General features: G+C 36.4%; 1 protein-coding gene across 1 annotated transcript; it reads right to left on the reverse strand.

Moving 5' to 3' along the window:
• Nucleotides 1-43,863: 43,863 nt before the first annotated feature.
• Nucleotides 43,864-52,727, reverse strand: Tmem74 (transmembrane protein 74). The gene is made up of 2 exons (XM_046464774.2): nucleotides 52,610-52,727; nucleotides 43,864-50,668 (listed from the first exon to the last, which is right to left on the reverse strand). Exon 2 carries the CDS (start codon nucleotides 50,269-50,271, stop codon nucleotides 49,354-49,356), a length of 918 nt encoding a protein of 305 aa, XP_046320730.1. The 5' UTR covers nucleotides 50,272-50,668; nucleotides 52,610-52,727; the 3' UTR covers nucleotides 43,864-49,353.
• Nucleotides 52,728-72,089: the final 19,362 nt, after the last annotated feature.

Raw genomic sequence — 72,089 nt, forward strand, 5'->3', positions numbered from 1 at the left:
GAAAGGAAGCCCGAGGATTCAGGGACCTAGCTTACTCTTAAAAATAAGCTGCTCTTGCAGGAACCAACCAGGCTTTTGGAAATAGTACATCATCCCTTCTAAGGCCATCATCCCTAATGACATAATCACTTTCTACTAGGCCCCATCTCTTAAAAGGTCCACCACTTTAAGATTGCCACTCTGGGAACCAAGCTTTCAGCATGTGAACATCTGAGGAATGCATTCAAACTACAACCAAATCATAGCAGTCATCAATTCATCAGACACTGATTCTGACATCTCTGCTTATTAAAATCCTTAAAAACTAGCACATGGTAATTGTTAAATACTAAGAACACCTTTCAGTCCCAATTGTTGTACAGCCACCTGCTGCATTTCACATTATCTGTAATACTTGAAATTTTCATAAGTTCATAAACTACTCTCACCATTTTTTACTGCTGCTTCACTGGTTTTTCATGATGGGTTAAGAGTTCTCTCTATATACTTTGTTTCTTTTCACTAGTTTTCCACAAGGTTTCATCTTCAGCCCATTATTCTTTGAATTATGGGTGTTCTCTCTTAAGAGGATTCCTATCTTAATTGTGGTCTCTTATACTACTTTATTGATATATTCAGTCTTATCTCTCTGCTAAGTTTAATAAATATTTGTCAATGGATCTTAATCATGCATCTCCACTTAGGACCTTAGATAGAGACCTGCAGTGGATACCATGTGAAGTTTCTGCCAAGTTCAGAACGCAGTATTTCCTACTCCTGACATAAGCACTACTCCTGACACACTGTTGTGGCAGACCCTGCTGGTTGTCTCCTTGATCTCCATTTCTTTTTATATCTTACTAATAGAACTTTCACTTTATTTGGGGTGCCAGTGTGCCCAGCTACTAAACTAAATATCAAAACTTGGCCAATATGACATAAGTGGAATCTTCTATGGATTCTAAAATGCTTTATTTTTCTAATAGGAATCGCTTCTTCCTTCTCATTTCTTCCTTCTGTTTCTTTCTACCTTTAATGAAAGCTGAAGGATTAACAGTCATCTTGCTATAATGAAGTTGCCATAAAGGATGGGAGCCACATGATAAGGGTGGTAGACCAGAAAGACAGAAGCAGCCTGGCCCATTGTTGCACCAGACTTAAACTATTATATTAGAATTAATTTCTGTTGTGAGAACAATAAAATCTCAAAATACAGGTGGTATGACAATACAGAAATTCACTTTTTCTTATGTAAATTTAATTTAGGGATGAATAGCAACTTCTGTCATTAGGCATCCGATTCCTTGGTATACCATATAATCCAGCCATTATATCCACATTTAATTCATGACCAAGAAAGAAGGACAAAAGAAAGACATAACGGTTTCCTTTAAAAACACTTTCCAGAAATCACATAGGATACTTCTATTTACATCCCTCAGACAAAATTAGTCATACATCATACTTAGCTTCAAGATAGCCATGTGTTCAGCTAAAAATAATGAATGTTAGCGTGAAGAAAGAAGGCAATGGAAATTGGGGGCAGTAACAGTTGCTTCTGTCCCACTGGTCATCTTTGACTTCTTGATACATTAAAAAAAGAATTCCCCATTTCACTAAACCTTTTAAATTAGGATTTGGTTACATATATCCAAATGAAATCCCTAATTAATTCATAATTTGAATACAACAGGAGGGTACTAAAAGTAACAAGGTTAAACTTGTACTTGAATGAGTGATTTGACCAAAGGATTGTGTTGCATTTGGGGCAACTGGTGGTGATTTTTCTGTAGAACTAGGTAAAATTGTTGTCTTAACTGTAGTGGGGCATTTACAGAGATAAGAATTTATGGTTCCCTGGGCTACAGTATTAGAAGAAATAGTAGGGTAATCCAGACATTGGGGTGTATTGCCATTCTCACCAGGCCATTCTACAAGCAAAGATGAAGAATTATTTTAGTATCCATTATTCTGTAATAAGCCACTCCAATGCTAAGTGATTCAAACCAGCAATTATTATCTATCATGGTTCTTATGGGTTGGGCGGTTTTGGCTGGCTGATTTTCTCATAGGATCTCATATGATTTCTTGTCAGATGATGTATGGAGCTGAAGTTCTGACTGATCCAAGAGGGCTTCTTACCTTTCATGCCTAGTGATTTAGCTAGGATAACTGGGAAATTTTCTCCTCCTGGCTAAAGTAGGGTTCCTTTCAGAATGATATCTCAGGTTACTCATGCTTTTTACACAGTTGTTGGCTTCCACAGACAAGTATGTAAAAGATTCAGCTGGGAGCTACTAGCCTTCTAAGGTTCAAGCCTCAGAAAAAAATGCAATATCACTTCTATCACATTCTATGGTCATAAGTAAGTTAAGTTAGGATTAAATGAGATTCAAAAAGCAGGAACTACACAAGTTCACAAACACTGGCATGTTTAATTTGTAAGGGTTTGGTATGTATTATGGTTTTGATGTGTTGTCCCCCAAAAGTTCATGTGTGAGACAATGCAAGAAGGTTTGGAAGAGAAACTATTAGGGGTATAGCCTTAACCTAATCAGTAAATTAATCCCTGATGGGATTAACTGGGTGGTAACTGGAGGCAGGTGGAGTGTGGCTGGAGGAAGTGGTTCATTGGGGGTGGGTCTTTGGGGTATATATTTGTATCTGGAAAGTAGAGACCTCTCTCTCTCTGCTGCCTGATCATTGTGTGAGCTGCTTCCCTCTGTCACACTCTTCTGCCATGATATTCTGCCTTGCCTCAAGCCAGGATGTTCTGCCTCACCTAAAGAATGGAGCCAGCCTTCTATGAACTAAGACCTCTGAAACTGTGAGCCTTTAAATAAATGTTTCCTCCTCTACAACTGTTCTGGTTGGGTCTTTTACTCTCAGCAGCAAAAAAAGCTGAATAAAACAGAATGCTATTTTTGGAAAGAGAATACAAACTTGCCAACAGAATTGCTTTAAACCCATAATCCTGAAATCTGAGTTGACTTAGGTATTCCATAATTTGGAGCATGAAGGGTTGCAATAGACAATTGCTTTTTTATTCTTAACGGAAGTCATGGATGTGGCAGCTTGGGCAAGAGCAGAGACTGAGGCAACTTTTCCTGAGTTCTCTATCAAACAAAGGTTTTATTTGAGTTTTAAGGAAAGATGGGATTGATTTTGTTATCATTTAAAGACTTGTTTCAAATTGATTCAAGACAGCATCAATAAAGTAGGACCTGTCTGGATGTAACAGCAGAGAGATCAGCTAGTGAAGGGGCTCTTTTTCACATAGATGGAGTCAATTGACTTCAGCCTGCACATTTTTTGAGGAAACCAATTTGCCAAAGAAACCCTAGGCCTAATAAATACAAGCCATGGTTGTTCAACACCTAAGGCCATCCTTGGCAGCTCTCAGCATAAGCATTTAACCCACAATTTATGGACCAGTGATTGCTATAGTTTTCTATTTTCTTACTTCCTAAATAGAAAACTGATTTTTGTTTTTTATTTGTTTTATCTTGTTTTAATCTTCATCATTCTACCCATTCTTTACTTGGGACAGAAAGCTCATTTTTATAGTATGAGTGGCTGGACCACAGCCAAATGGAGTGAACCTGATGGAGGAAAGACTTCACATTAGCTTGGGGGACTTGGATTCCTGCTGGATGTAATAACTGATGAAAACTTTTGATATTGCTACCCTGATGAAAGCGTGGAAGGTGATCTCTGAATGGGAAAAAGAGGTTTCTGGGGTGGATACTATGGTAGCCATCACTGATTGCCTACCCTACATTCATTGTTTCCTATATCTTTGTGAGCCTGCTATTTTTTCGTGGAGCTATGGATACTCTCATTGGCTGATAGATAATTTGGCATAGCTGAACATGTGTGTACCTTAAAACCTAGCAACTTTATTTCTGTCATTTGGAGAAACTGATATACACACACTCTTGGAAATATGTACAAGAAAGTTCACAGCATCATTGTTTATAATGGAATAAGAACCGGAAACAACCCAAACCTCATCATGAGTAAATATATAAATTTTGTGAATCATGGAACACTTACAAAATTACCCATCACTAAAAGTCAATGAACTACAGCTATGCAAAAGCAATACACATACACCTTATAAGAGAAAATGTTAAGAAGAAAATAACCCTGCATATCTTATACTCTTTGATGCTGGTATATGTACCTATGTGATAAACTATTTTTTAACAAAACAATGATACATAAATGTATTATGTGTTATATTAATAATACACAAAGTTCAGGTGGCTGTTAATGTATAAAAGAGATGAAAGGAATAGAAGTAGGCAGGAGCATACAGGTAACTTTAATATAGAAGTAACATTCAGGCTCTTAAGTAGAGTGATTTAGTTTTCAGCTTCAGAGAATTGGGAGTATATCTCAGTGGTCAGAGTGCTTGCCTCGCATGTGCTAAGGGCCCCGTTTCAATCCCCAGCACAACAAAAAGGAAAAAAAAAAGCTTAGGTTTCTATGCTTTAAACTCACATATACATTGCAGCTCTTTTGTATGTATCAAGTATTACCTAATAGTACAGTTTTTTTTTTTTTTTTTAAATGAAGGCACACTTTATGTGCTGGTATGGAATAATGTCTAAGATGATTAAGCAAGGTAGCTATCTTGGTTTGTATTGGACAGTCATGGGTTATACTTGTGGTCCTGGCATAACTGCTAATTTCAGCATTTTTCACCTTAAAGTTATCCCAGTTAAAATAATAAATTACACCTTTCCTATTGTTATGTTAAAAAAATCCCATGATGCTGAATAATGTTTATATTATGCTTCAGCTCTTATAATAAGACCTATTCAAAAACACAGATTTAAATTTAAAGCAAAAAAGAGTTATAGCCAACATTTTGCAAAAGAAGAGGATGTTTGGAAACAAAATACTTGACACAAAAAGATACTTCACAAATGGAGAAAAATAGTGGATGTCTATGGAGTGGAAATTGGGTGTTGGAAGGTAGGGTGGGAGCACTTTCTATAAACCCTGGGGTCTAGTAGAGTTTTCTTCCTTATATAAGCATTCCCTATTTGAAATAGCAATTGAAAACAACACAATTCATTTTCAATACAGTGCAATCCATGCCATGATAGGCATGACTGTAAAGGATTCATACTAGTTTCAAGGCACTATCGTAAACACTACACATTAAATTCTCCCAGCAAATCTAAGAGGTAAGTAGCACTACTACTACTTGTGTGACTGAAAAGTTATTTCTTCTGCCAAACTATTCTTAAACTATCCTATTGTGCCATTCTTCTTCCTGCTCATTCTGCCATGTCACAGATGATAACTGTTAAACATTGCTAAGTCAGAAGTTTTAGCTGAAAGGGTTCTGGGTTAGAAGAGCATATTTTCTTGTTCAGTTACTTTATCACCAATGCAAACCTGAGCAAGATGCTCTGCCTCTCCGACAAAGCCTGGATTTCTTAGTAAAACATGGAAACAATATGCTCTTTGATTTTATAGGATTCTGTGTGGATCAAATGAAGGATTACAGTGGAAGTAGATTGGGACCAGAATGCACCATACAAACATGAGCTACTATTATTAATGGCCTAGTGAAACAGGTCAATCAGGAAAGCCATAAATCAATTGAGATGAAATTGAAAACAATTTGAAGACCGATTTTGCTTGCAGCACAAGTAGCATTTCCTCACTGCTTGTTGCTTTATATAGTCGATCGTTTCATGCATAGCAACAGCCTTGGAACCGATCAGCAGGGACATAATGAACATACTTTGAACAGGAAATGTTAAATGATCTATATCTGCTGTGATGGGTTAAGCCTCGATTAATTCGGGGGTTGGTTTTCTCAGTTGAAAAGAAAGCAAATGACTTTGTGTTGTTTACTGTACATGAATAAATTTAACATTTGGTGATAAAATGGAACAGAATTTGTGCCTTTTTTTCTTAAGAGAGTATTCTGGCAATATTGGCACAGAATTTATTTACCTTCACTCTTCTTTTGGATAATTTGGAAGCTTGCTTCTGCTGCTTCTTTAATGAAAAACATCTACAGAAAATACTGCCCAATAACAATGAAAGGCTTGACCAAAAATTAAATAGAAACAGGAAAGAATTTTATTTTATTGATTAGAAAAAAATAGCATCTGTAAAATATACATACAGAGTTCTAGCAGGCTTACCAATCCAAGAATCCTTCAAAATGTCATTATCTATACTGCTGAAACATGGAGGAAATGAGGGGACAGGCAAAATAATGTAGCTTTCTTGTTTTTAAAGCCTTGTGAATTTACCTGGCAGACTTGCCTAGAGATTGGTTTATTTTAGTATTTCTTGGCTCTTATAGTAGCTGAAACCCAAGAAAATCTTCTAGAGAGCTTTATTTAATTGGTGATTTAAAAAAATCAATTCATGGGGTTGGGGTTGTGGCTGGTGGTAGAGCGCTTTCCTAGCATGTGTGAGGTACTGGGTTCGATCCTCAGCACCACATAAAAATAAATAAAATACAATATCTATCAACAACTAAAAAAAGATGAAAAGAAATCAATTCACAATGCCAATGGGCTCAATTCTGTTTATTTTTTGCATGGTGTTTTATTTTTCTCTCAGTAGTGTTCCCTCCTCCCCCTCCTGCAGCGTCCTTCACCTCCCTTCAGTGGCACTCTGCTGAGCTGCTTTCCAAGGGGAGAAAGAATGTTTGAAAATGTGGGGGAAGATGTGAACTGCAACCCACATGGAAATCTTTATTTAGATAGTTTTTAATCCAAAGATTAAAAAAAAATGCCAACCAAGGCGCTCAATCCTATTTTCTTACTAGAAGTGACAGAATAAAGAAGGAGGTGGCGACTGTTTAGTACACCTGCCCCCTGGAAGGAATTGGACATTTCCTCTTATTTCATGGTTGATGATTTTACTGTTATCCTCTATTCAGAGCTCACAGCATCAATAGCAAGAGAGCTTGCTGGGCAGCAAATTCTGAGTGTAGATTTTGGAGTCAACCTGACTTCACTTCAGATTCCTCAAGTATTTTTAGGCCAGGTATTTGACTGCCTTAGCAGAAGAGACCAGAATTTTACCCTTTGCATTAAACAATAATATAAGACAAAAATTCAAATAATAATTGTAAAAACACTTAGGGCAAAAATGGCTAAAATGCATGTTGACTGCAATGGAAAGAGGCTCCAAATGAAGTCAGGAAATTTGCATTTGTTTTCTAGTAAAGCACTGTCAAACAATGTGGTCTTACTCTCAGCCTCTTCCTTCATCTATTCAGTTGGAGAGACCACCCACCCAACTATCCTACTGGCTTCTGAGCAGTCTAAGTAATGATGATCTTGGGGGTCAACAACTTTTTTCCATAAAGGACCAGAATTAGGATTGAGGGTTGTCATGATTCCTGTTGCAACCAATCCAGATTTGTCACCCCCAAATTTGGCAGCCATAAAGAATACAGACAGGTGTGTCTATGTTCCAATAAAACTTTATTTGTGAGCACTAACATTTCTATTTTGTATAAATTTTACATTTCAGAAAATGCTATTCTTTTGATCCTCACCCCAAACATTTAATTATGTAAAAAGCATTTTTAGAAGTTTGAAAGGTGGTGCATGCCTGTATTCTTAACTACTAGAGAAACTGAGGCAGGAGAATGGCAAATTTGAGGACAGCTTGGGCTATTTAGCTAGACCCTGTCTCAAAAAATAAATAAATAAATAAAAGGACGGGGGATATAGCTCAGTGGTGGTGTGCCCTTGGGTTCAATTCCCAATTATCCAAACAAAACAAAACAAAACAAAAACAAACCACACTCAGTTTTAGCTCTTGGCCATACAAAAACAAGAGCTGAGCTGGATATAGCTCACAAATGTCATTTACTATCATGGTGTATATTAAAGCACTAATGTACTTACCTGTGTGCAAGCAGTTACTAAATTGTGTCAGATCATGGTGAAATATCTGAGGTACATTTTTATTCCAGAGTTTCCTTTGTCACCCCCAAATTTGGTTGGTTTCCTGCTTGCCATCTGTGTGACATTTCAATATGTCCCAAGGAAAATCATTTAAAGGGGAGGAACTTTTGACTGAAAGGAGTTCCAGATGCATTTCCCATCCAGACAAAAATGCTTGTAGTTACTAGGCATTTGAAATTAGATTAACTATTGAATTGTCTTGAAGTGAAGCAACCTGCATTCTGGATGGTATAGACATTCCCTATTCATCATGTGTGTGTTCCATTACAGACCCTCTCAGTCCACTTTCTGAGTGTCTCCTTAAATACTTGTCTCTTCTTATATTAGGGGCTCAAACAGGTAGAAATTATCCCTCAGCCAGAGGCCTCTGTGCTCCCAACAAACCAGGTGCAGCCACTCATCTCAAAAACCAAGCAGAAAAGGCAAAAGTGAAAAGCAGGAAAGGAAACTTTCATCAACATGGCCAGGTTGGGAAGGTAACATGAGATTCACTTTCTCAGCCCTGCCTTTGAGATGCTAACATCAGCTGCAGTTTTAAACACTGGGAAAATTGGGGCAGGGGAGCCAGTGGTATGCATAATTAAGCAGTCTGTTCAAACTATGGTCTGGTCAATCCTTATTTCAGCTCTGGTAGCCATGGATAAATCTCTGTCAGAGGGCTTCGCAGAATGCAGATATTTATTTATTTATCCTCCTGTGATCCTGGAAGGGGGCAGTTCCATTCCTGCAAGATTATTGCTCCTGCTTTTCCTAGAAGGTGTAGGACAACTGGAGACTTCTATGCACCTCTATAGGGGTCAGAAACAGAATGCTGCAAATTTACCTTAGTCTTGAAGGAAGATAGGTTATGTAAATTTAGGGCCAATAAACCTTGTAGTACCAGTTTTGAGACAAACACTTCTTAAATGATGACCACCCTACATGCAGAGCTTAGCAGGAACCTGAAGACAAATAGAGCAAAGGCAGAGACACCAGGCTGTATCCTGCTTTCAGTTACCCATTGGGCACCTGCTGGCCTAAGAAAAGAGTTAGTGCTTTGAGCAAAGCCAGCTCCTTCAAGTCCCTGTCACAGTACCTCTTAGAATATCTGCCAACATTATTTATGGTTTATGTCTATGACATTGTAATTTATAAAAGAAATATGTATTTCATCTTTGTCCAGTCACTAGTACACACAGAGCTCCTGAATTTCCCAAAGGAAAAGTGTCCTTTTGTATACTAGTGAGATGAGTGGTGGGTAGGGCTCCTAGGTGGCCTCAGGGTGGGGGCTGGTTGCTCTGTGATTAGAGGGTGGAAATTTTAGCTCTCCACCCAAACCCCTCTTCCTACCACCTCCAAGAAGGAGAGAGTGACTGGAGGTTGAGTTGATCATTAATTGTCAATGATTTGATCAGTTATGCCAATGAATGAAGCCTCCCAGATAACCCCAAAGGACAGGATTTAGTGAACTTCTGGGGTATTGAACCACAGAGGTGTCAGAGGGTGGTATGCCTTGAGAGGGCATGGAGGTACAGAGTCCCTTCCCCATACTTTGCCTTATGTTTCTCTTCCATCTGGTTGTTCTGAAATTATATCTTTTTATAATAAACTGATCATCTAATAGGTAAACTATTTACTTGAGTTCTATGAGCAATTCCAGCAAATTATTGAGTCCAGGATGGCATCAAGGGAACTTCTGATTTATAGTCTGATAAGTCAGAAGCATAGGTGACAATAGGGACTTGAGATTGGCAACCTGTGGGATCTGATGCTCTCTCCAAGTAGATTTATCAGAATGGTGTTAAATTGTAGGACACCTAGCTGATGTCAGAGAACTGGTCCATGTGGGTGGCAAAACCATAATCTGGTACCAAAAGTGTTCTGTGTGACAGAATAGAGATAAAAATAGAAAATTTCAATGCAATGTTACTTCCATCTAACAAAGAATTTATAGTGGTGGGGAAAAAAACAGAAATAAAAGATAAGCAAAATAGATGGGGGACCAGGGCAAAGTTTGAAATATGGGAGTTAAAATTAGAAAGCTGGGGTAAAAGTATCACAAAGAAGAGTTGTACTCTCGGTTCTATATGTGGCAGCCAGCTTGGCCCTAGGATTTCCAGAAGCAGGCCACAATTTTCAGTGCAGAGTTGCTCCACACAGACCCATGATCTGAAGATGGACTTGCTACATTGACTGGTCTCCAAACGTTATTAAAGATGAAGTAGTCAAAGCATTTGGGAAATGATGCCAAATTAGTAACCATATATCATTGTCTCTGGCTTTGCAAGATTACACCTTGGGGCCAGAGCTGAGAGGGAGGCAAGCTTTGTGTAGAATCTCCCTGCTTCTCCTTCCTTCAGCCCTCTCTGCTTAGCTTTTTACCCTCTGCCATACCCCACAGGCCTTTCCTCCTAGCTCTATGTTAGCTAATGACCATTGATATCTGTTAACTTATGACCCTTTTCAGCAGTCAGTTCAAAGTCCTAAAATGCTCTAAGGGAAATGAAAAGGCTCCAAGGCAAACCAAGTTTGAAAATTCTGAGTGGATCCTGTTAATGAGAATCACACGAGATACCTGTGATTTACAAATCCTCAGAGACTTCCACCCTAAATTGACTTATGAATCAGTGTCTCACCTAACAAATGTTTAAATGCATTTGGTTACAGAGACTTGTTTCAAATAATACCTATTAATATTGTATGGGGTCATTTTCTATGTATTTCGATTCAGTTCAGTCAAACAAATACATTTATACATTGGTGCATTGAGGGCTTCATACGTGAGAGCAGTGAATCTTAGGTTCTGGAAAGGAATGACCCACTTTGGGGACAGATGCCTTATAATATTCCTTGCAGTATGTGAACTTTAATACAATTGATTTTGAGGACTAAACTCTTTCCTCTACTCAGGGGAATGATTCCATAGTGTTCAAATATTTTAGATGCTATGACAAGCAGCAAGGAAGAACAGATGTTTTTAGGGAGATATCCAGGTCCAGTGTCTCTTAAACTAAATCATACATTATGGAGATGTGTGTGTGTGTGTGTGTGTGTGTGTGTGTGTGTGTGTGTGTGTGTATAATTTGCAGTCCAGCAGTATATAGAAGAGAAGAAGTTTGGGTGGGGAGCTAAAATTTCCACCCTCTAATCACAGAGCAACCAGCCCCCACCATGAGGCCACCTAGGAGCCCTACCCACAATCATCTCACTAGCATACAAAAGGAGACTTTTCATTTGGAAAATTCAGGAGCTCTGTGTGTATTAGTGACTGAACAAAGATGAAATAGTATCTTGGATCAGAAGATATGAATTTGAATCCTGCCTCCATCACACATTCTTTTCTGTCCTTGAGCAAAACACTGTCATGATTATATATTTAGAAAACACAAAAGTATATACTCACAACTGCCAGAAACCATAAAAGAATCCAGCATGATCAGTGGTTACAAAATTTATATGTAAAAACCAATAATTCTAGTATGGACTGACATTAAATGGGTAGAAAATTTGATTGGGGAAATTTATTCTTTATAACAGAAACAAACAAACAAAAACATAAAATAGCTCTAAAAGTAAAAAGCAAATGCAATGTTCAGAACCAAAATAAGAAAGTGGAAAAAAACAACCCAGCTTCCTATTGAGCACTAGTGAACAACAAACACAATAAACTCAGATTAAATGGAATGAAATACTTTGCTCTTCAGAAACAAGCACTATGAATTTTCTCCAAATTCATTTCTAGATATGATAGACTGCCAATTAAAACTGCAACAGGATTGTAGAGAACATACAGAAGTATTCTAAAATTCATCAGAATGGATAAACAAGCAAAAACAGCAAGGGCAATTTTGAAAAGAAAGAGGGCAGAGGGGAGACTTGCCCTGCCAGCTACTACAGGGAAGACCTCCTTAATTAGCAGACAAAAGAGAAGCTGCATGGGTGTAGCTCATTTGCAGTGTCTGCCATGAACCCCAAGTCTGCAGAACAGTGCCTGGCAGTCAGTTAATGTTGCTGAATGAATGACAAAGTGTAGCTCATATGAAAATGCGGATCATGCCTCATTTTAAAATAATATAAAGGATGGGACAAGATTGAAGAAGCAGGGTAGCCACACTGGATCGCTTTAGAGCTAGATTCTCTGTGTTTGAATCCTGGTCCCATTACTTGCCAGTGTAGTGGTCTTGGTTGAATTTCTCAACCTTCTGGTGCCTCAGTTTGCTCATCTCTAAAATAGGTTGAGTGCAGCTATTGAGAGTAAATGCATATCCATCTGTGTTGGTCAGTTTTCTGTTGCTGTGACCAAAATATCTGACAAGAACAACTTAGCAGAGGGAAGATTTATTTTGGCTCCCAGTTTCAGAGGATTCAGATCCATTGCTTTTGACTTGGGGTGAAGCAGAACATCATGGTGGAATAGCATGACAGAGGAAAACTGCTCAGCTTATGCCAGCCTGGGAGGACAGAGGGGAATGGGATAGGGGGATATAGACAGAATGGCCCTCAGTGACCTGCTTCTCACCTCTCAATAACCCATCCAACAATGAATAGATTAATCCACTGATGATATCAGAGCCTTCCTGATCTAATAATCATTGCCTTAAAGTCTCCCCTGACCCTTTGTGCATTAGGGACCATGCTTCCAACACATGGGCTTTTGGGGGGACATTCTAGATCTAAAATCATAACCTTATGTCTAAAGCCCGGGAAGAGTGTCTAGCACAGAATGAGCTCTCAGGAAACACTTATTTAATGAGAAAGTAAAGAGCAGAAACTTATAAATGTAGCACATGAACAAAGGTCAATGGCATGGCATCTTACATCCAAATGTCTGCTCTCAGGCAGCTTCTCGGCCACACAGATGAACTAACTTACAAGCCAGACTCAAAGGGCTTTTACCTCCTTTTATCCCAAAGAGGCACCCATAAGCTCTCCACCTACCTGCATGGTATCAGCCAAACATTATTGTCTCTTCAACTTAGTCCTTCTCTGAAATCTTATGTAACAATTTCTGTCTACTCATATCTATTGATCTATATTATATAATCTTATATTCTTTCACCATGTTCCCTCTTTTATCCCCACTCCAACTGTCCCTGCACATTTCTAAGCACCCAAATCTCTTCCTCTCTCCGTTCATCACTTCCTCATGAATTGCTTCCTGTGGGCTTAGATACTATGTCTTTTTCCGAGTCCACCAGATTGACTTGATCCTTTATTTCTCTTGTACTTGTCATGAAAATCCTATAAGTGGGCAGCTGTCAGGAGGAACTCTGAGTGTCACCACAAATTTATCAGCTTACACCCTTAGTTTGCCTTTTGGCAAGAGACAGTCATACTTTTAACACATCATTCCCTCTTCACTTCCCCCACTGATTGTAGTTTATGTTCAGTTTCCTAAGCTTCTTCATTTCTGAGAACTTCTGAAACATCTCGATTCATCTCAGTTTGCTGTAGTTTGTAGTCAAGCAGTTTTTCAAGAAGGATTTATAGGTATTGTATATTTTAAATTCTTTTATGTTTAAGAATGTTTCTATATAAAAATTATCTTGGCTGGATATGATATTGTTAGCTTATATGTTCTTGTCTTCAGACCTTAGGGCATATAAATTCACTAATTTCTGGCATTGAATGTTTGTGTACAGAAATTTGATGCCAGCCTAATTTTCCCCCTTGAAGATGTCTTTCTTAATAGGTCTGCATGATTGAAATCAAGTAACTTAATGATATGCTTTGGTGTTGAGCATTTGTCTTTAGATTTTCCTGCTATACTTAGTGTTGACTGTTTAGAATCAAATTTTCTTGGAGCCTATGTGTTCTTTGGATGGCAAAACTCTTTATTGGAGGCAGTTTTCTCAATTTGTCTTTTGATATTTTTTGTGCCATTTGTTCTTTACTTTGGGGTTACCAGTTATGTGTACTGGGAACCCAGTCTGCTTCCAGAGCTATCAACTTTACCCTGACTCCTTTAATTTTTTTGCCCTTCTCTTTTCCATTTACAGAGGTTTTTCCAAAACTTTATCTGTATTAGTCTTTCCATTTGCAGACAGGTCCATTCTGTTTTGTACTGCTTTAAATGTATGTGTGCATTGGGCTTCTTGGGATTTGTTATGTATTCCATCTGCTCTTGGTTCCTCTATTTCTCTTTCACTGCATTCATTTATGTGGATCAATTATATTTTAGTGTTCTACCTTATCTTCTCTACTAGCTATACCTCATCATATTCCTGTTAGAGTTCCTCCTCAAACATCAGGATGCATAAGTATTACCAGGAAGGCTTGTTAGAACATATATTGCTAAACCCAAATCCAGAATTTCTGATTGAAAAGGTAGGAGGTAGGAGATGAGAATTTGTATATCTAAAAAGTTCAAAAGCTCATACTTTGAAAACCACATCTCTAGAGAATACGATATTTATCTTTAACTTATCAGAGTCTACTATCAAATAATCTTATTCTACCTCATGAACAATGCAACAAAAAGTAAACCATTTTATTTCTACTCCCCACTTTGCTCATGTTGACATGTATTTTACTTCTACATTTGCTAAAATTCTATACTATAGCTATTGTTTTTATTTTGTACTGTCGATAGATTTTTAAATAAATTTTTAAAATATTCAAAATAAAGATCACGAAAACATTTTTTTTTACATTTGCCTCTGTAATAAACAGGCCCTAGCATGCCCCTTACCATGACCTCTTACTCTTGGTTTTCAATGCCCTTATGTAATAACTTCCACCTTCTCCAAGCAATAGAATATGATATTGTATTGTCATTCCTGTGCTTATATTACATTATCTAAGATTCTATCTTCTTAGAAGACTATTTTAGCTACTCCCCTTGCCCCAGTCATAAGGTTAGTAATTATATTATTCAGAAACAGAACCAAAAGGATGGACAGATGGATGGATAGAAGGATGGATGGATGGATGGATGGGTGGATGAATAGATGTTTGGAGAAATTTATTATGAGGATTGACTTATATGCTTATGGAAGCTAAGTATCACAATCTGCTGTCTGCAAGCTGGAGACCCAGGAAAGTCAGTGGTATCCAGTACAAATCCAAAGGCCTGAACCAGGGAAGCCAATGGTGAATGGTGTTAGCTTCCAGTTGCAGAGAAGACAGATACCCCAATTAGCAATCAGGCGAATGCTCTTGTTCTTTGGCTTTTTGATCTACTCAGGCCTTCAATAGACTGGATGATGTTCACCTATACTGCGGAGGGCCATCTTCTTTACTATGAGCACTTTATCAAATGCTAATCTTATCAGGAAACACCCCACAGATGCAAACAGAAATATCGGTTTTTTTTTTTTTTTTTTTGGTACAAGGGTACAAAGGATTGAACCCAGAATTCAATCACTGAGTCATATCCCCAGCCATTTTTATGTTTTATTTTGAGATAGGGTCTTGCTAAATTGCTTAGAGCTTCACTAAATTGCTGAGGCAGGCTTTGAATTTATAATTCTCCTGCATCAGCCTCCTGAGCCTCTAGGATTATAGGTGTGCACCACCATGCCTGGCAGAAATAAAGTTCTTAGCCACATATCTGGGTAACTTGTGATCTGGTCAAGTTGACATAAAACTATCCATCAAAATAGCAATGGAGCAGGAATTTGGTGGCTGCCTCTGGGAATTGTAAAAAGCCTCCAATCAACTGTCAGCTTTAATCTTACAACATGAAGGGAATGAATTCTGCTAATAACTTGAATGAGCCTGGGGGCAGATTCCTCACCAGTGGGCCCTAAAAATGAGAAAACAGCTGGGCAGATATCTTCATTGCAGTCTTTTGAAACCCAGAGCAGAGGATACAGACTGTGTCCAACCCAAAACCCATAGAAACAGAGATAATAAATATGGGTTGTTGCAAACTACCCAGTTTGTGGTAATCTGTTCCACAGCATAGAGAACCACACTTCCTCCATAGTTTAACCTACACACTTAGACATTTCTGATGCTCTTTTTTCCTTTCTGCAGATCCAGGCTTCCCTCTAACATCACTTTTCTTCTGCCTAAAGAACTTCCTTTAACATTTCTTGTAATGCAGGATGGCTGGAGGAAAAAAATCTTTGACCACCATCATTTTGAAAATGTTATTGAGATCTTCCTTTTGAAGGAGATTTTCTTTGGTTATAGACTTCCAGTTAACAATGTTTTTCCTCCAGCACTGTAAGGACATTCATTGTCTTCTATCCTTCACTGTTTCTTAAGAAGAAATGAGGTCTCATTTTTTATTATTTTATCCCCATATATAATATAGATTTTTCCCCTGGCTGATTTTAAGGTTTGCTAAATAAGAGGTGATAAAGTATGGCTATCTTTCTATTACACTGCTTGGGTTCTGCTAATTTTTGAGTTGGTGGTTGATGATTTTCAATGATCTTAAAAAATTCTCAGCCATTATCTCTTCAAATACGTCTTCATCTAGCTCCCTGTGACCTCACTTTAGAGTCACAATTATAAATATTTTAGATCAATTGCTATTACTGTTGTCTCACACATCTTGGATCCTTTGTTCTATTTTAATTTTTTACTCTTTAAAAATCCATTTTGCTTAAGTTTGAATAAATTCTACTGACCTGTCTTTAAACTCAGTTATCCCTTTCTTTTTATCTAGTCTTCTGTTAAAGGCCATAGAAATAAAGCCTTTTTTGAGATATTTTATATATTCTAGACATCATATTTCCATCTCTAGCATTACCACTGGGTTCTTTTTTTGTTTGTATTGCTCTGATGAAATTACCAACATGCATCTCTTCATGCATGTTGTCCATTTTCATATTTTTCTAGCTTTTTAAAGACCATTTATGATAATCCTAATATCTGCATCATTTTTGGGTCAGCCTCAATTCCTAGTTTTCCCTTCTTGTTGCATTTTCTTATTTCTTTGCAAGTCTTTTAACTAGTTTTTTTAGTTGTTGATAGACCTTTATTTTATTTATTCATATATAAACCCAGTGCCTCACACATGCCAGGCAAGTGCGCTACCACTGAGCCCTAGCCCCAGCCCAATTTTTTTATGGCATACTATACAATTGTATACAAGAACAAGAAGAAGTGAAATATATAGTATTTACACCCATAAAAGCATATTCTCTCTCTCTCTCAACAGGTCACTATTTGGTGGGGGAAGGCGAATATTGAGAAAATCTAACCTTTATCTGAGTTGGTTCTACACTGATTTGCATCATCAGTTACATGCAAATCACCACAGATCTCAAATGTTTTGAGGAGAGAATGAGAACTTTTGCCTCAACAGGGCTCAGGATCTCAGCACTTTCCATCCATTTTTGAAATATTTCTCTTCCATTTCATATATATATATCTAAGTAATTATTAGGATATTATTTCAAAACTTCCTGGGTGTTTGATTATCTTTTTTTTACCCTCCAATTTTCAGGGTGGATAATTGTGATTGATTTTTCCTACAATTCATTAACCTTTTCAGAGTTGCATCTACTCTTAAATCTGTTCATGGAAGTTTTCATTTAAAATGATGTACTTTTTAGCTGGCAATTTTCATTTGGTTCTCTTTTATGCTTTCAATTACTCTGCTGAGATTTCCTGTTTTCTCAGTACATCTGTTTCTTTTCATTTAAATCTATATTTAAATGAACAGCTTTATATTCTGTTTTTAAATCATTGGCTGCTAATTCAGTGTCTGGACTGCTGATTCCAATGTCTAAGCTACTAATTCCACGATTGTTTCTACTGACTGCTTGTTCTGTAAATTATGGTTCACATTTTACCCATATGCTTCTCACATATCTAACTATTTTAGATTATATGCTAGACATTATGACTGACACCTGGAAGAAAGTGTGGATTATGTTGTTCTAACACCTTAGCAGCACAGAACCCCAATTTGGCCTTTTCAGATTAGTGAGACTACTGCTCTGCTTGCATTCCATCTTTTTATACTAAGGTTTAGGAAAACTGTCCTCAGGCCAACTGCTGGGCAAAAGTAAATCTAATCCTGTGGGTTTGACTTCTATCAAAGATCGAATTGTGTGTGTTATTCAATGCCCCCAAAAGAGTTGCATCTGTTTTTTAGGCATTGAATGTTTTATCCTTCTTTATAACTGTTTAAAGAGCAATGATGAGTCTTGTATACATGACTCCATCATGGCCAGAAGTGAAGGTCAGAACTTTTTTATATTTTTAAGTCTGATTTTATCTCCAATTATTTTAAAGGTACTATGGAATTTTTATAAAGATATCTTTGGGAATGATGAAGAATAGACTTTGCTCTATTTTAAAAATATAGTATACAAGAATAAAGCTAAAATTCCAATTAAAACTATGTATTTCAAAATTTAAATCTAAAAACATCTTACACTGTATTAAAATGGCTATTGGCATCATTGACTTGATTTCTTAAGGATCCAAGGCTAACAAGATTTTTGAATTAAACTAACCAATACAGATCAATTTCACTTTTTAAAATTTGTTCTAATTAGTTATACTTGACAGTAGAAAACGTCTCATACTTCTGGTTGTACATGATGTAGAATTGCACTTGTCCTGTAGTTATATATGCACATAGGGTGATAATATCTGACTCATTCTACTATCATTACTTCCCCAACATCCCCTTCCCTCCTTTCACTCCTGTCTAATCCAAAGTACTTCTATTCTTCCCTAGTAACCCCACCCCACATCTGCATATCAGAGAAAACATTAAGCCTTTGGTTCTTTGGGATTGGCTTATTTCACTTAGCATAATACTCTGGAGCTTCATTTACCTGCAAATGCCATAATTTTATTCTTCTTTAAGGCTGAGTAATATTCCATTGTGTATATGTACCACATTTTCTTTATCCATTCATCTGTTGAAGGGCATCTAGATTGGTTCCACAGTTTAGCTATTGTGAATTGAATTGCTATAAACATTGATGTAGCTGCATCACTGTAGTATGCTGATTTTAAGTCCTTTGGGTATAGACTTAGGAGTGGGATAGCTGGGTCAAATGGTTCTTCCATTCCAAGTTTTCTGAGAAATCTCCATACTGCTTTCCAGAGTAGTTGCACCAATTTGCAGTCCCACCAGCAATGTATGAGTATGACTTTTCCCCCACATCCTCACCAACACTTATTATTGCTTCTATTCTTGATAATTACCATTATGATTGGAGTGAGATGAAATCTCAGTATATTTGATTTGCATTTCTCTAATTGCTAAAGATGTTGAACATTTTTTCATATATTTGTTGACCAATTGTATTTCTTCTGTAAAGTGTCTGTTCAGTTCCTTAGCCCATTTATTGATTAGGTTATTTTTTTATGTTAAGTTTTTTGAGTTCTTTATATACCTTAGAGATTAATGCTATATCTGAGGTTGATATGGTAAAGATTTTCTCCCATTCTGTAGGCTCTCTCTTCATGTTATTGATTATTTCCCTTGCTGTGAAGAAGATTTTAGTTTGATCTCCTCATATTTATTGATTCTTGATTTTACTTGTTGTGCTTTAGGAGTCTTGTTATGGAAGTCAGTTCAAAGCCAACATGTTGAAGATTTGGGTCTACTTTTTCTTCTGTACCTAACAATTTATTTTAAATAGAAGTTTATGAAATCATTGTGAATTCTGCAAATTATTGGCTTAATTATTGGCTTAATTAGCAAATAAATTTCTTAAGCTAGAAGATTTATCAAAAAAAGGATTATATTGACTTAAAAGTCATACTAGATAAAAGGTCAAAGGGGAAGTTTTCATTAATAGCAACATAAGCTTATTACCAAATTAAAACAAACTTAAGAAGTAGATGAGGGAGTATTAGCAAAAACAGAGAGAAAACTGGGGAAAGAAAAATCACATTACCAGGGGTTAAAGAATAATGGAATGAAAAGAATTAAAAAGCCCCTTAACAATAATTTGTGTTTGTCATTCATTCAATGCTTAGAAGGAGTCCTGATATCAAGAATTATATCCTAATCACATGAAGGCAACAACAAATAACTAAGTAACAAGAAGGCAAAGTACAATTGAAAATTAGAGAGTTTGTTTGGAAAATTATTTCTAAACGTTTACAGTTGTTTAATTCTATCACTGAAATTTCAAACTACTCAGTTTTTATCTACTTCTAACTAAATGGAAGTTAGCATTCTAGATTCGTCTGATGATTAAATATAGTTTTACTATACTTATAAATCAGGGAATTCTTTTCACATATGATACAATTTATCTGACTCTACAGAATTCTTGGACAAATCACAGCACCTGCCCCCAGCCCCAACACCCCACCAATCTATTTCAGTAACTACCACATGGGAATTCGGGTTATTTGTTTTCCTTTTGAACTTAGAAACAGGTGGCAGGTACTAACATTCTGAATCTGCTCCAGTACATTCTTGATATAGATAACATCAGTGTCTGTTATGCTTCTAAATCTTATCTCACCTTATGCTAAATCAACCTGCTCATTCCTTATGACCTAAGTTACATATCTGCAAATTTAGAAGAACACTGATTAAAATGAAGTCAACATTTTCCTGATGAGAATAGACTTGCCATCATGTTGCTATGTTTATGAAGACTGGGTCCATACATGATGCCACTGAACTATAGGAATATAGTCCAATTGGAGAAGGTCCATCCTCCAGCTAATAGTGCACATTCTGATGTTATGTTGCCAATACTAGTTGTTATTTCCATAGATACCCGCTGTGATCACAGAGCACAATCAATCCATTACTCATATTTCTTTCTTGAGGATAGGGAACCATATCCAAAGGAGAAACATCACAAAAAGATAAGACTATATTTTGTTCTTACATTTCCTAATTTGGGACCTCTTTTGCAATAAGAGACAGTGATGCCTGATTAGCACTATACAAGTGATTATGATTGTTTTAGTCAGCTTTTCCACCACTGTGATCAAAAGACCTGACAAGAACAATTCTAGAGGAGGAAAAGTTTTGGGGGGCTCATGGTTTCAGAGGGAATCAGTCCATAGATGGCCAACTCCATTGCTCAGAGCCTGAGGTAAGGCAGGGTATCACGGTGGAAAAGTGTGGTGGAAGAAAGCAGTTCAGACATGGCGCCAGAACCCAGTGGCACACCCCCAATTATCCACCTCCTCCAGCCATACCCTATCACTTCAGTTACCATTTCAGTTAGTCCCTATAAGAGCATTAATTCACTTATTGGGTTAAGAGTCTCACAAACCCAATCATTTCTCCTCTGAACTTTTTTTCATTGTCTCACATGTAAGCTTTTGGGGGACACCTCACATCTAAACCACAATACCTTTTTAAAGATGTAACTTTCTTTATATTAGTGTATTTCATCTGATCCTATACATAAATATTGATCTCAACACAGTTATTAACAAAATAAATGATGCTTTATCTTTAAGTACTATAATATTCTGAACATTCTTTTCTTTTAATTTTTAGGATAATCATACTTACGTATAGGGCGAATTAGTTACTTTTACCAAAGTAAGGACTTTAACAAAGTCTTTTAAGTGCTTGCTGTTATAAATCACCTCTTTATGATTTTTAAAGCAAATAAATTGCTTTTAATGCCTCTAAAATGTGTTTACTTTTATAATTTATGTAGTTTTTAATAGAGAAAATGAGCATAATGAAGCCAGAATTAATACTACATCTAAGTGCTGAATTTCCCCATGACTTCCCTGGTCAAGTCTTCCCCATACCCTCCACCCCACTTCATGTCAAATCAGGAGAAATTTCCCCTTAGTAAACATGTTGCAACTTACTTTCAAATGTACTCTTTTGCTCCTTTAGCACTCAGTCACTTATGAATTGAAGGCTGCATATTTCATTTTTCTGTTGAATTATGCTTCCCCTCCCCTTGTGCTATCAAGAAAGGAGTTGAACTCTTTGGTCTTTATAAAAATTTTAAAATGAAATTTTAAAAAAGCAGAATATCTTTTAGACAGTTTTGCAGCTGCTTTTCTAGATATCAGTAACTAGGCTCCATCTAATTAATTCTATAAGAATTTGTATAATAATATACTTGTAAGTTTAATAGACTTTTAGTTCTTGGACTAGCTTAGACAAATTACTCTTAAAACATCTTTACAAAAAAAATCCACAAAGTATAACAAGACAAAATAAATGTATGTTTAAATAAATTTCAGAAATAAAGGTAATGCTGAAAAACAGTAAGTGAGCATGTTTACATCCGCAATGGAAAATTATATCAAGAAAAACCCCACCCACTAGCATCAGAGATGAACAGGAAGCTTATCTCTCTTGACCTGAGTAGGGTTCAAGGACAGATTATGTAAAGACGAGGCATAAAAAAGGCAAACGGCCAATAAATGTGTAGAAATATGTGCAATCATCTTAGTAATAAAGGAAAAGCAAATGGAGTAAGAAATCAAATTTCAACCCCCTTTATATTATCAAACATTTTTAGCTGGAAAATATTAAGTGGAAGATCTTGAATAATTGCAGTGCCAATCCACTGCTGGTGGAAAAATAAATGCGCACAAAGTGGTAGTATTTAGTAAACTTACGGATGCAAAATTTGACCCAAAATTCCTATTTGTAGAAAATCCCAGACAAAAGAAGAAAAAAATGTCTCAAGTATAACAGGTGCTAGGTGTTATATAACAGTGAAAAATATAAAATGAATCAAAGTCATCTAGTAAATGTGGATAAATCCACAAAACTAAAATGTGATTTTAAGAAAGTTGACTTCCAATGACAACTTCACTATACCACATCATTTATATATAGCTTATAAAATGTGCACAAATCATACATACGGTTTTTATTTATGATAAATGTATAAAATACTTGTAATATTTAAAATATATACATAAAATTCATATATTAGATATTAAAGTGTCAAAACAATTGTGGGAATGACAAACACCAAATTTAAGATAGCTGTCATCTTAATGAGAATAATAAGTTTATGTGAGATGTGGGAGAGGTAAGTGGGAGCTATATTCTGTTCTTTAATGTCTTGTTTATTTAAAAATTTGCATGAAAATTAGGGATAGAGTTAGATTAAGCATCAAAAAAAGTGAATAGTTTTATATGCCATTGGTGAAAGGGTAAGTTGCAAAGTGTTTTTTTCCACTTAAAATTTTCTGTTTATTTTATTAAGTTGCAAAGTTTTTGGAGAGTAATTTGACAATATATATCAGAATTTAAAATACATGTTTGTTATTCAATATTAAATTTCTAGGACTTTTCCATAGATATATTTGACATATGTGAAAACTCACAGAAAAGGGATATTTATTGCAGCAATGTTTGTAATAGCAAAATTTTTGAAACAACATAAAGAGGGCTGGTTAATAAATTATGAGATCCATACAATGGAAAGACTACAACTATTAAATAAATGAGGCAACTTTCTATGGGATAAAATGGAAAGATCTCAAGTATAAATTGAGTGGAAAAATCCAGGCACAGAAGAGTAAAACTATATGTATATGTGAGCCCATGGTTGCTAGAAACATACATGCTTAGAAACACATGTGTGCATTTAAAAGTTGTGTTAGTCAGCTTTCTCTCACTGTGACAAAATGCCTGAGGTAATTTGCTTAATAAGGGAAAATGGTTTATTTTGGATCATGGTGTCTGTGTTTTGGTCCATGAGTGTTTGGCCCACTTGCCTTGGACTTGGTGGCATAGCACAACATAGCAGGACCATGTAGTGAAGGGTTACTCATCTCATGGCAATCAGAATGCAAAAAGAGAGACATAAAGGGTTGGGTTCCCAATATCCCCCATGAGTGCATTCCCCAGTGACCTAACTTCCTTACACTATCCCTCACCTCCTAAAGTTTCTACCACCTTCCAATAGCACTAAAGGCTGAGATGAAGCTTTCAACATATGGAAGTTTGGGGCCCATTCAAGATCCAAATTATATTTTAAATTGTTAAAGACAGATGATTCCCTGGAGGTGAACTGGGAGACTGAGATGAAATGAGATTTCATTTTCATTGTATATGCTTTGCACAATCAAAGTTAGGTGAGATAAATATTTTTGGTTGAATTGTTATATATTTTAATTGTATATTTTCTACAACAAAAACAATTTTATGTGGCTTAATCATTTAATATGCATGATGTAAAGCACGGCTTAGAAAATTTCTACTATTCACATTCAAAGAATATTGATATATAGACCCCACAATAGGTCTGACAGTCCTTTACTCAATTTCAAGCAGAACCCCCAAGGAATTCAGATGGCACAGAACCAGGGTCAGCCAGCCTCTTAGAATGGGTGATGTGGGTTGAAAAGCCAAAGGTACCAGGGAAGCAATGCTGACAAAAGCTGTGCTGGTCACAGATGCTATCTGAGGAAATGAGTTGCCAATAGCATAGCTAGACAATTATTAGCAAGCCCATTCTGAGTGTGGTTTGATAGAATGCATCTGTTGGCAGGAGTGTGAGAGGCAGCAAATGCTTGTGGCTTGTTCTTGCTCTGACTGCAACATTAACTTATCTTAACCTCCATTTGGCTGAGTGCCTGAAGCTCTCATTAGAAAAGATGCAATTATCCCTTTACCCTTTCTCAAAATTTTCTCCATGTCACTTTGTAGTCTGGCTGCAGCAATGTCATACCCAATGGCTGGTGTCTGATGCAAGCCCTAACGGAGGGTGGCATTACCTGGAGAGGGTTCAGTAATGTAACTGTACACCATGATCTATAGTGACCTATCCTTTGAGTGCTACACCTCCCCTTCCCACCCCCACCCCAAAGCTTTTACTGGTTCAACATTCAAGCCAAGCTGCTAGGAGAAGGGAAGGGAGATGATTTGTTTGCTTTGGGATTGGTTTATAGCTGGCTGACAATGTCTATTAGAGGAGCCTCCTTCTATTGTGGTATTCTCTGAAGTTCTGACACAACTGCTCCTCCATTCCTGGATTAAATGAGTCCCCATGGCATGCTCTCTCTTTCCTTCTCTCTCTGAATATTGTGAGACTCTTCTTTGAGAAAAAATCCATCTGAAGAACATCTTTCCCTAGAAGCTTTCTAACCAATCTTCTATGGCATCCTTTGTGAGTGGGGTGTGTGCACACATGTGTGTGAAAATTTACTATTTTGTCTTCACTGAAATCTTTTTTCTTTGCAAGAGAACCCAGTTGAATTTATTTACCTAATTTTGTTTTCTCTCATTTTTTAACCCATTCCTTCATTAATTCAATAAATATCCACAGCATAACTGCTATAATATTGGACTCTGAAGATGAAAAGCACTATGGTATAGTGGTAAAGAAAATGGTTTCAGGAGTCAGAGAACTGGGCTCCTGTTCAGGATGACCTACTTACTTGATCTTACATTGGGTTTTCTAATATCTCTATAGCTCAATTTCCCCATCATTTAAGGAGACTCTACCTTGTAGAGTTGTTATGAGGATTAAATGAGATAAATTGATATATAGAGATCTGCACAGGAGCTGGATCACAGTAAGCTTCCAATATATGTGAACTCTTACTAATAATGATCATTGAAAAAATGACTTTTTTCTTTAAAATCAGAGCCATAGGTATGGTTCTTCATCTAGGCAAGCCCAAAACAAACATGCCTTTTTCATCTTATTGAAAGGGATCTAATAGCCTCTAAACTGACCCTTTTATTTCTGTCCAGGAAAAATCATCTAGACCTGGAAGCTGATAGTTTTATGTCCAAGATCTTTGTTCAGAGAAGTCAGAGGCAAAAATATGTTCCCCTCTTCCTGTTCCCCAATCTATCCAAATTACATTCAGTTCTAAAGCTCTTCCAAGTGGTAACTGAGTTTTCATTTCCATTTAGTCCTTCCATGAGCACATTTTAAAACATCAAAAACTTTCCAAAAGTTAGGAAATTTCTTTTTGAAATATATTTCAAGGGCTTATTATAAAAATGTACTAACAACACTCTCTTCCAAAGAAATTAGTCTATCACTATTATTTGCTATCACTTCACCACACAAAGCAGGTCTCGCCATGGGGTGTGGAGTCTTTCTTTGAGGCCCTTTGAAGAAAGGCCCTTAGAAGATCTTTTTCTACCCAGTGCCATCCCTCCTGTACTTCTAAGCTGTTTGGAATTGATTTCAGTAAAGTTTGGAAACAATTCACCAGTGTTTCATTCTTCCTGCTATTAACAGCGAAGACCAAAGTTGTCAGAATGGGCCTCATCTTCAATAAGGTTTTGAGGAAGGAACTAGCTGTACTTCATGAAGGAAAGCCTTTCCGCACACAAATAAAATAAACTTGGCATGGACTACACTCTCTGTCATCTCTCTAATTATACCCAACTAAAACTTCAGAGATTCAAAGAATGAAAGTACAGAATATACCCTGACATGATATATTCAAACCTCCAACAAGCTGGGTTTCCTCCAACATGAAAGAAAATATCTCAAATCATTTCATACATTTCTCTAAGAACCAACAGCTGATTCTCATGAACATGGTGAAAACACTTCAAAGTACACTTAGTAATATGAAGGCTTAGTACTTAATGTAGACTTCTCTTTTTTCTCTAATTTCTCAATCTCTTCTTCTTTTCTGTTTGGCTTCCATGAGATTTCAGGAATTTTGAACTCAGTCTTATGGGCAGAACCTACCTTTGATAACACCTTCAATGTCTGTGAGCCACTGTAGCTAACCTTTAGGTCTCAGCTCCATCATCAATTCCTTATATATACTTCTTTCCTATGATATTCTCTCATATTTTCACATCCTTTCCTTTGTTGTATTTAATACCATTTATCAAAATTTCTCTATGTGATTATTTAATTCATACCTGTCTCCTCTACTAGAGGAAAATTCCTGAAGGATAATAGCTTCTGGTTCTGTTTTCTTAGCTTCATATTCTATTGCCTTGCAAAATCCTTAGAATATAGCAGTCAATAAAGTTTATTAAATGAATTAAAGAACCCATAAGAACAAAATTCCTCCAAATTGGTTTCTTCTATTTTTATTTGCCATAGTCCTTCCCATATTCTCTCACTGGATTAGTCAGCTTTTGTTTGCTTTAGCAAAACATCTGAGATAATTAACTTATAAGAGAAAACATTATTTAGCTATAGGGGTGATGTTCCATTCTAAGATCTGGTGGATCCACTGATTTGAGCCTCTTGTGTGAGCACCATATGGTAATGGTGGGGTATACATAGGAGAGCAAATTGTTACCTCATAGCCAAGAAGCAAAGAGAAGATCTAGGTATATAGCTAAGTGTAGAGCACTTGTTAGCATGAATGATGCCCTTTGTTCCACCCCAGGCACTATGGAAGAGGGAAAGAGATAAAGAAAGAGAGGGGGAGAAGAAGAGACAAGTGTGCCACAAATTTCTTCAAGGGCATACCTCCAATCACCTGAAGATCTCCCTCTTCTAAGTGCTACCTCCTAACATTTCTACCACCTCCCAAATAGTATTACCCTGAGGACTAAGCCTCTAACATGGGAGCTTTGGGGGAACATTTGACATCTAAACAATAGCATTCACCACCACCTAACTCATATTTCTCATGGAATTAATTATTCCATGCATCTAGCTGAATAGCTATTAAGCCTATTATCTTTCTATTGATAAAGCTAGAAAACCAACCCTTTTCCTCATAGTAACACTATCATCTTTTATGCCTCAAATCAGCCCACATAAATAAGACGTTGTGAAGTCGGACACAATGGAATATAAACTCTAAGTAGTTAAAGGCAAAGAGATGCATTTTAAAGAATTCTGAAAAAGGTTAACTGTACCTTCTAAGCACTAAAAATTCATTCCTGAAATTTAGCCACAGAAACACAAATAGGGGCCATGAGATGGTTTTTCTAGCATTAGAATGTTTTAAATAAAACATTTACTATTTATTCATTTTGGAGATTTTATAAAAAAATACAAAAGAAATAAGTGGCTATTTGCATTTGAATTTGGAATCTATAGCTTAGATTATTTGGGATGACCGTGAAGATCATGAGAAGGTATTTATTTATAGCATGGGTAAAGATGTTTATCCTTACTGTATTTTGAACAGTAAGTAACTATACATCAACTCTTCACACTCAAAGCATATGTGGAAGACACTTCTATAGTAAAACATTTAAATCATTTACCCAAATCTTTATTTCAATTAATGATATCTGCATTGAGTTAATAGCTTTCTTGACTTCGGAAATTATAATAATCTCCAAAGTTATTCCCCAAGCAAATGAAGGTCTACTAGCTATTTACCTAGTCTCAGAATTAAAGAATAATTCTGCCTATTAAAATTATGGGTTTCTGATTTTTTTAGTTTTTCTTTCATGCACACAATTTGACATGACACTACCTTGGCAATAAAGCAAAAGAGTTTTTGAAAAGGTGACTGGGGAAAAACAACTGGTAAGACATGAACTTTTTTTCTCCTTTTTTCCCCTTTATATCAGCTCTGGAAGGTGGAAGTTTTGAGAATAGGTGAGTATTCAGAAACTGCTATTTCTATACACAGAAGGAAAGCATGATAGCATCTTATGGGATATTCAGTTTCTCTCTTGTCTCCAAAATAAAAGAAGATGTTTAAATAGCAGATTAAGGCTAGGTGACAACAAGATGGCATACCAACTGCAAGCAGTGGAGAAGAAAGACTAATTTAACAGTGCAGGTGGCATCTATAAGCCGGAGAGCTTTGGGGGAATTTCAATACACTTGACATTTTCTATAATCAATACTAAACAAGAAAAACAAAGCCAAAACACTCAAACATTGGGAACTAATAAAAAAAAAGATCACTCCTTTCCTAGAGGGATAAAGGGAAAACAACAGTTAAAAAGGAGAGAAAAAAAAATTCTAGTTAAGTCTGATGAGCACAATGAAGACTGGATTTTTAAAAAAGTGAATTCCTAGGTACCATATACATTTTTACCTATTCTGAAATAGGGATTGCTTTGAGTTTAAGATGAGAAAAATTTATGATCCCTTCTGAATGCATGATAAAGTTGGCTTAAGACAGAAGGTCATGTGGGAACCACATCCTGCTGGATGACATTCAAAGAGAGCTTTACTTGTTGTGCTTCTTCATTAGGCTCTGGGGAGGTCGTGTCAGAAAGGGAATATCATCTTGAACTACTATTCAAGGAAGGAAGTTTCCCTATTTACAGCTCATTCACTCTGCTTCCAATTGACTAGCCACTAAAAATGCTTGTATCTGGTCTTTAAACAAATTCTTCTCTTTCTTGGCACTCTGAAGAGTAAGATTAGCCCCAGTTTGTCAGAGATAGACTCACTCCCCCGTGTTCTCCATCTGCAGAAAATGCCTAAGAACTCAATGAAGCTGGGTTTATCAGCCTTCATCCACCTACCATATCATATTTTTAGGACTCTGACGTGTCTAGGACTTCCAGTGTCTTCTTATTTGGTTTTCATCATTATCAAGTCAATGTGGTTATTGTTTTTGGCACACAACCTCAACACAATCTCTGGCGCTTGATTTTTACCTGTGTTCGTAATTAAGCGTAAGAGCTGAAAATTATGTTCCTACATTAATGACCTTGACATTCAGCTCTAGGTTTGAAATATTGGTTAGAACTTAGCCATTCCTGAGACAAGGCCTGACAAATCTACCTTATTTAACTCTTTTTCAACAGTTTTCAATCAAGTCTTCCAAAGGCCTTCATGATCAAGAGGTTCAAGAGATAGTGATGAGCTGGGCTGACCCATAGGCATTACGGCCTAGTTATAGTGTTGCCAATTTGGAATTACTTTATTTTCAGAAGATGAAGGCATGAAATAGAAAGATGTATAGAGGGAACACAAAGTTTTAGAGAATTAATTTCTCCATGTCTAAGGTCAAAATATTCTTTCTTAGCTAATTGGCTGAAAAATTTTGGTAAGTAAATGGTAGACAACTCCATTCCACCTTGAGGTTTGGCTTTTAACCTGATGTAAGAACATATTTAGAACTGTAGCCCAGCTGGGGTTAAGATTCACCCAGAAGAGTCCTATAAATTGAGATACAGAATGGTTATACTTGCTGTCCATCTGTTTGACAGCTTCTGAGCTCAATAGGATCCATTTACAAGCTATCTCAGAGAGAACCATAACTCCATGACTAGCAATGGTCTACTATAATATATCAGGTATAGAAAACCTGAATTGAAAAATATTGGTTTTTTTGTTAGGCATGTATTCATAGATATAGTCTCTTGCATGAAAACAAAAAATACCTTATCAAACTCATTTACTGTTGTGATAATCTTTAGTTACTTTTATTAGTAATAAGAATTCAAGATTTCTTACATAGCTAAAAATCCCCAAAGATAGGACTTTGATTGATCTTTGCTTGATCTTCCATATTTCTATCCTAAATTCTGACCCTTGACATATAGTAATTAGAAAGAGGTGTCCTCATCTAAAACGCTTCAAACACTCTGATCAATGCTTTTGGGGGGAAGATGCTTTCTCTTTAAAGATGGAAAAATCTTTAAGAACCAGCCTCTTTGTTTCATATGAGAGCATTAGGAAATGTAGCAAGCACATTAACAGATTATTTTCACTAACATTAGCATAATCCAGTTAACACTGAAAACATTTGCATTTACTGGCATTCTCTAATATTTAAATAGGCATCACTAAATGACCTCATCCAACAGATGTTTTAAAAGATAATATCTGAAAGTGTCCAGTGAAACCAACAATGAAGGATAATATTATTATATTATTACTAAGTTATTTAAGTTGGATCTTGTAGATTTATCAAAATGTTCTCTATTGGGGCAATGAAGAGCTTATTTTTTGGCTGAAATAACAAATTATCAACACAGCCTTCAAAGTTTCTAAGCCAAAACTATATTTTCTACACTTAATGGTATGAAAATTCTATAAGTGACTGTATAAATTTGAAGCAATTTTCCAAGTTAAAGAGATTTTTGCAAAGCTCCTGGTGGTCTCTGTTCAGGGAAACATAGAAGATCTTCCATATGGGCCAGAAAGAAGCCTCTGAAACTTTCACATTATACCTATTGTCTTGTCCTAGATGTCTGATACCTGAAGCATTGGGAATTTACTTTCATCTACACACAAACTATCAACAATCTAGGTATTCATTAGGGAATTCAACAATAAAAAAAAAATAGGGATTCAGTAATTTTGTCATAAGTTTGCTTGAAAAAAAAAATCAAATATTTAAAGAGTTCCAGAAGCCTGTTAGTCATCTGCTCTAGTTCCAATATGGTTTGTCATCACCACAACTCATGTTGAGAATAAATTCCTCAATGAGGCAGTGTTGGGCGGTGGAGCCTAGAGGAAGGTGTTTGAATCATGGGGGCAGAGCCCTCATGAATGGATTAATGACATCTGGCCTGGTTGAAGTGAATTCTCTCTTTCTCTCTGGGACTGGATTAACTACTTGAGAGCAGTTTGTTAAAAAGTGAATCTGGCACCTTCCCTCAGTCTCTGGCACACAAACTCCTCTTGCAGACACTCTTTTCTACTTTTTCACCATATTATGAAGCAGTATGTGGCCCAATCTTGAATCCTAAACCAAGAACTAAGTAAGCCTCTTTCTTTATAAATTACCTAGCCTCAGCTGTCCTGTTACAGAAATGGAAAATGGAGCTAGATACTATCCTACCTTCAAAAGAATTTTGATTCCAGTCTTTAACTAGGTTATCATCAAAAAGCAACTCACTTGGACTATGGTACCTTAGTCTTCAAAAAATACCTTCCCATTGGACTAAGTGTTAAATGTCCTTGGCTTTTAAACAGGGTCAATATAGGAAGCACCCATTTCAAGAACATTTCTGTAGCCTTGGTTAAACCCTTTTCCATTGGTAGTCAATATCCTCCTGCATGATAAATTCCCCATAGAATTTCACGTCAGGAAATACTTCTCTTTTTCTAAATTAATATTGGCCTTTCTTTTCACCTAATGTTTAGTAGCCATGATTCAATATTCTTAATTTCATTACCTTTTTAATAGAAACTTCAAGTTCGCTTAAATGTTTATGGGGATATTGACTAATTTAAGGAATCTAGTTATTTATATTCTCTTCTTTTTTCTTCTGATTGATTTCTAATTTGTCTTTTTTATTAAACTTTGGTTTAACATCATAAATTCCATTGATCCTTTTTAAAATAAATGAGATGCAAATATAAATTACCATATATCACAGATTTTCCAGGGACAATTTTTAAGAGGGGTTTTCCTTTAATTAAAGGTGATTATTAAAATCTAGCAATATGCTTCCACATACATTTGTAAATATTTCATGAGATAAAAATCATTTCATTGGCGATTTGAATTTTGAATTTAGAGAACACTGTCACATAGCTGTTATGACATAAATAAGCCCAAACTCATTCCAATATTTTAAACCCATGTTTCTACTGACCATTAAACATCTTTATTTGAATGTGTCCCAAGTACCTCGAATTCAGCATATCTTTCCCACCAAGCCTAATATTTTTCATACTTTAATGACAAATTTTCTAAGCAATTTTACGTACCAACTCCCCCTTCAAATTAATCAACTTAATCTTTGAAATGCCCAAAGTTTCCTTCACTCTCCTAGTTCATTTTTTTCCTTCGACTTTTTCTGTTGCTTCCCAACTGCCATAATCTATCTTTTCAATCTGAACTCTTTCTAAAACTCAAACCTAATTAGGCCACTTTACTTTTTAATAAAATTTCAGTAGATTCTCCACTGTCTACAGAATTTAGGTCACTTTGCATAACCACAGCACATAGCTGTTGTCTCTGCCCCCATTCTCCCCATCTCCTTCTGTAACAGGAGCATCTGCAGGATTTTCCTGTCATTCTCTGCTACCCTCTACAGTCTCCTCAAAGCTCATTTGAAGGCCCGCATTCCTGTAGTAGGTGTGGGAGGACTAAAGGTGAGTCAGTGCAGACCAGGGCCTGCTTTTCTGCTGCTGCCAGCTTCGAACTGCTGTTCTCAGGTCTGGGTCACACTGTCATCTGCTTTCCTAAAACCATGGAATTCTGAATTAATGGTCCCCTGGACTGCTGGGGTTTCTACCAAGTTAGCCTCAGCAGAGGAGACATTCCAGTTGGCCTGCCTTTCTTCTCCATATTTCATTCTTATGCCCCCATGGCTTCACTAACACAAGGTTGCTAAACTGTATGGAAGATTTGAAGGTATTGAGAGAGAGCATACAGAATAATTGGGACAGGGAACAGCTTCATATTAAGTATATAACATCACTGATCTGCAAAATCCTTTGGCCAAGTGAGAATATCTCAACAAGCAGAATTTCCTCTTAATCCTCTAACCACTTTTTGGGGCTCTTACTCTGTCCTTTTCTCTCTGTCTTTTCACCTTAGCTGCCTAGGCACAACCGTCAAATTCCTCCTTATTTATTATAGAGAGTGGTTTTATTTTCCACTCACTTTTTCTGACCCCTGACCTCAAAGTAGGCTCTAGGTTTATTTTATTTTTGAAATTTTAACTTAATTTTATTACTAAATAAAAGAATACAGACATTAACATTATAGATTATATTCTTAGCCTGTGCTTCTCTTTTCTGTAAGGAAAAAGGGAAGAAATATATGTATATGTGAATTCCAATACCTGTCGGAATAATCATTATCAAAAACATGAAAGATAACAAGTGTGGTCAAAAATTTGGAGAAAAAAGGAAATCTTACATTTGAACCCTTATTGGTGGGACTAAAAATCAGTACAGTCATTATGGAAAACAGTATTAAGTTTCCTCAAAAAATTAAAAGTAGAACTGCCATACAATATAGCAGTTCTACTAGTGGGTATATAGCCAAAAAAAATTAAATCAGCATGTTGAAGAGATGCCTGCATTTCCATATTTATTGCAGCATATTCACAGTAGCCAAGATATGAAATCAAACTAAGTGTCCAACAATGGATGAATGGGCAAAGAAAATGTGGTACACATATGTCATAAGATACTACTCCATTATAAAAAGAAGAAAATCTTGTCATTTATGACAACATGAATAAATCTAGAGGACACTATATTAGATGAAAGAAGTGAGGAACAGAGAGACAAGTGCTGCATGATCTCACCTGAAGAAGCTAAAAGAAGTTCAACTTAAAAAAAGAGTACAATGTTGATTACTAAGGGATGGGTGGGGTGGGGTGGAGTTGGGGAGATGTTAGGCAAAGGATACAGAATTTTCATTAGGAATAAATTCAAGAGATAAATTGTACAACATGTTGACTATAGCTAATAACAATATATTGTACTCTTGAAAAGGCTAAAATAGATTTTAAGTGTTTTCACCATAAAAATTATAACTCTGTGAGGTAACGCACATTAATCACTTTTAGTCACTCCACTTTTATATATATATATATATATATAATTTTTAAAAAAATATCACACTGTACATGACATTTACAATTTTTTATCAACTTAAAAATTGTGTAAATTCCATTATAAGTTTCAAGAGTATTTATTGGTTATCTACATTATTTCTGGGGTTAATTTCCAATTTTCCTTTTGGCATCTTTTCTTAACTCGGTATAACTGTGCCCTAGAAATATCTTTTATGGAGATTTATCACATAATATCATAGCTGGAAAGTTTTGTTTTCAAGGTAAAATTCTTCATGATGTACTCAGTTTTTTTTTTTTTTTCTTTATTAGACTTTACCTGTAGATAGATCTTGTCAGAAATGTTTCTACCAACGAAATGGCCCATAGACAAGATTCTCTGCAATTGCTGGAATACAGGAAGGATGTAGATGTCTGATCTGTGAGTAAAAAGCTTCAGTGAGGCCACTATTAAAAATGAAAAGAACAACAGTTTTTAAACTAGAATGGCTTAGCACAGTGAGAAAAAGGTAATAATTATTCAACTAGCCTGCTTCCTACTATAACTAGATAGAGGCCAACAATAAAACCAACTTCTCCCAGTAACTGTAGATCTCTGGGCAAATTGGAACAATTTTTGTTTGTTAAACAGACACTTTGTTTTCCTATGACACATATTATGACACAAAATCTAAACTCATAAAAAGCCCCAAAAGAAGAGGAAGGAAAACTGATGAAGTACAGTTCAGCACAAACAATGGCATCTCACTTCCAACTAAATTATTCATGGCAGCTATTTACATGGTGTAATTCCTATACTTACCTGACAATATGCTGACAAGTTCCTCCTACTATATTTTACTTGGTAGGCTTATTCAAGTCTCAGAAAAAGGCAAGCAGGCAGGGGATGCTTTCTTCTTAGAAAGTATTTAGATTACGTTTGGTATTTTAAGTTGAGGACAAAAAATAATTACAGGAAGCAGTCTTCTCTGTGTGGCTCCTTTAGAGGATGAGCTTATAAATGTAATTAGGGGACAAACTGAGTCATCCAACCCTGTTTTATGACTCCATCCATCACTGATTCCTAGGCCTAGCAGGGACCTTGAGAGCCACCTTCTTTCCCAGCATGAAGACATGGCTGAGACAGGAGAGAGCCATTGCCATTTTTATGGCCTCACTGAGAAGTATCCATATCTTCCCTTGTAACTCATTACACAGTAAGAATCCTGCAAGTCAGAATAGCTTTCTTAATGGATAAATGACTTCTTCATGTTGCATTTTTTAAAATCATTTTCTATTTCCTTAGTGAGGACAAAATAATTAATTTATGATTTTTATTAAAATTACTTTGTTTCCCAATTTAAAGATCTTTTTTACAATCACAGGATACTTAAATGCAGGGTTCCAATCTTGTTTTCAACACTCTCTGTATGACCTCGGAGAAATTTTTTAAGCTTTGTGCTTCAGTTTTATTATCAATAAAGCTGAGGTAATAACAGCAACTACCTCACAGAGTTCTTATAATGATCACATTAAACATGAGTTAGTATTTATAAATCCCTTGAATTACTGCTGACATATCTGAAGAATTTTATAAATGTTTATTAAGGAATTTAAAACACATTTAGTAAATAAAAAGGAAAGACACTTAAAAATACAAAAGAAAAAACTAACAAAAATCTCAAGAGATAATACTTTATATTTTAATGTTTCTAATCTTATGCATGTATAAATCACATATGTAGCTTGTAATTGGAAGGATACTATATTTGAAGAAAAGCTCTGCATCATTGATTTCTTCACTTACTGCTAGTTTATGAGGATTTCTCCATATCCTTAAAAATCTTTGAAAACTATGTTTAGTGATTTTTATAGCAATCCATTTTATGGGTCTATTGTTGAGCTATGAAGTTGTTTTCAGTCTTTTATCTGATGTAGTAATAAATGTCTTCATAAATAATCTATTCATCTCTTTGAATATTTCTATTCTACATTTTCTTGAAGTAGGATACTTGGGAGAAAGGGTATTCTGGATTCTAGGTGCATTTTATTGAATTATATTCCAGAAAGAAATGCTCCTATGAGGTAATATATGAGATAGCACCTTTTATAACAACATTAAATATTACTTTAAACAGGAAAAATGTTATAAAATGTTTGTGCTTTTACTAGTGCATTATAGTTACATATAATAGTTGAGTTCATTTTGACACAATCATAAATACGTGGAATTTAATTGAATCTATTTCAGTCCTAGGTGACTCCTCTTCCTCCTCCTTCTTCCTCCCCCTGTTCTCCTTCCTCTACTCTACTGGTTTCCCTTTTATTTTTAATTGGTTCTCTATAGATATACATAAAATTCACTGTGGTATATTTATATAAACACACAGTGTGATTTTGAATTCATTCTGCATTCCTTCCCTTTCCTGTTCCATCTCCCTCCCCCTTAATCTCTTTTTACTCCACTGATCTTCCCTCTATCTTTATGATGTCTGATCCCTACCCCTTTCCCTCCTCACTTTGCTCTAGCCTCTGTATATGAGAGAAAATTATTCCATTAATCCTTGATTTTCTAAGTCTGTTTCACTTAGATTGGCATCCTCCGGTTCCATCCATCCACTGGCAAATGCCATATTTCATTCTTCTTTATGGCTGAGTAAAATCTCTCTCTCTCTCTCTGTGTGTGTGTGTGTGTTTATATATACACATTTTCTTAATCCATTCATTTACTTATGTGTACTTTGGTTCCATAACTTGGCTATTGTGAGATATTGTGGCTATCTTCATTGTGAACATTGATGTGGCTGTATCACTATAATTTTAGTCCTTTTGGATAAATAACAAAGAATGTGATAGTTGGATCATATGATTCTATTTTTCAGTTTTTTTTTTAAATCTTATACTGTTTTCCAGAGTAGTTGTATGAATTTGCAGTCTGACCAACAAAGTAGGAATATATCATTTTTCCGTCATCCTTGCCAACATTTACTGTTATTGGTATTCTTCATATTTGCCATTCTGACTGGAGTGAGATGAAATCTCAGCGTAGTTTTGACTTACATTTCCCTGATTGCTAAGAATGTTGAACAAAATGTTCTGAATTTGATGGTTACAAAGTACATAAGTTGGGTTGGGCGCAGTGTTGTACTCTTATAATACCAGCAGTTCGGAAGGTTGAGACAGGAGGATCATGAGTTCAAAACCAGGCTCAGCAATGGTGAGGTGCTAAACAACTCAGTGAAACCCTGTCTGTAAATAAAAAATACAAAAAATGGGGATGTGGCTCAGGAGTTGAGTGCCCCTGAATTCAATCCCTAGTACCAAAAAAAAAAAAAATCAGTTGAATATTTTAATTTTTTGATTCCTCATTAGAGTGAATGTTTCTATATATTGAATATTAGAAACTAATATTTTTATCAGGTCATGAATTAGTTCTTGGCTCTGTGAGTAGAATTCATAGTTCTTTCATGTTTTTTTTTTTTCTTTTGGGTCATGTTATCTAATTTTGCCCATGTTTTTGCTTTCTTGGGTTATTTTCTTATACTGAAAACCAGGGTAAGAGGTTGCATTAGCATTAAGACCAGATGCTGTAGGTTTGATACCGTGGGAGAATTTTATATTTCTATGCTAGTCACAAGCAATCATCATGAGGCTCTTATGAGTTAGTACTGATTTAGGTAATGTGAAGCTAAGGGGAGGGAGGTGTGTTTCTGTCCTCCCAGAGTTTAAAATCTAGTTAAGAAAAAAAAAAGACTATTGCAAAAAACAATTAGTGATCAATAAAAGGCAGCCTGCAGTAAGTGGATTGTGGATTCAGGTACTAAGTGCTATGGTCATTTAAAGAAGGAGATCAATGATGATGTAAGTAATCATCATGAGGGGGACCTTGGCAGAAGGAAGGGCAGACAGTTCAGGTGAAAAGACTTAGAGAAGTAAATTACAGCCTACTACAGATGGTCAGAGCATGGGTTTTTGTGGGAGACCTGAATAGGAAGCCTCAGCTCTGCTACTTACCAGCTTACCTGAATAAGCACATCAACTAGTCAAGCTTTCGGGGTTGGAATCACACACTCTGTTGCTTATAAGCTGTATGACCTTGAGCAAGATAATCATTCCTATAGTAACTTTGATTTTGTTCATTTCATTAGGATCACAAATGTACCTACTTACCTCACAGGACTGTCGTGGGAACTGCAGATGTGAAAACTGGGGCCTGGCAAATTATAATTGCTCATGAGTGTTAGATTTTATTATTAATCTATTTAAGCACCAATTTAATAAATTTAGTAAGTTAGCTATTAATATGACATACCAATGATTATCTACCTTAATAGAAAACTATGGGTGTTTGAGACCTGGCAGATTTGGCAATGAAAAGGAGAGAAAGAGACAGGAACTGCAAGTTCCCCCTAAATCATGATACACAACTTTTATTTTGAAGGGGAGTGCTCAGCTTTTCCTTTGGGTCAGTTAATTGATCATTGTACAGCCCACAGTCACAGACCTTTGTCTCCCTCAGTTTGAAGGTGAGAGCTTGGTTTTTCTCTGCAAGGTCCAGAGTCAGCTCTAATTTTTTTAAGGACCAAATTCAATACTATCATTAATATAGCCTAAATAAAAGATGCAATTAACATTCCTAGAAATTGGAATTAAAATACAAATGTTAAAATATCATTAAATTAAAAAGTACCATATTAATAGAATTAAAGAGGATAAAATAATTTAGAAAAATCAGAATACTAATAGGAAGGTTTCTATACAGACTCTTTTTTTTTATATTCCTCTCTTCAAAAGGGGGGGAGATTTGAGTCTCACAGTCCTGAACTGTGAAGTAGATTAAGCAACTATTTTAATGATTAGAATGTGATAGATCTGACAGTGCATGACTTCAAAAACCTGGCCATAAAACACAGTGAAATTTCCTCCTTTCCCTCTTGGATTCCTTTTTTGAGGGGAACTCAGCAGCCATATTGTGAAGAAACTCAGTAGGTCCTATGGAAAAATCCATGTAGTGAAGAATCAAATCAGCCATGTGAGAGTGAGCCACTTTGGAATAGAATCCCTCAGTCCCAGTAAAAGGATTGAAACTCTAGCTAATATCTTGACTGAAACCTCACGAGTAAACACTGAGCTAAAAACCACACAGCTAAGCTGATCTCAAATATCTGACCAACAGAATTGTGTGGGATGATTAAAGTTATTTTTAAGACACTAAATTTTGGGATGTTGATAGAAATTGAGATTCTTACCGTGAGATACTTAATCCAGTTCTTCTGATAAAAAAAAAAAACTAGAGATTTTGATAAGCAGAAATGAATAAAATAATTAGAAAAAGCAAACATTAAACAGGTAATTAGCGATAAGCAGTTCATACCTTGCAGCAGAGAATGGCTAGCTATTCACTAAACCCATTTCTTCTGTTTCCTGGTTATAATGCTGTTTCCAAGACTCCTTTGTAGTTCAATGTGACAATAATATTGAGTGGTAATCAACTGAATGTGAAAATTTCCTACGAAATATTCCATGCTCTTTATCTGTCTGCTAGATAGATATTGACAACCAGGGTGACCTTGAAAGCCACATGTTGATGAAATCAACCCAAATTTCTGAATAATTGTGGGACAGACAGCTCGATAACCAGTGATTGAGGATTTACCATCATTAACATGGCTTCTAAATTCTTATATAGCTTCACCCATCTACTAGAGAGAAAAGTGAATAAAGTCATGCTGGTTTCTTAACCCAGTTCGGCCAGGAAGGTGCACACATCACTATCTACATTCCATTGGTGCAGAAAAGTCATTTGGATCCATCTAAATGAAATGATCTGGTTATGCAGCCCTGGGTTAGGCTGCTGCTCTCCATCAACAACTCTACAAAGAAGATGGGACATGGATTTTTGGTGGATCTTCCCTGGTCTATCCATTCTTACAGAAGGAGTAGACTCAACCCCCAAGGAGGATGACTCAAAGATACATCCAGACAGTGCTTTCAATTATAAATACAAGACCTCCAAAATACATCCGTGCATTTGCAATGTTTCTTCTTGTGATCTGGAAAACTGTAAACAATAACAACAACATAGTTATATTTCATGTAAAATATACATTGATGGAACAGGGATTTGGTGGCCACAGGAAACCTGGTGCCAGTAATTATTGGTCTATAAAAATGCTAAGACTTTGCCAGGCAGGCATTATTAGTCCTTCTACCTAGGAGATAGGTAAATTCCTCAATTAGGCCCTATTCTGCTTTTAGGAAGGCACTCTTTTGTCTGTGTTCTCTGAACCCTGCCTCCCCACAGGACCATTTAAGCCTCTAGAATAATCATCCTTGTCTTTTATTCCCTATGGACACATCTAAAATGGATATTCAGGAGCACGACTTCTTTGGGGGCTGTACAAATTTTTCAGACTGCTTCCTACTAGTATAAATTTTGAAGTTTATGGTGGGTTTTGTTTTGAAGGGCTCAAATAGTCAAAGGCTCACAGCTTCTTTGGCAATGAAGAAACTGGCTTTTGCACACTTGTTTTCCATTAGTTCCATGTGTCAATAACCAGGCTTAAATTTTCCCACTTCTATCCTGAATTCCTTTGCTTCCTGACCCCTGCGTGGCACCTCTTAGATTAGTGCTCTTTTGAGTTATCCAAAACAGCTGTCTTTAGGATGATTTTTGATATCTGGCTTCAAGTTTTTCTCAGCCTCATCTCTCAACTGTTTAGGGTCCACCACCTGTCTTTTCCCAGCTGTGTTTCATCTATTAGCAACCAGGACATTCTTTCCTGAGCTCATCATTTGTGTAAGGTACAGCTCAAGGTAGGTCCTGGCTCTACCCTTTTCTTGATCTGGTACTCTGGTTTCTCTGCTATGGATCCACTTGGCAGCAGAGGGCATTGCTGAATATGCCATTTAATTATAAAATGAGTTCGATTTTTTAGCAATTGTTCTTGATGTCATTTGGATTCCAGAGCAGTTTTTGCTAATTTGGCAGAATATGGGCAAGGTTAAACAAAATTCAAAGATAAACTCAATTTAAGCATGTGAACTCTACTGTCTGCATAAATGGAAGATGATTCATCTTTTGCCAGAGTGATCACTAAATAAAATCTGTGTAAGTTTTAACACTATAAATGTAAAAGGGAAGGAAAAGGAGAAGAATTATTATTTTAATCAAATAAAAGGACTTTGTTGGAATTTTCTATGTTAAAAGCTCTTCCCATTCAAAATATAACTGAGCATGTTAATGACTAGAACTATGATAAATCAAGGTCTGGAGGATTATGGTACAAATTATATGTGAACTGTATTCCACAATTAAGCAAAAGACAGTTTTCCACATTGTTTTCTGTCCTATAAAGGCAAATGTAAATTTCTTTCTTGGAGGGATTTGTCCATGATGGTGGAATTACAGGATATGCAACATGATGAGGAGGATAAAGAAGGTGATTATAATAATGACAAAGAAGGAAAGGGAGAGAGGAAGGCACAGAAAAGGAGAGGGAGGAAAGGGAAAAGGAGGAGGACAGAAGGAAAGGAAGAATAAGTAAGATGGGAAAGCAGAATGGGAGGAGGAATAGGGAAAAGGAAAATATATTTTTTTTTTGGGGATGGTGATGAATAACTACTTACAATTTCCCAAATCTGATTTTGGTTAAACAGTAATCAACATGGACTGAGGATCCCAAGTACATTCCAAATCCACAATTCTGCCATTACAAAGCATCCCACAGAGATAATGGTAGCTCTACTGATGGAACATTAGATGGGATTCTGTCTCAGGCTTCCTGTCATTTTTATTTCTTAAGTTTCTTCAGCATTCTGCAATACAGACGGTATTATCCTTGTGTTATGGATGAAGACACTGTGGCTCAGGCAGCATTCAAACTTGGGAGTCATTGGTTTTCCTGGTTCTGAAGCCTTTATGGTGCCATGTACTATAAAGATTCCACAAGACACCGTCATGAAAGCAGAATGTCTGGCAGATAGTATAGCTTTCTCTCCCCTCCTGGACTCTTGATGGAAACTCCCTAAATTTCCCATACACCACATACACTGTGCACATAAGAAGAAAAAATATACTTTCTTTTAAGATCCAAGATGGATCCAAGATCCATCAGTATAGGCTTACCTCAGTAGTGGTAGAAAATGAGATGGCTGGAAGGTTTTATAGTTTGAATTTGGTTTCATATTTTGAGAAAACACCATATTATCTAAAATTAAAATTCAGTATGATTATAGAAAGGTTTTCTTATTTCTTAAATCACGTGACTGTTACCTAATTTTGTAAAACATAAATACAAAATAAAATAGCCAATATAAATTGATTTTCATATAAAGATAATACTCCCTCTAATTTTGATTAAATGTGGGTTTTCAATAAGAGAGTCCTAGGCTTTCTTTATCCACTGCTTTATTTATATACCTATGGGCAGTCATGTAATATTTGTCAGCTTCAAACTTTTACTGTTAGCATGCAGATTATACACTTGCTTTTCACGAATGTGTTGAGAATTAAATGAGGCAAGGTATAAATGGAAAAATACATATTAAGGACTAAAAAAAAAATAAGTACTTCCTCTTGTCCCTGAGCTAAAAGCATAGGTGTTAGCTCAATCTCCTATTTTTTATGATTAAAACTATATAATAAAATCATATAGGTAATCTTAAGGTGAGTTGTAATAACTTCTCTATTTTAAATGAAGAACTAGGAAATTATGCCTTTCTTGTAAAAATGGTTAGAACTGTTTTGCCCCCAGTATAAAATTATTACATTGATCAAGTGCTCATTATAGAACATAAGTATAAGATGCTTGAACAAAACAAAGACCTTAGAAATTATGGTAGTCATTAAGTGTCATCTGGCAAACAGTTCCAACTTCCGATTTCTTGCATGGGGCTATCTAATTTGTCTTGGCTACTTAATTTTGAGTCAGTGCAGTGCCTGTTTGAGACCTTTCAGATTCTCTTCTCCCTGTAGCTTAGCAACCAGCAACAATTTTAAAAGGTACTTGGTCCTGAAAGCATTCTTGTTGACCTACAAGAGTCATATAGGGACATCATGGAATTATTATTTCACCTGAATTATCAGAGATAGTTTTTTTAAAAAAACCAAAGGACTTCAAACCAAAACTATATAAAGACATAACTAGGTTTTCTTCCCTTGTAATATATAAGAATCTTGATTCAATTTTTGTTTTATAAGGTGGAATAATATATGAAGTCTCTCACTTCCAATTGTCTTTTTACAGAATTCTTGACTGTGACAGCACTTACATATAAGGATAAAATTCCACATAATAGTATAAATTGTGTGCATTCCTCAAATAAAAATGGAGATCAAAATTGGATTAAGAGAAGACTAAGAGCATGGGCATACACTCATTCAATATTTGTTTCTCACCTAAAGGCATTCTAGATTTTTAGACAAGTGATTTCTTTAAAAGTACCTATTCACATATTTTTATCCATATCTTGGAATTCACACTCTATGTTCAGTACTGAATAATTTAGAGAAATCCAAACAGCTTTGACTGTATCATACATAAAAGCAATAAATACATAAACAAGGCACAGTTTACATTGTTTCATAATATGGTAGCAAAAAGAATGATATAGTAGAATTGAGGGTGTTAGTTTTAATGCTTTTCACACAGATAATTTCATACCTAATTTGAAAAATACCAAATTTGCATCAGATTCAGATTTTAATAAAGGATAACAAACACAATAAAAACATCTTAATAAATAGTTTTATTTTAAAATGACATGATGCACTTGCTATTAATATATAAAGCATCAGATGCCATAAGAAAAAGCTTAAAACCTTGATAATCGCTGCTTATAATATCAAAAAGCAAACAAGCAACACCAAATTATTTTTGTTTCGCAAGAAAAGGAGAATTAAAAACACAACAAGAACCACAGAGTAAGAACTCTAAATACAATCTAAAGGAATTACCCATCTTTGCTTTCTTACATGACATTTGTTTGAAGCCTGGGTAGAAACCATAAAGATGGCAGTGGGGAAACAAGGCTGGCTGTTCCTGAAACAGAAGAGTTAGTAAAACTTGGAGCAAGGGAATATGCTGCCCATATTTCCCTATAATAAAATCATAATTCATGTTAAAATACATTTGAATATGCCACAGTTACATGACTTTGAAATTAAAAAAAAAAAAAACCCAAAACCTCAGTAAACATTTCTGGGATGCTGTACAACCAAAATAGATTTATATAATTATGACATCTCATTCTGAGGTTGATTCCAAATTCTTCATTCATGACCTGTGAAAGGACTCTTGTTCTTTTTTTTTTTTAAAGAGAGAGAGAGAGAAAGAATTTTTTAATATTTATTTTTTAGTGTTCGGCGGACACAACATCTTTGTTTGTATGTGGTGCTGAGGATAGATACCGGGCCACACGCATGCCAGGCGAGCGCATTACCGCTTGAGCCACATCCCCAGCCCAGGACTTTTGTTCTTATAGTTAACATTAAGGCATATCCAATTCCTATAAGAAAATTACTCTAACAATTGCTTTGGGATATTAAAGTTCCATGACTATAAAATATATCCTACATACATAGACATGTGCACACAAACTTGCACACTAGCAAACATAAACCACAAGTATACTCTTACATGTAAGCCACAGATTTTTTTAAAATCAGTTTTACATGTTTCAAATAACATCTTTTTACTGTGTCGATGCCATAGTCAGACAAATGACTTCCCAAGATATATGTTCATTTTCATGCGTTAGAAGAGAACATTATAGAATATTATGTGGACCGTAAAATGATACAGCTAAAAATCAGTTGAATGACGATGTGTTAATTCTCTGTCTTATGAACCTTTATACACTGGGAAAAGCCAGTGAGATTTCATTTAATTCTTCTCATCATAGTCATTCTTTATGTCCAATTCCAGGAAAGGTTAAACCTATTACAGAGAACTGTAAGAATCTGTCTTATCCCTTTGCTGCTGTGGAATCTAGTTAATGTATTAAATCTTGCTGTAGCAGGTAAACCATTGGCTAAGATTGTTAATCTCTTGTCAGACCATATTTTCTGGTGGCAGCATTAATTACTACAATGGAATCTGACTTTCAGGCTGAGAAATCTTCTCCTAACAGATAAATAGAATGCTTTTTTAAAAAATGTTAGATGATGAATCCAGGTTTTTGTATTACTTACCATTGATCACGTGAAAGATGAAGCCCAAAATGTTCAAATGTAACTGCTTAGAATTTCTGCCTGTAACAAAGTAAAACAAAACAAACAAAAAATAGAGCCACTTGGGCTTTTCTTCTATAGACCTTGATTCTTTTTATTTTTTGTACCAGAGGAACCCAGGAGTGCTTAACCACTAAACCACATCCCCAGCCTTATTTTTTTTAATGTTTTAAATTTTGAGAAAGGGTTTCACTAAATTGCTTAGGGCCTTGCTAAGTTGCTCAGACTGGCTTCAAATTTGTGATCCTCCTTCCTCAGCCTTCCACATCATTGGGATTACAGGCATGCACCACCAAGCCCAGTTAGACTCTTACTTTTCGATTTTCAATAGTTATGGGGCTCACTCATTTGATATCACCCTATGGTGCAAAGAGAAGGCTCAAATAATCTGGGTGGGAGAGTCTCTCTGTCTATAGTTATGCCTTGAAAGATATGAGTTGAGTTCCAATTGAGTTCCTAAAACAGATAAGTATAAGTAGGGTGGACTCATATTTTAATCTGACAGAAAAGCTTATGATGAAAAGGCCAAGTATACCTAAGTAGCATAGAATTAGGGGACACAGCAGGCATGTGAGTAAAAGTACCTCTGGCCACCAAAAACTTTATGGTTCACAGCCATTCTGCAAACCTCTAAACCACAAATCAATTATGCAGTAAGGAACCTGGAAAGAAGACATTCTTTTTTTTTTTAAATATTTTTCAGTTGTTAATGGACCTTTATTTTATTTATTTGTATGTGGTGCTGAGAATTGAACCCAGTGCCTCACACATGCTAGGCAAGCGCGTTACCACTGAACCACAACCCCAGTCCCGTGGAAAGACGACATTCTTCATACAGAAGACCAGTATACAGTTTGCTTTAGGAGCTCCCAATGGCTGACTCCCAGTTGCAAAGAAAACTCTTTGTAAACTCTACCACAAACAGCTTAAGGTGTCCTATTTTAATGGTTTATTAAAAATATCATGAAGCTTAAACTGTCCATAAGCAGCATACAGATTCCAATAGTAAAGAGAAAGGCAGCTTTCTTTCTGGTCCTCACACTGTTGGAACATACTGCTAAAGGAGAAACTGTCATATTAAGATAAGGACGATGACTGAGTTAAGACTTCTAAACCCAGGTAAATAAATTCAAGGCCTAGGACCTATGAAAGTTTTGTTTTTTCAGGTCTAGCAATAAAAACTTTCATCGATAACAACCAGCACCATGTTGAAGAGATAGATATAAGGTCATAAATCTTCATGAAGAATCCGAGACTAATACTATAACTCTTGTCAGTTCAATGTCTGCAACATTTCTCACCTAGTCTAGCTTAAGTACTTCTAGCACCAAAAACACTCTGTCAGGTTGGAACCAACTGTCTATTTAGTTACGGGCTTTTCTTTGCTTGTGTGACCTTCATTTTAAATTCAAGTAATCTTCTTCTGGAATGTAAGCACTGACAAGATGGAAGAGGGCAACACAAAGAGAATACCTGGGGAAAGCTGAGGAGGCAATTATCTGAATTATGTCCACACAGTCTAAAGGAGTCATCCAGATGATTTTCTGTATTGGTCCATTTTGATGAAAAAGTCTGCCTTCATAAAAGTAGAATCTTAAAAGTGATGTGTTCTCAATACATGAGCAGATATAAATAATGTTGAAATAAGCATTTACTTACTAATTTCCAATTTTAAGTTTGAAGGAAAATTAAACTTCTCAGAAACAAAGAAATATAACTGGTTAGTCTTTTTACCTCTTCCCCTTGAGTATATTCTTTTCCCAAATAGCCTTTTTTTTAAAAAAAAAAAATTGCCTTTAGACCACATTTATATAATTTAGTAGCATGGCAAGATTCATTAAATAGTTCCAAGTCAGCTTTCACTTTTTTTCCTTTATCATCGATTTTATAGAATTGAAAAGACTTCTTCACACTTGATTCTCAAACTCATCCTCCATCAAAAACTGAAAACTGGGCCACAAATTAATTCAGTTTAATTTACCATTTGTCAAATTAATCCTCTCACCAACAAATAAAAACAAAACTCAGTTGATCTCACTTAGCTTCTATGAATAAACAAGGAGATTTTAAAAGGTATTTTAAGTGCTTTCTTAAACACAGCTCAGACCAACTCACGCATCCAAGCAGATTATTCCCTTCTTGCCTAAACATCATTGAAAATGGCTCAAGTGGGATAGAACAGGACAATTTATAAAACTCCAGAATGTAAAATTGATACAGCTGGTAAGGTGACCTCAACACAAACCATGACAGGAAAACAAAAAATTTTCTCAAAGAGCACAAAGAACCAATAATTTTCACCCAATTCTTTTACCTACCTGTTTTCTCTATCCTCTTTTCCCATTTCACCTTAACCCTTTATAATACACAATGTACTTCACTCATCAATCTGACATCAACAAGAGCTCTTCCACATAAACATCCTGACTCTCACACTTTGCCCCTGAAGTTATCCGTGTCTTACAGTCTTCAACAACACAAATTTCAGGTGTTAAAATTAGCTGGACTTCAGAAGCTAACAAGAAATCACTTCCTCATTCCCTCAGTCCTGTATTCTCACAGGCATTCCCAGCTCCAGTCCTCTTTAAGATGACTCCAATGATCCTCCTAACACTCAAATAAAAATTACAACTTCTACAGCAAGAGGAGGGGAACACTCAAGGAACAATCATGCAATGCAAGATATACCTGAGGCTGCACACTCCATCACCTTCCTGAACAATTGCCATACAGAGGCAGAGTGTCAATGTGGAGACTGGGTGTGTGTTTTGCAAAGTTGTAGCCACACTGTCCATCATGCCTCTCACAGACCAGGTACCTTGCATTTTGAGACCCCCAGCACAATTACTGGGGGCCTCAAATATAACGTGCTCAGAATGATGGCTAGACCTTTGCTAGGAGACAAATTCTGGTGATGAGAATAATTTCCATTGAATGGGTGTTTTGTTGATTCTCTTTCCATTGTGATTTTTTTGGCTGTGGGTTTAATGACTCCTGAGGTGATGATGACTTGTTCTAAGTCATACAGCCTGCCAGGCACAGTACCCAAGGATCCAGCTGGAATTGTACTGGAAGTTTGCTCCAGATAACAACAGTGTATCACCTGGGAGCATGTCAGAGCCAATGGTGACCCAGACCTGTCTAGAAGTTAGGTGTCTGGAGATACATTTAAAAAGTTTCATGTTCTGCCTCTCTAGTGTGAGAACAAGCAAAGACTTCAAAAGCACAGGTATTAGGATGATGGCAACACTAGAAACAGAAAATAAAATATATAATAACTAATTTTATTTCAAGGAAAATGGCATGTGACACTGGTGAATATCTGGCATTAACTCTGTGGGTTAACTTCCCCTTAGTCTTATGATGATTTATATAGTTTTTATTAGAAAGTTTATCCCAATGATGTATGTAGTTGCCATTTCTGAATACAGGAATAATTTTAAATTTGACATTTTTATATATTTTTGAAATAACCAACATCCTCAAGCTTAATAATATTCACATCCCCAAATCTGTATTTTTACTGTCTAGACAAATTACAGTAAGAAAACTTCAGCAAGAAAATAAGCATCTTTGAGAATTAAATGTTAGCCTTCTTATGTGATTAGTGGTAATTTTTAACAAAATCAGTTGCCAACTGATCCCATGATATGAGGGACCTCCAAGTACCCAAAGAATAATATCCCATATTTGTGTAAAAGAAATCATTTGTATATTGGGTCATTAGAAGCATTTTGCTATAGAAGTTCATAGCCATTAAAGATTAGTTTACAGCTCTCAGAAAGATAGGTGTAGCTGGTTGTGATTTCTTAAGCAATTTACATGGTTTTTCTTCTAAATAGAAGCAATGCAAAACACTCACTGACTATTGGTTTGAGAAATAAACTTTTCTGGCTGGCAAATAAACTGCACTGTTAATTTTGAGGAGGAAAAAAAACACCTTTTTTTCTTATAAAATGCCAAGGCAATCTCCAAGAAATTCATAATCACAATTAACTCTGCACAGTGAGAGCATCTTCTTCTACCAAGGACAGCTCCAGGGTGTTTTCATTAGTGCTGGTTTTCATCCTGAAGTTGAAAGAACCATAGAGTTTTGCAGATTCTTTGGAAGATGCAAATCTGTTTCGACGATAGAGCTCCCCCTTCCACATAGACATCATTAACAAACAAGACAGAACAACCCCCCCAAGTGTGAGGAGGCAGAGCCCAGCAATCACACAGCGGTCCAGATGAGCCCCCAGCCTTGCACTCTCCTTCTCTAGACGTTCCATCTCCCTGGCTGCCACGCTGTTGGGATCCACTGTCACCTCTCGTGGGACAATGTAAGAAATGATCACCAGCAAAATGCCAGTGACCAAGAACAAGATGGCGCTGATGAAACCATAGTCAATTGATTTCCCTGAAGATGTGACTTCTGAACTGGTGTCATCTTCATCTTCGGAGATCAAGGATATGGCAGCCTCATGAGACCATTCACTTGGATTTCCCCAGCCAAGGTCTTCAGGATGATTACTGCCTTTTGCTGAAGGGGACCTCCGGTTCCGCTGCTCCAAGTTGACATTCTCATCCACATAAGTAAAAGATGTTTCTAATTCTTGGCTGCAGCAGTTGCAGACTTTCCGTTCTGCTGTTATTTGGTTGTTCCCTGAGTCAAGGGGTCCTGGTGGGAAGAAGTTTGGCTGAATAACACTGTCTTGCAGACAGGAGGAAGAGGATGCTGGAGAAGGGCTATGTCTAGACCCTTCCATCCCAGATAATCTTGGTGTAGACGTACAGTGTTTTTGACAGCAAAGAGCAGCCCTGATGGCTGCTACATCTATAGGGTCACCAGGAAGCCCTCCTGAACTATGGTCCATGGCATCGCACAGGTCTGCCTGGCTGCTCTTCTTAGAAAGGTAATGGAGCTCCATGGGAGCTAGTTAAATCCCCCAGCAGCTTCTAGAAATTCTGCCAACAGCAACAAATTTAGGTAAGAACCCAAAAGGAATTAAGATTGTACTGCCAGGAGTGCTGCTTCTAAAGTCCCCATTTTCTTTGCAGCCCTGGCTGTCAGCACCTCAGCCCCAGTTCCTCCTAAAAGGGGCAAAAGAAGGGAAAGAGAGTTGCAAGTAGCAGAGAAGTATGAAAAGGGCAAATCTTCTCACTTGCTACAGAGGTTAACACTGAGAAACTTAGGTCAGGGTAGAAAAGGAGCACTGAGGAAGTGGCAGTGTCTCTGGAAAAAGCATACTGCTGTCACCAAGCCAAATTTATCCAAGGACTCACACATTCCTGTGACAGGATCCCTCAAATGAGGAGTCAGGTTTCCTGCAGAAAGACACAAATGAGAAAGACAGGGGCCCTTTTTAAGAGCTGCTGAATTTCTGGAGGACTTGGGGAAGCACAGATTTATTAACAATTCAATTAGATTGCATGTTTACACTCTAGTTCAGAACACATTCTGGTATCTGGTACAGATTAGCTTTAAGAATATATATTCCTATCTGTTGGGTTCCATTGTAGAAGGGGCTCAGCATGTTTGACTCAGTTAACTCTTAAGTGGGTGAAAAGACTGGCTTACTTTGCCACCTCTTCCAACCTTACACTTCATATATCCAATAAGCAAGTCACACGGCCCCAGGCCCTATATTTATAAGGTCACATGGTGCTTGTTCATGTACTTCCACTCTGCCCCATCCCCTTGCGGGTAATATGTGCTGGTCCCCAAAGTGTGTAGATCACACACTGCACTGTGATCCTTGCAAAAAATGCCATGAGCTAGCCCACTCCTACACACACACACACACACACACACACACAGCCTGCATGTCTGCTCTTCCTAGATACTGCCCCTCAGTGGGAGAATTTCTTCTCCCTCCCCTACAATTTGCTAACAGACAAGCACAAGAAACTGATCAACCAGAAATTTTTACAAACCCAATCTAGAAGTAAAATAAATGACAAATGGTAAACCCACAAAGTTCTGTCCGGCAAATAGGTGAGAAGCTATTTCCAAGAGTATCTGGAAGTTTACATCCATGACATTCCCTCACCTCTGCTGCAGCATAGAACCTCTGAGGGACAGAACTTTGGATTGGGCAGAAAGCCACCTGTCCATCTTTCTCTTGTCTCTATCACCTTTCTGACGCATAATAATTCACTTTTCACAATCACTAAATATAGGAGTTTTAACCAAGGGCTCCTTTTATTTTGATTCCAAACCCTGGGTGCCAACTGATTTTAACTAGAAGGCTAAGACTTATTATTCTTCAAAATCCACAGCCCCAACAGTTCTTAAGAGGCTCAGACACTGGGCACCTAAGGTCAACCTGGCAACTTAAGGTATAAGCACACAGTTCCTAATACCCATTAGAGATTTGTTTTTGTTTTCAAACAAAAACGTGTCTCCTATTAGAGTTTCTCTGCACCTAAAACAGAAACAAAAAAACCACTAAGTGCAAGGAAACCACAAGTGAACCAAAGCTTTCCTCTACTGAAAGATCCCTCAATGAGGAAAGTGCTGGTAAAAGCTTTCATCAATTACTGAAAATGAGGACTCATCTTGCAGATCCCTCAGGCATTAGGCACTCTGATTAACCTTTGGCACAATTAACTAATCACATTATACTACTTTGGATAAAATCGCCAGGGTTCCTTCCAATATGTAACAAAGAGGGAGAGGAATATCCACTCTTGCCTCTATGCCTCTTAAAAGGGGGACTCTGTTGGTTCTATGAGAGATACACTAGCTGTACTTCGATTTCCTTGAAACCCGGAATCCGGGGCTTCCATTCTCTGGGGAGAATGGATAATCCCAGGGGGCCAGCAAAAGGTCTTTTCTTCTGTCCTCTCCTTTTTTCTCTGGTATGTTTTAAAACACAGATAAGAAGACTGCACCTTAAAGCGAGGAGACAGCACTTTCCCTCATCTCTTTGCCGTCAATTAAAGGCATAAAATTTGCTTAGAAACTGACTGGGGTGAGGCTGTTCTGGGGGAAACGACCTCGGGATGCGTCCTGAGCGCTCTGTGCGGGAAGAACCAGCCGCAAGCAGCAGAGTCCCCCGCCGGCGCCGCGGGATCAATCAATCCATTCCGGGTGAAGTCTGCGCCCACCTAAGGCACCCTGAGTCGGGCTGCGTCCGCCTAGGTCCGGTAGGGGAAGCAGGAACCTAGTGCTGGGAGTGGGGACACGCGCCCCTGCTCCACTATGCTGCCGGCTCTCTCCTTCATGCCCGGCGCCTTCTCCCCATCCCGCTCTCCGCCACTCACCTTCCGCCTTGGCCACCCGGTGCGGCTCCAGCACCGCGCGCACGCCGGTGCACGACTCTAGGAGAAAGTCCCCCACTCCTCAGCCGCGGCACTTGTAGCCTCTGCGCGCCGCTCGGCTCCGCCGGGTGGGCAGCACCCGCCGAGCCGGGTGGGGCGGGGCGGGGCGGGGCGGGGCGCTCCCTCTTGCTGAGCATCCTGGGAGTTGTAGTTCGGAGGCGGCCCCTGCATGCCTCTGGTCTCCGTTTCTCTTCCACCGCCTCTGTTTTGCCTCTTCCTGAAGACTAACCGGTTGCTGTCTGCCTCTATACTCCTGCCTGGCACTCCAAAAGAAGTGCTGGCTTTTAAGCTAAGAATGGGCTCTTCCAGCCTCAAGGATTGTGAGGATGGCATAGGAGGAAAGAAGTCTATGTTTAGTTCCAACTGTGTGCCAAGTAATTTGCTTATTTTGTCTTATTTAATGGTCAGAACAAATCTTTGAAATTGATTTTTATTAATCCTCATTTTGCAGATGAGGAAGCGGGCTCTGAGAGATGCAGTGCGTCATACGAGGTTACAAAGACAATAAATAGTAGCTTCTAAAATAGCATCCAGGAGTGCGGTTCCAAAGTCATAACCTTTCTCAAAAAATCAAGAGAAATGTGACTATCGAGGGTACAGGATTGTCTTGTTCATCAGTTTATTACCTCTGCTTAGTGCAGTATCTGGTATCTGTTGAATTTGTGGATAATAATGACTCAAAACCACAATTAGCATAGTTTTCATTATTGCCAGGCTTTCTTCTGTGTTCTCATAACTCATTTAATGCTCACAATTAATTTGTAAGGTACTATAAAAATTAAGAAGAGAAAACTGAGTTAAAAAGAAGTAATTTGTCCAGGTCACGCAACTGCTATTCTACAGACTCTAAACCCAAACAGACTCTAAGTATTTATGTTATATTGAAAAAATAGAAGAAAGACCTGAAGGCAAGAGTAGGGGTAAGGAGTAAGGAAAAACTGTAGGTGGAAGCCTCTGAGCTGTGGTTCCTAGGCTAGGGAAAGGCAGTTTCTTTGAATTATAACTCTTTCACCCAGAGTGGAGTGCAGCAGCCAAAACTAAAGACCCAGGACATTTGTAGTTTGAGAGTCCTCTCCAATTTTTTTGGCATCTCTTTTGGGGTGATTCCAGGGTCATTTATTGTTTTCAGTTAAGGGGAGCACAGATGGATTACAATACTGAAGACATTTTGTTGCTTGTGAGTAGCCATGGCTGCTTGCTTTCAAGAGATAGACTAGATTCCGGTAATGACAAGTTTTGTTCCTTTGCCTTTATGCTGGATAGAAGTCACAGTCTCATGACTCCAAGGACTTTATAATCCAACACTTTAAAAGTCTTTTTTTCCCCATGATTCTCTTTTTAGTCAGTTATGCTTGTTTGTTCATGACATGTGTATTATGGTTTCTTTTGCTTGGTACACTGTTCTTCAGTGAGAATATCTTTTTTTCTGGTTCTCTATTCCATTTCCCCTTCAATGACTAGCTTGTAGAGACTCATTTACAGGGGTACATTCTATTCTTAGTACTACGTATTCAAAAAGGACATAAAGACACTGTAGGACATCCAGAAGAGTGCAACTAAGATGCTGAAAAAACTTGAATTTATGTTGTACAAAGATATGCTGGAGGAACTTGAAGTATATATCCAAAGGAGGAGACTTAGAGAAAACAAAAACTAGTTTCATATAACTTAAAGTTAACAAAATATAAAAGGAGTTTTACATTGCGATTTAAAAAGCAAAAGCAAACCCAATAATATTAATGTTATTTATTACTACTATTATGTTATCATCTTGGATTCTTAACATTATCTTTGTAAAGAAGACAATATAATTGTATTCATTTTACAATATAGAAATTGAGTATTAGTAACTGTCAGAGACAAGATTCCAAGTTGGATCTGCCTGGTTCCAGAACCTGGGTTTCTTTGCTTCTTTGCCACCACACTGTACTGAGCGGTGCTCCAAAATCTTTCACAGCAGAGCACATGTAAGAGGAAATAGGTTTATAGCACTGGGAAAAGCATAAAAGGTTTCTCCTATCCATTGTGCCAGAGCTGTGGCTTCCTCAGGCCCTACAGGACAGATTGGAAGCTGAGAAGGTATTTAAGGCAGAATATCTACAATACACTGGAGCACCTGAGGATGTTGGGACACAGGGTCTGAGAAGCTCTGGATAGCACCATCTGTTTAATATGGAGGGTGATTTTGAACTTATTATAAGGAATTACATTATTTCTGAGAATTTAACATGGAATACCTCATAAAAGTGAATTCTCTATCACTGGAGAGAATTGAAAACAAAAACAAAAAGAGAGGCATTTATTAGGAGATTCTAGAAGGAACTCATTTTGTTTAGTTAGAGGACCTCTCTGCTGCACTAATTTTAATTTACATCTCTTAACTTCAATGATTCTACCTCCTATGATTTTTACTAGGACTTGTCAGCACTGAATTTTTTTTATGTTTATAACCAGTGTCTTGAGACATTTCTTAAATAGCTAGGTAACTATTAAGTGTTGTTTAACTTCTCACTTAAGTAGTTAAACATCTAATGTAATTGTAAGCTCTTTAAGGTCAACATATACTTGTTAAACATCTTATTACCTCCAGCAGAAAGTCCAATATTTACACTGAATACAGTAAGGGAAAATGTCTAGACTGAATGAAGCTTTAGATGATCTATCATTCTGTTTCACTTCCTGCTTCTGTATATAGTGCACTTGCTTCTACATATTCTTTAGCATTAAAAAAATCAACATTATGCCAATGTACTAAAGAATTTTCTTCAAAATTTTGCAGAAGAAATAAATAAAGGTTGACTGGCTGAGGTCATGGAAAGAAAAGCTCTGCAGAAAATACCACTCGCTGGAAAAATCTCTCTCTCTCTCTCTCTCTCTCTCTCTCTCTCTCTCTCTCTCTCTCTCTCTCTCCTGCAGGTCCATGTCTGTAACTTTCGTCAAATTCTAAGCCGAGGACCTATTTTCAAGAACTTTTCTTGTCCAACATCCTAAACTTCTCATTACTTTCCTAATTGGCATGATAGTGGCATAATATATTTCCTTTTAAGCTGTCAATTGACATAAACAAAAAAGTATTTCATGTATATTTTATATTGCTTGCTATGTGATTTCTCTTCTCAGATAAAATTTAGGTTCCTTGAGAACCAACATATTCTATTATTGTGAAGCTATCTATGAGCATGAAATCATGCAACATGTGGTAAACAGTAATTCCTTAATATAAATTTATTAAATAACACTAGTAAAAGGACATATTAAGAAGCTACATAATGATTCTGATCATTGATTTTAAGACCTTGTATTTTTCTATTTACTTGTACTTTAGTACTGAAGGAGTTAATTGGTGAGAAAATGGATCCTTAGAAATAAATTTACCATAAAAATTAAGGGAAGTATTGGGACTTCAACAACCAGTCTCTTATAATATTTATTGAGGATATTTTTCAGTTTTCTCTCTCCTACAATAACAATTAGGGATAATGATAAATAAATATCCCATGTGGATGGAGTGTTATTAAAAGATAAGTCCTAGGGAAGTAAGGAAGATATTTTTGGATAGGCTGGATAGAGAACCAGTCATTTAATGGGAACAGTGGAAGAAATGTGACTTACTTCATACCCCAAGTTGGTGCTTCTAAGCTACGGATGAATGAAAATGCTCATCATTTAAAGCAATGATGATCTTGTTTATTAACAAGATTCTAGTAACAAAAATTTTATGTTTAATTTAGAAGGTTTGCTTTCAATAATAGCATTTACAATGGTGATGTACGTATGTTAAATAAAGTGGCTGGATATAGACAGGGGAGAAGTACTGAGACAAGTTGAGAGCAAGTGTTTTTCCAAAAGGAGACCTTGCCTCCTTATCACTCAACCTGAATTTTTCTTAAATGAATTCAGATAGCAATAAAAGTCAGACATCCTAAATTTTATTCAAAAATTCAAAATCTTAAACACTGTATGAGTCAAAGAAAACTATGAGAAACATTTGCTTCTAGTAACAGCAGCCTAGGTAATTTAGACCCACCCACTGTTGAGGATAACTATAAAATCTGGACAAAAAAATATAAAAATCACTTCCCTGAAGACATGCAAAGTTAACAAAATAGAGAAACACTACTGGGCTAGGATCCAAAGGAGAGAGGCTCAGAGAGGCAAATCAGGAACTTGGAGCTTCTTTTAACTTGGAGATGTTAGATGATTCATAAGGGGACAGTTAAGTGTCTGAGAGGCTAAGGAGAGTAGGAGTTGGGGTCTTGAGCCCACTGAGGGAAGAAGCCACAATACGTATATGGCTCATTCCCTAAACTTTGGGCTGGAATTCTGAAAGGCTTCATCCTAGAAGTATGAACTAGGCACTAGGCAGGCCTGGGCAGGGGACGTTCCTCAACTTGTGAATGCCTCTAAAATCTAGCCAGAGTGATTTCAGAATGCCAGGATACCAGGTGCCTGGCAGAACAAAGTGTGAGCAGTCTCTGAAAAAAAACATGCTATCATTTCAAACTTATTTAACCAATAGTTTTGCAAATACACTGATTTGAAAAAAAACATAAAAATTTACTTCTGTAATGGTCACATACTACATGAGTTCATATATATATATATATATACACACACACACATATATATATATGTATATATATATGTGTGTGTGTGTATGTGTGTGTGTATATATATATATAAATGTTTTATATAGCAACATTTTATATATGTAAATATACATATATAAAAGCATTTTAAAAGTAACAAAATTATAGATATGGATAATAAATTGATGGTGGCTGGAATTAGGGATAGTAAGCAAATGAGTGCAATCATAAAGGGTAAATGAGGGAGACTTTTGTGGTCATGGAAAAGTTCTGTACTTCAAATTTAAAAAGTACAAGCAGCATCTAAAAGGTCAATATGTGTATGGAAAGGGATATATCATCACTGGTCATAAGGGAAATGCATCTTGAAACCACAGTTAAATACCACACCACACTCACTGGAATGGATAAAGAGGCAAAATAATTGACAATATCAAATTTTTGGTAAAGTATGAAGCAACTGGAATCTCATAAACTGTTGATGGGAATGTAAATTGGCATAATCACTTTGGAAAACTCTTTGCCTTACTCACAAAAGTTAGCTGTGACCCAAGGATTTCACTCCCAGATTGATAATCTGCAGAAACACATGTCCATGAATTGACACTAAAACATGTACAAGAAACTGTCCATCAACAAAAAAATAAGTAAATTGTAGACTATATATACTTTGGAATAATATATAATGAATGAACTAGAGTTACATTCAAAGTGAATTAATCTTGCAAAGAAAAGTGTGGGGTATAGAAAAATATTCTTGAGTTTACGAATAATATGTAATACTGGGCTAAGAGCAAGACTTAACAGTTAATTAACAACTATACAAATAATGAGAGAACTGCAAAAAGATTTTTAGTTAACCCTAAAGGCATTTATTCTAGAGGTAGGTATTTCAGGAATAATGGGGAACAGGACCTTAGAGATATTTCTAGGCTCAAAGTACTAAAAATGCCTGGCATTATTTGATTTGGGAGAGATTTATTTATAATTCAAAAAATTTACTTTGAGTTTCCAAGATTTTTAGTCCAAGAATCAAAGTTTTTTTTTTTCTTCTTCATAGAGTAGAAGGCAGTTTTATTTTGATATTTTATATAAGCAAATAAAATTGTCATTTATCTATTCCTTACCTATAATACAGAATCCAAAGCTTATATACATAGAAAAACTCTTAGTAAGTCAGTTATCTGTCACTGTAACAAATACCTGAGATAATTAACTTAAAAAGAAACAAGGTTTGTTTTGACTCACAGTTTTGGAGGTTTTCATCCAAGAGATTGGCCCTATTGCCTTTGGGCCAGTGGCAGGCAGCACATCATGGCAAGGAATGTGTGTGCTAGAGAAGAGTCATTCCACTCATAACAAGGGATTGAAAAAAAAGGTATTTTTTAAATTCAGCTTTCTATGCCTTGGGATTTTTGAAATCTGCTCTCTACTTGCTGAATACCCTCCCATTAGTTATTTAAATGACTGCTTGCTGTTCATCTCTTGACATGACATTTTGGGGAACAGGTCAACTTCTGATACTATATGACTATGGACTTCTTTTTTACTTATTCAATAAATATTTCAACTCTTTTAATTCTCTACCTTTTATTGCATCCATTTCTAGAGACATAAGCCAGTTTATGGGATTATTACAGCACTGCACTTCATTAGCAGGGTTTTTAACAACGTTTAAGAATTCAGCTAGTCAGTCAACAAATATTGTCAACAGATTCTCTGCTAAGTACTTGGAGATTCAGTGGTAAACTGATGGACACATCGTAACTTTCAGTGAGTTTACTATCTGGTGGAGGATGTGCCAATGTAAGAGTCAAGTAGAACACTATTCATGAATGCTATGGTAAAGGAAATAGATAATGCAAGGGGAACATACAGGAAGAGCATCTAATTCAGAATTAGGGGGACAAAGTGACTTCTTAATGATGTAATGTCTAAGTGAGACAAATATATAAAGAAACAGGCCACAAGAAGAATAAGGTAAGATGAATAGAAGGGGACAGTTCAGAAGTGAATTTTTGGAACTGAAAAAAAAAAATTCAGTGTGTTATCAGTATAAAGAGCAAAGGAAGGAATATCAAGTAATGATAGTGGCAATGTCAGCAGAGGACAAATCATCTTTGGATTTTTAAGTGAGGATAAGATGTGTGGACTTAATTCTAAAACCAGCAAAGTACCAAGGATGGTTTTTAAGCAGCAGAATAATAAGATCATATTTGAATTTTGAAAAGATCATTCTGGGGAATAAATTGAAGGTAAGCTAGCTTAGTGTCATGAGTTTATCATAAATGTCCAAGGAAGAGATAATGGAAATGAAATTTAAATATAAAGACATAGGTAACTTACAAGAAAAAGGATATATCCTGTAAACCTTAATTGGAAGGAGATTTAAGTGACTATGTTAAAGTGGGCTTCAGAACAGAAAATATTATGTGGAATAAAGAGAAATATGACAAAAAGGTAAATGTGGTATTATTTAGTGCCTAGCAAGCACAAAGTCTCAGATTTAATTCCCAGTACCACAAAAACAAAAAATAAAAACCAATAGAGAGATTAAAAGGATCAACATAAAGAAGACGCGATATCCTAACCATGAATTCACCCCCTGAACCTCTGTGCCATGTCTTCAGCTGATGGGTATGTGTGGGAATGGTGAGCATGAACTTCCAGGCTGAGGAGTTTGTGTCTGATGTGCTTCATGGCCTCTTGTAAATGAAGAAGGGTGCCTTTCTTCCATTCTGAGAAATTCTTAATCATTATGCATTGAAATATTGATTCCTTTCTGTTATTGCTGAGTTCAGCAGGTAGAACTTCTCTTGGATTCTGGAACTTCCAGTTCTATTGCCTTCATCCTTAATCCTTCTTTCTTAATATCTATCATTGTATCCACTTATATTGCATTTAAGAAGGATTTCTAGGTTCACTCTTCTATAAGGAGTACAGTGGTTGTAAGTATGTACTGTATTGGGTCAAATTCAAAGTCTACCACTTACCAACCCTGTGACTTTGAATATGTTTTATAAAGTACTGCAGTTCAATTTCCTGATCTGTAAGACAGGGATGATACCTGTCTACTACTGTTTATTAGACCAGTATGAGGAATAATTAAAAACAATGTACAAAGTACTTAGAAAAGTGTCTCACACCCATTAAATGATCCAATATATGTTATAGTATTATTTTTAGTTATTAATTTCTTTTCAGCTTTTTCCATTATTCTGCTTAACACCGCTATTAATTTTTAAGATTTCAACAATTATGTTTTTCACTTCCTCGCCATTTTATTTTTTATCCTTACAACCATCTGGGCTATTTCCTATTTTATGAATGTGTTGTCCTTCCCTTCCTCTCTGTGGATATTAATTGGAAATATTCTGAATTTTATAACCACTATCCACTTTCAATGCTCTGTTAACTATTTATTGGGTGTTGAGTCTCCCATTTAGACTTTCTTTCATGGGATGTCTTTTCTCAGATAAGGGGCTATATTTCATTGTGCTCATCCTCATAGCAAGAAATTTCTGTTGAGTTTGCTGCTCCATCTGTTTTGGTAGCTTCCTTGAAGGGACTTCATATTTCTTCAATCACAGTTCATCTGCTTTCCATAGTTTAGAAATTCTGTTTGATTTCTGTCCCACTGACAGTGTTCCACATTTTCTAGAGTAGCTTCTTCTTTCAGAGAAAGTTCCGCATTACCTACTCTCTGCTTCCCTCTTCCTCATCTCCCAACATAATCTCCAGTCTCATAAACTATGTGAAATTCAATGTATTTTCTCACCTGTATGTATAATATCCCTTTCCCCAAGCTGCCTTTTCCACATAGACTGGCTGGTGTCTGAATTTCCCTCCCCCAACTTTTCAGTCCAGGGGGCATCTACCTATGCTTCACCCCTGATAGACTATGACTTTTGAAGCTTCTTACCAATTTTTCCCCACCCTGGATAGAATTGGCCACTAGTTTCTCTGTACCTTTCTCTGTACCTCGGTTACTTTCTCTGTAACCCAATCATTATACTCCTATCAGAGCACCAGTAATAGTTTATTATCCTTGTCTGTGGGAGAGGGGAGAAATTTAGTAATAATTTAACGTTTCATCTCCTACCTTCACTCTTAGAGTAAAGAGGGCAGATGATGAGAAATCTCTTTCAATCTCCTGAGCTGGGTGACACATAAAAAATGCAAACTGGGAAGCTGGGCAAGATTTAAATAGTACTACATAAGGAAAGAAACGGGGGAAGGCAAATCCCAGAGTGCGAAGGAGGCTGGAAGAAAGGGACTTTGGAGGAGGAGGGAGAAAAAAAAAAGACAGTGAAAGAAGATTAGGAAAGAAACATTCTTTGTGAGTAGGTTGGGAAGAGACAAAAAGAATGACTAAAAACTTCTTGGTGCAAAATGGATTTTCAGATCCTCAAACTCTGAGCTACATGTATTTTAAGAGTCAAGTAAATTTTCTTTAAAAAATTAAACTTTTTAAAATTGACATCATGATTGTACATATTTATGGGGTATGGCATAGTGTTCAACATACATATACACATGGTATAATGATCAAATTGGGGCAACTAACATCAATTATTTGCAACACTTATCATTTATTTTTGGTGAGAATATTCAAATATTCAAACAGCATATTTTGGAATATGCTCTTCACTATTGTTAATCATGGTCACTCCAAAGCACAAAAGAATACCGGAATTCATTCCTTCTAACTGCACTTTGTACCCATGGAGCAACCCCTCCATCTCTGCCCTTTTTTTCTCCCTCTGCCTCTGATAACCACTCTTCTAATCTCTACTTCTATGGGATCCAACTTCTCAGATTCCATAGAAGATTGAGATCATATAGAATGTGTCCTTCTGTGCCTGGCATATTTCACTTAATAACAGCTTCCAGGTTAAGCCATGTTATTAATTACAAATGACAGAATTTCATTTTTTGTGTGGAATTGTAGTCCTTTATGTATAGATACCAGATTTTCATTATCCATTCATCTGTCAATGAACACTCCAGTAGGTTATTTATTTATTTGCTTTGATTTGGTTTGAGGTTTTGTGTGTGTGTATGTGTGTGTGTGTGAGTGTGTGTCTGTATGTGTGTGTGTCTGTGTGTATGTGTGTGTGCCTGTGATTTTGAAAGTTAACACTTTGCATATACAAATATTTGATAAAACATCCACTGGGATCCGTGACAGCGCCCTATGATCACCCTACATCTTTTTCAGCAAAAGTCTGTTATTCATACTAATAGGAAGAAACAAAGGGTACAAACAACCTTAAGTAAGTTCTGATTTATTTTTCTGTCAAGTGAATTTATTACCAACTGATTAAAAATCATTTTTATTTTAAGAGTTTCTAGGATTTCAGACTGCTGACTGAATAGGGACCCTGTGTAATTCCTGCTTTCACCTTCCCACCAGTCCCTCTGGTTTTGACTGGCTAATTCATATCTGTGGCCCAATGCTGGGTCACTGACGGGTCTAGGATGGCCTGAACTGGAAATGGCTTTTTGAACTTCTGTGTGTCTCCCATCCTCCAGTTGACTAGAACAGGCTGGCTCAAAGGTGGCCCGGGGGTCCAAGAGAGTGAGTGAAAGTGCACATACCGCTCGTGGGACTAGGCTCAAAACTACACATGGCTATTTCCAAAACATTATTTTGTCAAGTCACTGGTCTAGCCCAGACTCTAAGAATGGAAGAATAGATTCTTCCCTTTAGTGGGATTACCTATGAGTTGGATTACTGTGGATGTAGAACAATTAGGGCCAATTTTGCCATCAAGTCACTATAACAGTGAATGCTGGGTTTGAACATCAAATGGAAACCAATGCCACATATGGAGATCCAGTCACATATTCATTGGTTGACTTACCCAAATCAGTTTCCCACTGTTCTCTTTTGTAGCAACACTTGCATTTTCTTTAAGGTAATCATCTTCCTCATTCATGTAGCAACTTTATGGTTTGGGGAAGATGGACCCTACCCTCTGCTCGAAAACACAAATCAGTCTAATGCCATTCCACATGTGTAGTGAGTGACTGACTGATTCAAGGAAAGGAAGGGAAAAGTTCTAAGCCAAATCAAATATGGAACTTCCTTAGCCATGATTAGCTCAGAAATAGTTCAATCAAGGTAAAATTCAAAATTGTGATCAATCGTTGAAGACAGAGGAAGTGTCCACTTCTATCACAAGATGAGTTAACCTGAGGAAGAGCCAGGCTGAAGAGTCACAGAGAAACAGAATGAAAGACAAGGTTTAACTGTGTAGAAGTTCCTCTCCCACCTTTGAGAGCCTGGTAATTCAGTTGACACATCACTAGGTTGAGCTAGGTTTGAGCTAGCTATGAAAGCATTCAAATGGGATGTTTCTATAGAATCTAATTAGACTCCCTGATAGTACTAGGTTTCATTTATCTAACTCCCAGTTTCAGCATACTTCATATCTTGTCATCGGTGCAAAATAAGTATTTGAAGATCCTGTTTTAACCCCAAACCTACTATGACACAGTTAACCTGCATGAAAAAGTAGAAGGTATAGCCATAAAACAAAACAAGGCAGTAAACAGACTCTAGTTTATGTTTATTGGACTCAATTGTTATTTATTTATAAAATGAATGTATAAATCAATTAATAAATGGTAAACTTAAACCTAAAATTCATCATTCCATGCAGTTCTCCTATTTTTCTACAACAAAACCTATAAATAAATTCCTTGGGTTTTAAACAAAATAAAACAAGCCCTGAACTTCAGAAAAAAAAATTTTAAATGTTCCTAAACAGAAGGAAGGAAATATTTAAAAAAAACAATATAATTGCTTTTTATGGACAACGAGTTTCAGAATGAGAGAATTAGAAAAAAGACAATAAACAACAGGAGAATAGAAGAGCAAGTCCATAGTTGAATATCATGAGCATGGACAGTTCTACAATCAGAATTCTCACTCTGTGTAAACTGTATGAACAAGATAAGGCTAATTCCCTATGTCCTTGGCACCATGTTGATGTCAATGCTTCTGAGAAAAGGGAATGTTGGGTCATCTGACAAAGGGCCAAATGACAAAATTGCAAAAATTAACTAGAATGGATGCTTTGCTAAAACGAGAACTAAATAGCAGTGTGTTAGTTCTGTGAGACAGAGCCAGTGCTCTTACATGGTGAAAATTCTTTCTTTGATCTTAATGGGAATTAGAACGTACTGTATGCCTTAACCTGCAAGATAAAAATCCTTTAAAAATTGAGACAAAGTAGCTTTAAGCAACATAGAAATAAAGGCTAAATATTGGGGGAGGGGAATGCTACAATAAAATGTAAAATATGTAATGAGAGAGTCTGTCACTGTGAAAAATCAATGTCACTGTCATGTCTGCTAAGCTATGGCATCTATCTACCAAAAATACTTTGGAAATAATTAGAAAAAATTAAGTGGATCATTTCAATATTACTGTATCTCCCCCTCACTGTGGGGGCACACTATGCAGCTCATTATCAAATTCTCTTAACCCAACAGAGCCCTCACTGCTATTTTGGTGCATCTATTAAAGTCTTACATACTCCTTATAGTCATAACACATGAGAATATCTCATGAATTTCTTCAGGACTTATGATTAGGATGATAATCATGTTCAGACACAGTCTTTGAACAATACCGAGGAAAATGAAATTTCACATTTCACTTTTAATCAAGGCAACTTAATTTGTCCTTTGCCTAGTTATTTACAGTAGATAAATTTTTTATTTCAATGATGTTGTGGTCTGTACATTTATTGCTCCATACATTTAGTAAAATTTATTAAGCATCCACTCTGGCCAGGCACTATGCTAGGGACTGGGAATTCAAAGAGAGAGGCATATGTGATTAATATCTCTACTTTCCAGGATTTCCCAATGTAGTATAGCCTAGCTTGTAGAAGAAATATTTCCCTTACTTTTTTTGTCTTCCTAAAAGTGCCAGAGAAATCCCAATATTATAGTGCACAAGCAATTATTCCTATGTATTACAACTCTTGTAGCCCACTTTTCTACTTTATAGATACCTCAGACAACTCCTGAACTAAGTTCAATGACTCTCCTGCATCAGTTTGAATACCTGACACTCTTCTAATCACAAAAATGTTGATATCTTTATAAACTGGGAAATTTCCTTTCCTTTGTCCACTCTCAACAATAGTGGGCAAGTTCTTTGGGGTAATGTGGGAAGAAACTACCTGAAAGTCATCAGAAATTCAATTCTCAAGCTACCCCCAAAAGGGAAATAGTTGGTACACTCTGTAATAGAAATTATAATGAGGTAAAAAGTCCAAAGAAATTCTTCCATCTAGCCATGAATTAAGAGTGAAAGACACGATTATAGGCCTTTTATCCTTATAAATATTTTAAATTATCAGGATCAAATAGGCTTGCTATTTCCCTTTTAATTGAGCTGTAAGAATCCAATCACTGGAGTAGGTTAGCATTTCTGATAATCTCCAGGGGTTTCCCTGCTATTTCCATTGCCTCTAATGGTTTGATGATATGAAACTGATTTTGATTTCAAGATAAGATATATCTTCACAGGTCTGTATAAGCGTGGGTAATATTACTTTAAAATTTTCTATTTTCAGGATATATTCATTTATAAAGTCATATTTGGAAATGCACAATCCAGAAATGTGTGGGTGCCACAGTCATGTATCTTAGACCTTGAACTTGTTTTCTCTTAAAAATAAATTGAATATGAAATTTTACTGCTCCATCTTAAATAAGTTAGACATTGTGGAGCTTTAGTCTTGCTTCAGTGCTCCCATATCCTTGGTACATATCTCTGCAGTCACATCTGCCACACTGTTTGTCATTTCAATTCCCATCTTTCCCATCAAAATGCAGGCTCTTGTAGAGCAGAGAATGTGGTTTATTCCTGCCAGTGTCCTCCGTGCCTAGCAGAGTGTGAAAGCAGAGATCACGGATTATTGATAAGAAAGGAAGGAAGATCGATAGGAGGAGACAGAAAGAAGGAAGGAAAGTTGAAGAACTGTCACGATCGACACATGGAGAATATCAATTTAGTTTAATCAATGTGGTGGGAGATGGTTAAATAACTCTCCCTTGTAACATCTACTTGACAAAATTGTCATATTTGTTAGCATATTAGTAGGTTGCATCTTTCCAAGAGAGGAAAACACTCAGAAGTAGAAGACAACTTCAAACACATGAAAGGATGGGCTAACTTTAGTAAACACAGAGGCCCCCAAAAGATTGGTTGATTAATAAGGCTCAAAAACACCATAAAACAAACAATATGAATTTGTGTTAGAGCATCTTCACCTCAAAATGTATATTTCCTGGGACTGTTTAGAACTGATAATCATACATATGTTCCAGCAGTCCCACTTCTGGGGTATCTAGGCAAAATAAATGAAATCAGGATCCCTCAAGATCTTAACATTTCTATTTTCATTGTAGTACCATTCACAACAGCCAAGACCTGGATACAACCTAAATGTCCATGGATGGATGAATGCATGTAAAGAATGTTGTATATTCATGCACGGGATTATTACTCAGCCTTGAAACAAGATTGAGGGGCTGAGATTGTGGCTCAGTGGTAGAGCACTTGCCTAGCATGTGTGGGGCCCTGGGTTCCATCCTCAGTACCACATAAAAATAAATAAACAAAATAAAGGTATTTGTCCATCTACAACTAAAAATATATTAAAAAAAACAAGACTGAATACTACAAAAGGTGACAATATGGATGAACTTGAGGACGTTATGCTGAGTGAAATAAACTAGTTAGAGAAGGGCAAATAGTGCATGGAACCATTTATTTGAGGTATGTATATAAAGCCATCAAAGTCACAGAAACAGAGTAAACTAGTGGTCCAGGGGCTGAAGAGAGGGGAAAATGAGGAACTGATAACCAAGGTACATAAAGTCTCAATTATGTGAGACGGATAATTTCTAGAGATTTACTACATAACAATATTGTATTATACACTTAAAATTGATGAAGAGAGTAGAAGTTCTTACCAAAATAAAATTGTTTGTTGAAGGACAATAGATGTCTTGAACTTTTTCTATGTAACTAAAATTTTATATTCTTTGACTATCATCTCCCCAACCCAAATCTGTATCTCAACTTCTGATAACCATCATTCTACTCTCTGCTTCTATGAGTTCAACTTATTTATATTCCACATGTAAATAAGATTATGAAGTATTGTTCTGTTCTTAGCTTATTTTAAATAACATAATGTCCTCCAAGTTCATCTACTTTGTTGCAAATGACAGGATTTCCCTACTTCTAAGCCTGAGTTGTCACATTCCCAACGACAAAAACACTCAGGGTCACTCCAAGGGAACAGGGCTGCATGAAATAATCACACAAGAGACAGAGATACCTTTTTCTTTGGGGGGTCCTGTGATAGCTCCTCTGACCTTAAGGGTCCGCAGAAAGAGAGAGAGCAAGCATATGCTGATCCCTTTCATTGAGGAGAAGCCATTCAAATGAGGCAAGGGGGCGTCTAGCTTCATGATGTCTGTTGTCAGCAAGTTGACTGACATCTAGGAAGGCCACACCCAGTTAGTTGTCAGCAGGTTGACTGACATCTAGGAAGGCCACACCCAAAGGCAGAGCAAGACAAGGGGACACACAAAGGGTGTTTCCATGGAACATTCTATCCCAAATAGGTCAAAGGGGTAATATCACAAAGGAACAGGTGAGAGTAGCTTGATCCATGGGGCTGCAGGAAGGCATGCCTATACATGAAGACACATTCTGCTACTTTGAGGATTGGGCAGCCATCTAGGGCCATTTTGAATGTGGCCAGATCACTAGAAGTGACTGACAGAGCCTCAACCTATTAGGGAAGGAAAATGCTGGTCACTCAGTGTGACAGTCCCACACACTGAGTAATATTCTAGTGTATATATATCTCATTTTCTGTATTCATCTATTGATGGACACTTAGGTTATTTTTGTGCCATAGCTATTGTGAATTTGCTGCAATAAACATGGGAATTCAGGTATCTCTTCCATATACTGATTTTATTTCCTTTGTTTATATACCCAGAAGTGGGATTGAAATAACATATTACAGTTTTATTTTTAAATTTTTAGGAATTTCTCTCTATTTTCCATAATGCTATAGAAATTTACATTCTCACTAATACTGTGCAAAAATTCCCTTTTCTCCACATCCTTACCAATACTTACAATCTGTTATGGTTTAGATGTGGTGTCCCCCAAAACCTTGCAAGCTTGAGGCAATGAAATGTTTGGAGGAGAAATTATTGAATTGATCCCTGATGGGATTAACCAAGTGGTAAATGGAGATAGGTGGGGTGTGGCTGGAGGAAGTAGTTCATTTGGGCATAGCTTTGGGGTATATATATGTATCTGGAGTGTGGAGTCTTTTCTGTTTCCTGATCACCATGTGAGCTGCTTCCCTCTGCCACACTCTGCTGCCATGATGTTCAGGCTCACATTAAGCCTCAAGGAATGGAGCCAGCCTTCTAAGGACTAAGACCTATGAGACTGTGAGCCCTTAAATAAACTTTTCCTTTTCTAAAATTTTTCTGGTCAGATCCTTTAGTCACAGCAGTAAAAAAAGCTGACTAAAACATTATCTTTCATCTTTTTGATAAAAGTCATCCTAACAGATGTGATAGCTGCTTGTGGTTTTCATTTTTATTTCCCTGGTAATTAGTAAATGCTGAGAAATTTTATATGTACTTGTTTGCCATTTGGAAGTCTTCTTCCAGTCCTTTGTCTATTGAGTTGTTTTCTTGATATTAGTTTGAATTCCTTATATATTTTGGATCATAGACCCTTAGTAGACATAGGGTTTGCAAATATTTTCTCCCAATCTTTAGATTGTCTCTTCTTTCTGTTGTTTCCTCTGCTGTACAAAAGCTTTTAGAATAATAAAATCCAATTTATCTGTTTTTGCTTTTATAGCCTGTGCTTTGGGGGTCATATTCAAGAAAAAGGTCATGGAGCTTTTGTCTACTAAACTCTGGGGGTAATTTGTTAGACAATAATGTTAGCCAGAACACTTCCATTTATAGAGCCTCTAATCAAGTTCTACCTAAAGCAGTTGGGAAGTCAGGTAAGGCTGTATATAATAACATTTCTTAAATATCAAAGACAATTTTAAAGCACTTTGTTTTATAATTTATGGAGGAAATCACTCTAAATAATTTTTGTTGGTGAGGAGAATAGCTGAATAAAGTAGAAAATTGACCACAATTACAACATTTAAAAAGTTGAAATATTTTAGCATATAGCATAAAATTTATTGATTTAGATAGAAAACCTGGATAAAATTTTGGTGAGCTTTACCAAAGTACCCATCTTACATTTAGGCTTTTTTTTTTTTTGCCCTCATACAGTAGCATTGAGATATATAATGAATGAACAAGGGTATAAATAGGAAAACCTTGCATTAAAAAAAATGGTAATATCTTGGACAAAATTCAGTAAAAATGCTTGTGAATTTATCAAGCAGAAATTATGTAAGAAAAATAAAACAGGTATTCTTGGATTCCTGAAGATATTTATTGAAACATAATTCTGGGATAGATATTTTCAAAGAGGTCACATATGGTAAAAGAAAAAAAAATTAACCCTGAAAAGGAGACCCTAATGGAATTTTTTAACCATTATAAAATTTCAAGTTGTCTTAAAAATGGCCAAGTGGTTTTTTCTTCTTCTTCTTCTTTTTATTGTATAGCAGTTTAATGTGGAGTCTGGTAATCAACAGATATTGAAAAACCTTTCCTTTGGCAATCCTTTTAAATGTCTTTTTAAATTCCAAGTAGCTCACAATATGGAAAAGTCTAGAAATGAATGTAGCACAGATCTTTCCTTCTGGGAAGAACATTAATTCTGAGAATAAAAGTTCAGGACATTTAGCTTATGTGAATTGGCAGAAAGCTAATGTTCTCTGGAGAAATTTTAGGATATGGGCAATAATTATGATTGTGATAGCTCTGGTTTTACCCAGATCCTGTGATAAGAAATGAGATTGCAAAGATATTTAAAGCATGCTCAGTTACTCAGGCTTCTGTTTCAGTCTTCCTTGTGAAGTATTTCTCACATTCCTTTGGACCTTCCTCTGAGCTCTTTTCAATTTTGCTCCTGATCTGCTGAAAATCAAATGTTATCTTTATGAAAGGATCACCTGCAAAAAAATAATGTGCCAAAAATTAAACCAAATGGTGTTAAAATACATAAACATGACCTTCAGTTGATCCCCTTTTTTGGTTCCCCGGGAACACCAGATTTCAACTAATTTAGTTTGTTTTCTAGGTTATTTATGATTTTAAATAATATGCACCTACTATATTTTCTACCATCATTAATAAAAATTTTTAACTGTGGTTATCAAAACAAGAATAAGTTGGAAGCCATTAGCATGGGCTTTTTTATATTCAGTTTTTATGTAAGCAAGCTAAAAATTAACTTGAAAACATTTCTTGTAACTGATTTAAAAAACAAAACAACAAAATAAGCCCTGATGAATTACAGCAAACCAGCCAATTGCTTATGCAACTAGGGACTCCCATTAGACCTTATCCAAATCCAAATAAGGCAAATGCTCATCACAGAACACCAAATGAGTCAAGGGCATAGCTGTAGTCAGTCAGGTCATTTCTCTATTTTGCTTTCATGTTTCACTACTCAGATTGCAGGAGGAGCTCTCTGAACCTCCTCTGGTCCTGGTCCTCTTCTGCCCAATTTATGAATCATTCTTTGCTCAAACTTGGTTAAATTTAATTTTCCTAAAGTTTTTATTTTAACCTGGTATATTAGGATTTAACTTCTGATTCCTCCTCTCCTACCATACTCCTCACATCCTTTCAGCTGATGTCAATTTTCATTAAAAAAATATTCAGTGTTTTCACTATTATGACTACATATTGTTCTGCTGAACCTGAAAAAATATTATAATTTTAAGTATTTATATGATTTATCTTTTTGGTAGTTATTAAATCCCTCATTTTGTTTGGTTGTTTTCATTTAGTTTTCTTTGAACATCTAGCTATTTTTTTTAAAAAAAATTTCCAGTAGCTCTTTAAATGCCTCTTAGTATAATTCTTATGACAGTAAATAGTGTTAAATGAGTTATTCATTCTAGGTGTTTTTCCTGGAAACAGTTTTTTTTTCATGCTATGATATTAATAGGTTGCTCTCTAAGCTGAGTAAACATATTTTCCTCCCCCTTGAATTGTTGTTTAATTTCATGTTGAAAATTGCCTTCATTTCTACTTTTCATTGATTCTTTTTCCCCTTGAATCTCTTGTTTACATTCAACTACAAGTAAAAACCTACATCCTGTAAAAGGTGCTTAAATAATGAAATTTCTTTTCCTATAAAAACAATCTAGTAGTAGATAAACTGATTGCTACCTACTGTGACTTCACAAATATCAAATACCTAGGTTCCTATTTTGTTTCTCTGTCATATTTACCATGTGCCTGATGGTCCAAGAGAGATGCTTAGCTTCCAGCCATTATGTCTTTATTCCAACTAGTATAGAGGAGAAAGGGTGAAGAAAGCTATACCTCCTTCTTTAAATACACTGTTCTTGAATTTCCTTTTCCAAAAATAGTTCCTTGGCTATACTACTTGTAAGAGAGTTTAGAAAATAAGTTATCTGAGCTGCAATATTCACATCTAAAATTTTGGAATTATATTATTAAGTATATTATACATTTTGAAAATTGATAAGCAAGTACTACATCTGCCATAATCAGCCCCATTGAGGGGAGAGGAGACATCAGGAATGGGCAGAGGAAGTCATACTATGAGGCAGGCTGGACAACAACATCCTGGACCACCCCAACCTCATGGGGAT

Source organism: Marmota monax, unplaced genomic scaffold (genome assembly GCF_021218885.2).
Source record: "Marmota monax isolate L192 unplaced genomic scaffold, Marmota_monax_Labrador192_F-V1.1 WCK01_AAM20220418_F8-fsc00003, whole genome shotgun sequence".
NCBI classification, from domain to species: Eukaryota; Metazoa; Chordata; class Mammalia; order Rodentia; family Sciuridae; genus Marmota; species Marmota monax.

What these genes read in the sequence shown, in the direction of transcription:
- Tmem74 (XM_046464774.2), bottom strand. Translation starts at nt 50,271, where the DNA reads ATGGAGCTCCATTACCTTTCTAAGAAGAGCAGCCAGGCAGACCTGTGC.